Raw genomic sequence first — 72,089 nt, forward strand, 5'->3', positions numbered from 1 at the left:
TAATTCAAATATCTGAATTATTACTCCACTAAAAACAAAACACAAAAAATGTGATGTTTTTCTATTGCCTACCAAACAAAAGTCCTAATTCTTAGCCCAGCTTTTAGATCCCATACATGGTTCCCGCCTATTTTCTAGTTTTATCTCGTCTTATGGCCTTCATTGTACTCTAAATTCTTGCCTGGTCAAACAGGACTACTAAGGGTTCCCTAAACACATCCTGGGGCAGCTTGGTGGGGAAGTGAAAAAGAGTGCTAGGCCTGGAATCATGAACTCTTCCCGAGTTCAAATCTGGCCTCAAACACTTACTAAATAACTGTGTGACCCTGGGCAACTCATTTAATCCTTTTTGCCTCAGTTTCCTCATCTGTAAAATGAGCTGAAGAAAGGCCAAATCACTTCAGCATCTTTGCCAAGAAAAACCCAAATAGGGTCACAGAGTCAGATAAAACTCAACACAAACACAACCTAAGCTTTTATTCATACCATTCCCTACTAAGCCTTTCTTCCTACCACTGTCTATTAAAAACCTGTTTTTTCATGACATCTCAAACTCTGGGACAGAAATGAATTTTTCTTTCCCTAAAATCTCAGAACCCTTTATTTATACTTGTCTTATTTACTAGCACTATTTTGCACTGTAATTACTTATGTGTACATCATCTCTAGAGGGCAGGACAATTCAATTTATCTTCAAATATCCATCAATAGCTTATATGAGGCCTTGAACTCAAATGTTTATTGAATTAACTTGTTTCAATTTTCCAGATAAGACTGTTAAAATAAAGCTTGATTTAAATATATTTCAAAATTAGTAGTACTACTAGGATTAGTTTTGAAACCTTGATTTTTACATATTTATTCAGGGCCCAAGGTAATGTTATATTTCTAGATATATTCACGTTTTTTGTAAGTGGTAGTATATATGTACATATAACATTTAATAGTACATGTTCTGTGCAGCAATGAACCAGCTTGTTCAAAACAGTAAAGAGATGTTCATCCTGCAATTCCATTCATTTTAATGGGAAGTTAACTTTAAATTCTAATTATAACCACTTACATGCCATCTCAGTTAACTGCTTCACTGCTAAGCAACATACTAAGTATGTCCAACAAAAGAGCTTGTCCAGTAGACCTGGACATACATGGTACATACTGATAAGCCAATTATTCAAGTGGATATTCCATAAAAAATAAAAAATTCTACCAAGAAACATGCAAAAGAAATACCAGAGTGCTACTCAGTGCATTCAAAACACTTTCAAAATTTAAAGTCAGGTTTTTATGTAAATTTAGTAATTGTATTACTTAAAATGATAATATAAAATAAAGCAGTTTTTTAAAGTATAGAATAATCATAATTCCAATTGATTTTTGAGATTTTTTTTTAAGATCTGGTTTTTCAGTCCACATTTAGTAGTACTTTTGCTGCAATATGTTTTCTATGTTAAACATTGATACATGTTACAATTATGCCTATATTTCCATTTGTTGTACAATGATTCTGATTCTAGTCATGTTTCAAAAATATAGAAAACTATGTGCTAGATTTAACAGGACAGAATGTAGATTAAGTGCTAGATGAGGCAAGTATAGTTAAGAAATGAACATTCTCTTTGGTAGAACTGCAAATCCTTGTGGTAGATATCAGGTACTTCTAAAATGAACAGTATCTAACAAGAACCTTGGACAGTATTATCATGGTACTGCATAGCAGTGGTGTCAAAAACATTTTTTTCAGCTTTATACTTTGCTTTAATGAGGATAAAACACAAAACAGAGTTGACTATTATTACAAAAATACACAATCTACAATTACCTGTCTGTAGCTAAACATTTCCAATCCTTCTGGCAAAAAAGCAGTTGGAGATTCAAACTGTGTTAAGAACATTCAGCATTTTGAGACCCAAAGACATTTACTGTCAGACATAACAGAAAGATAGATAATATTCTCAATTTATTAGATATATATTTTGACTTCTATAATAAAGTGATTTATTTTTGCAGGATTAAATCTAATGGTAGAAATTCCACTTTCCTCTTGAAATTTTAAATAATTCAGTACTTTCTACCCTTCTGAAAGGGAATTTTAATATGTTAGGAGTTTTGAAGTTAATAAGAATTTGCAATTTAGCTTAATAGATGCAGTAGAATCACTCCTCTCAGGGCCACCAATGTTATATAGCTTCCTATTCCAAATGGGAAGCAACTGATATAGAACCCATGAAATGATGTGTGTTACATAGATTTCTCTTACAGTTTTACTCCTTTCTGCTCTTCTCTAGCACACAATATATTTTGTAACAAATACTTTCCCCAGACTCTATTTACTAATGAATCCCTGAAAGGCACTATCATTTCTTTCTTTTTTTTTAAATAATATTTTCTCTTCCCCCAGTTACATGTAAAGATAATTTTTAACATTCATTTTTGGCACTTACATTTCTAGTAGTATTAAAATTCCTTTATTATATTTCTTTTTATTTTTAGGCAATTGGGGTTAAGTGACTTGCCCAGGGTAACACAGCTAGTAAGTGTCAAGTGTTTGGTCTGATGTCGGATTTGAACTCAGGTCCTCCTGACTTCAGGCCAGTGCTCTATCCACTGGGTCATCTAGCTGTATATTTCCACCAGAATTAAAATTCCTACACTCTTAATACTTCATTCCCTTTTACTCTTCCTGTTCCCCAGGATAACATGTTAGGCCCTGAATAAAAACGAGTGGTATGCAGCTACTCATATATATATAACTGCTGCCCTTTTAACCAAAATAAGTGAATGTGTCTGTATCTATATGTAGGGTAACATGATTAAAAAGTAAAAAGATTGTATGTTAAGAACAATGAATCAATCATTACCTCTGGACATGAGAGTTCTAGTGGTAGCTCGAAAGTCCTAACTTTAATTACCCAAAGCTATTCATGTTCCCATCTTGGACACCATTCAGTAACACTTCCCTACCCCACCTCCAGACCTTAACTAGTACACCATACTTCTCTCCTACCTTCACTTTCTCCCACACGTCATCCCCCTCAGGAAGTCTCTACCTAACTTCCAACCTGACAATTAGCTCTCCTGATAAACTCAGTGTACTTTAAAGTAGAAAGTTATCTAAGTTCTTCGGAATTCTTAGTCCAGTTCATAGGCCATTGTGTGCAGTATAAAAAGGACCTTCGGAAAACAATAAATAAAAATAGCTCACAATTACATGCACTTTAAGTTAAAAAAACTTTATATACACATTTCCTTTGATCCTCACAACAACCCTGTGAGGTAGGTAGAGCAAACAGTATCAGACTCATTTTACTGAGGAAATTATGGCTTGATAAACTGAAGTGACTTTTCCAAGGCTACACCTCTAACAAGTGACAGAACCAAGATTCAAAATCAGATCTGAGCTCAAACCTAAGGTTTCTTTCAATTTGCAATACTATGCTGTTTGGCTTTATCTATCGGTGTTGTATTAAACCACTACAAGTGAGGTTCTGTATAAAATTCCTGACATCAGTTGGGGGAAAAAAATAGATTCAATATGGTAGAATTATTTTTTTTAAAAAATACATTCTAAAATATTTCCAAAAGGCTCTCTTTCCCCTTAAGATTATTGATTCCTACGCATTATATAAGAACTGACTCAACACACACGCCCTCTCTTCCATGACTAAATCGGGACTATGTGCATTTGAGGCTGAGGGTGCTTTGGAACCATTCCTCTGGAGGCCACCCTGGTAATGGACAACGAACCTTGGCTCCCCCATATTTCTTCCCGCGGGGTTTATGGTATCATAAAGGGACTGAGATTAGAAAAAAATAAGGGGATAATTATGGGGGGGGTGATGGATAGAAAACCGCGTGGGCCAGGGAGCAGGAGGATTAAAGTCCAGCAGGCGGTCTCGCGGCTCCGGGCCGGAAAGGAGAAAGGGGCGGGGCCTGGGGCCGTGGGGAGGGGCCTCCTGGAGCTAGGGAAGAGAGAGGCGAAACAGGGCCCAGGTCCGCAAGAGCAGCGTCCCCTGCCGACTGGTTTCCCGCCCCTCGTGCTCCCCATCGCCCAGCTGCCTGTGAGATCCCGGGGCTGCCGGTTACTCACTGCCGACGCCCTGTGGCACTGGAAGCTTGGGCACAGGCGGCGCTGGAAGCGATTCCTTCGGCTTCTGGGGATCCTTGGGCTAGGCCAGAAAAGACGCAACGGCCGCCCGGTGCCCTCCTGCCTCCTAGCAATCCGGAAGATCGCTCGAGGCCAAAGCCAACGGCCCTGCCCTCCTTCTCCCGTGCGCCTGCGCCGGGGAAATTGGAACGTTTGGAAAGGCGCTTCGGAAGAGGGAGCCTGGCGCTGGAGGTTATGGGAGCTGCAGCGTGTTTCCTTGGTGACTCGTCGCCCCGCCCACGCCAGGCGGAGCCCGCTGGAATTGTCGCGAGAGCTGGAGTTTAGTGCCCCGGCTGTTAATTAGATCTGGAAGATCACTGAAACTTGAGCGGGTCGCTTAATCACTGTGCCACGTTTCCTCCTCTGAGAAACAAAACAAAACAACACACCGCACAGTTCTGGGGAGGGGATCAAAATGCGATCACACCTGCGAATGAGTTTTTTTAAGTAAGCCAACGTGTGAGGTATTGAGACAGCGCTGGTTTTGGAATCAGCAAATCTTGCCCTTTGTCCCTTGGTATGACCAGTGTGACTTGGGTCAAGTTACTTCCAACTCCGGTGGTTGGTCTAGCTGGCCTCCAAGGCCCCTGGCCCACTCTAAATCTACGGCCTTACTGGCTTCCGAAGCAGCTTGAAGTCAGGATGGACCTGGCAGTGACACACCTGAGGGGCCGTGGGCAACAGGCTTCAGCAACCCGTCAGACTTACCTTGTGAGGGTGGCACTTCACGTGGTGAAGGGACGAGCCTGGAGACACAGATCCTTGAGGTGTTATTGTGGAATTAGATAGAAAGCCGCATAACTCCCTCCTCCCTGTCTCACTCACCACCCCCAAACTCCAAATTGTTTCAAATGAAAATTACACCTGAAATAAACTCAATGCCATAAAACACACCCACACACACCCCCTCCAAATCTTGTATATTTTAAAAAGGAATTATTTTTATCAACTGCTGGTCTACTTCATGACTTGCTTTGGCCAAAGAGATTCAAAGGTGGATGACCTTCTGGTGACAGGCCTCTCTAGACTTTCACCTAGGCTAGACCCTGGACAAGAGACATGAAACCTTGTTTTAAGATCTATATTCAAAGCTTTCTCTTTCTCTTCCTTCCTTCCTTCCTTCCTTCCTTCCTTCCTTCCTTCCTTCCTTCCTTCCTTCCTTCCTTCCTTCTCTCTCTGTCTCTCTCTCTCTCTCTCTCTCTCTCTCCTCTCTCTCTCTCTCTCTTTCTTTCTTTCTTTCTAACTGGGGTTAAGTGACTTGCCCAGGGTCACACAGCCAGTAATCAAAGCTTTCTTGATAGGTCCTCCCCTGAGAATCTAGGATCACCTCCAAACCAGATAAGGTGTTAGTACATAACTTTAGTGTGGAACAGAATTATCTTAACCTTTTTTTTTTTTAATCACTCTTTGTCAGTATGATGAAGCCTATGGATCTCTCCTCAGAAAAATATTTTGAAATACACAGAATTACAAAGGAAATTAATTATACTAAAATACTGATATTAGATTTTTTTGGAAAAATATTGTCATGAGATTTATAACTTCCACATTAATTGATATGACATGTGTAATGATTATTCTATGTAGATTTGTTGGAGCTTCCCTACTTTCCAGGGGACCCTGACTTGGAAGCTTGAGGCTGACGTGCTTGTAGTCAAAAGTGATCAATCAGATCCCCTGACATGCTAATAATCCCCTACCTTGTAACCACCAAATGAACCAAAGCAGGGGACTGGCTTCTGTTCCCAGCCATGCTAACCTTGGTTCTGTGACCCACTGAACAATCACAAGGCTCAAAAATCCTAATGCCTTGGAAACTGTTCATATAAGACCCAAGAATGCCTGAGTTGTGGTCCAGCCGTTTGCGGTTTTCATGCTTAAAAACCATACCTCTACCACAAGTAGGTAAGTTCCCCTTCTTACACAGGTGGACTTTGCTTGCATGTTGTTTCTCTTACTTTGATATTAAACTTCTGTTTGATTCCTGACTCTCCTGCCTCCAGCCTGCTGTCTTTGGCTCAGGCCATCCACAGGTTAGAGACCGGTTTGGTCAGGTTGATATTTAAATTACTTATTGACAATATGAACTCCAGGTTAAGAAACCCTGGTAGAGAGCAATACTCAATAAAAGGATTAAAAATCCAGTAACAATCCTAAATTTTTCTGAGACTTTGACATCTTCAATCACTCATATTGGAGGGGAAAAGTCTCAATGAATGAATAAATGAAAGTGCTATGTGCCAGGCACTTTGCTTAGCACTGGGGATAAGAATGTAAAAAGAGACAGTCTCTACTGTTGTGGAACCTACATTCTAATTAGAGAAAACATAGGGGAGGTTGGCTAGAGAAAGGAGTGTTAGTGGGGGAGTCAGAGATGGTGAGTTGATCCATAGGCAGCAATGCTTGATAGAACAAATTACAAATTCATGTTATTCAACTTCGACAGGACCCATTCCCTTCATTTCTGAATCCCTTGACATCATCTCCCATTCTTTTCTCCATTTTCCCTCAGTCTGACAAGGTGACCCTGTTCCCATATGTAGAGGCAAATCACTCTATGTGTTCGTTTGATCACATCCTCTCCCATTTTTTCCAGCAGAGTACATCCTCGATTGTCTCTCTTCTTGAACTCTTCTTAGCAAATGGTTCCTTCCCTACTGACTTCAAAAATGCTTATTTCTCCTCTCCTGAAAAAAAAATCTTTATTTGACTCTACCATCACCCTCAAGTTATCATCCTATATCTTTCCTCCCTTTCTCATTGAAAAAGTTGTCTATACTTACTGCCTTTATATACTTCTCTCTTATTCCTCAACCCTTTGAAATCTGGCTTCCAACTTAATCACTTAACAGAAATTGTTCTCTCATTAGTAATCTAATTTCTAAGTCTCTGTTTTCAGTCCTAACCCTTCTTGACCTGTGAGTTGCACTTAACACTGCTGACTGTCCTCTCCTCCTAGACATTCTTTCCATTCTGGGTTTTTGTAATACTATTCTCTCCTGGTTTGTCTCCTACTTTTCTAACTAATTTTCATTTTCCTTTGCTAGGCAGCATTCCCATCATGAACTCTGACTGTGTATATTCCCCAGTGTTCTCTCCTGGGCCTTCTTCTATATGTTTTCCGTAACTTCATCAGCTCCCATGAGTTTAATTATCATCTCAATGCATGTATCTCCCAGATCTACATATCTAGCCCCAGTCTCTTGCCTGAGCTTAGGTCTCTCATCACCACTTGCCTATTGGACATTTCAAACTACATGTCCCAAAGTCATCTTAAATGGAACTCATTATATTTCCCCCTCAAGCCTAAGCCCTTCCGTTTCCCAAACTTCCCTATTTTTGTCCAAGGCATAACCACCTCTCAAGTGTCCCAGGTTTGTAATATTATTATTATCCTTGACTCCTCACTCTCTTTACCCCATACATCCAATCATTTACCAAATCCTGCCATTTCTATTGTGACAGCATCTTTTGCATCCGATCCATTCTTTTCACTCACACAGTACCACTTTAGTTCAAAGCCTCATCACCTCTCACCTTGCTTATTGCAACAGCCTTCTAATTAGTCTCCCTGACTCAAGTCTCTCAGCATTCCATTCTAATATTGCTGCATTTTCTTTAGGTGCCTACCTAACCGCATGACTCTACTGCTTAAACAACTTTAGTACTTTCTGTGGCCTCTAGAGTAAAACATAAAGCCCTCTGTTTAGCTTTAAAAGTTCTATACAACCAGGTCACAACCTATCTATACATCAGTTTTCTCCCTACTACACTGTAATTATGCTGAACTGGTCTTCTGTTCCTCACACATGACACTTCATTTCCCAGCTCTATGTTTTTCAAGCCCTCCTTCCTTACCTCCTCCTCAGAATCCCTCTTATCCATTAAGATGCAGCTCAGGCACCATTTGCTGCGTGAAGCCTTTCTTAGTCCCCCAAACTACTAGTGCCTTCCCAAACTTCTTTATATTTAACAATTCTGTATGTATTTGTATTTATTATATCTATATATATATATTTAAAATATATATACCATTCACTGTATGAAGCCTTTCTCAGTTCCCCAAACTGCTAGAGCCTTCCTAAACTACCTTATATTTAACTACATTGTATATATTTGTATGCATTTATATTTTCATATATATGCTATATATGTGTGTGTGTATACCATTTTCTACATGAAGCAGTCCCCCAAATTACTAGTGCCTTCCCCAAATATCTTATATTTAACTATTTGTATATATTTATATTCATTATGTTTATAATATACTGTATATTTTTATGTGTACGTGTTGTCATCTCCATTAGGATATAAGTTCATTACAAGGAAGGATTGCTTCATTCTTTGTACTTGTATCCTGGGTGCCTAGTGTAATGGTGTATGGTAAGAGGTTAATAAACACTTGGTGATTCACAGGATAACTATTGTCAGAAATTAAATTGTTTTTAATTCCTCAGAATCATAGATAGAGCTAGAAGGTAGCCTAGAGATTATCTACTCCAACCTCATTTTACAGATGAAGAAACTGAGTGAAGTCTTTTTGTTTGTATTTATGGAATCAGTTTGTAGTATGTGAGTTTGTAGATGAATAAAAGAATAAAAAGCATTTATTAAGTGCTTACTGTGTGCCAGGTACTATGAAATAGAGATATAAATACAAAAAATGAGACAGGCCCTGCCCCTCAAGAAGCTTATATTTTAATAAAGGGAAACAAAACATATAGGAGTGGTAGCAAAGTAAGGGAGTGTCTGGGAAGTCATAGATCCATAGGATCTATGTCAACTGTCACATTCTTTCCAGAAGCAATTATAGTATAGCTGTATTGATTTTGTTACTGAACCCAGAGTAAGAGGAACGGGGGAAGGATGTGCTGCATGGGCTGGGTGGATGGCAAGATAGCCACAATGGACAGCTAGATAAGATATGAAGCAAGGACTAAAGCCAGCTATAGTGGATTAATTGAATTTTTGTTCATACACTTACAATCAAGATAGTTCGGCACAGGGTGGGAGTACCAAAACTGAGTGATTTAATTTCTCTGTGGCAAGTAGGTGGTGCAGTGGATAGTCAGGAAGACTCCTCTTCCTGAGTTCAAATTTGGCCTCAAACATTACTAGCTGTGTGACCCTGGGCAAGTCACTTAACCCTATTTGCCTCAGTTTCCTCATTTATAAAATGAGTTAGAGAAGGAAATGGCCAACCACTCCAGTATATTTGCCAAGAAAACCCCAATTGGTGTCACAAAGATGACTGAAGACAAATGAATAACAGCAAAGGGACTATGGAAAGATTTTTTCTGTTGATCCATTCCAGAGCAGCTGTTTGAAATGGGGAGAGATGAGGAAGCAGCAGAAAAGATGGTAAAATGGCAGGGATGGCTAGCCAGATAGATTAATGGAAAGGCTTGTGGATGGATTGTTTATTTGTTGTCTGAGAACCAATCTGGCTCAGTTTAAGCAGACTCATTATCAAAAGGCTGGTTTCAGGGTGATGATATTTTTTGGCCACAGAAACTCATAAAGACAGTACTCATTAAGAAGGCCTGGATCTTTGGGTAACAATCTCAGAATTATGACTCTCAGAAGGCTGTGAGCCCACCCAGTGTGGAAATGTCACCTAGTCTGGGGCCATTATGGGCAGGTAGGAAAGTTTTGAGATGAGAGAAATGCAAGTGGCAGATTAGAAAGGTGACTAGAGAAGAGATGGATAGGTTGGAAAACAGAACAAAGGAGTATGGCCATGGTTAAGTAGAGGCATGACTAGATAAGGCACGAGCAGCAGAGAACAAAAGGCACAGGTGGTAGCTGTGTGAAGAAATGTCAGCACTTGGTAGACTGAGCACCCCAGATAGCTGTGCAAAAAAGTAATGGGATGTGCCTTTGTAGAGAAGTGCCAATGCTCATTTTTAACAATTATGCCATGGGTTTATACCTTACTTCTGCTTTTACTAGGTGAGGAATTTGGAAGAATTCATTGGAGAATAGAATATAACTCCTGGGAGACATTTGGATGGGGGCAGACATTTGATATGGGTACCAAGAATTCTGTTAATTCACTGCCTTTGATTTACTTTACTATTCTCTTTATCTTTTTTAGCTCTGATTTCACATGTTTCATTCTGGTCTAGTTGGCCTGGGTTAAATTTGTAAGAAGTCCTCTAGATTTAAACCACATAAACTTAGCGATGGAGTTCTGGACTATGGGGTAATTATAAATACACCTAGTGATGAGTACCTCACTACCAAACAAGGCAGTCAGCCCCACTTTTGGGGGATAGTTCTGATTGCTAGAAAGTTCTTACCTATAATAAGCTAAACTAAACTGTAATTTAATCCCATTGTTCCTATTTCTGTCCTCTAGAACTTCACAGGACGCTTCAAATTCCTTTTTCCTAGGCTTTCAAATATTTGAGGCAACTATCATGCTCTCTACTCTAAATCTTTTATTTTTCCAAACTAAACCTACCCAGTTCCTTCAATCTCCAGACTTTTTACCATCCTGATTCTCTAGTAAGCTCTAGTTTGTCAATGTCATTCTAAAATGAAAACTAGAACTGAACATATAATACCACAGATGGTATGAGCATATAATGCCCTGAGTGCTACAATCTAGCAGGGCACTCTTGGTGGAGGCAAACATGGCAAAGAGTAATTTGTGAGAAGTAACTCAAGCACGGTTCTGATCCATGCAACTCAGAGCTGGGGTTGTGCTGAGCCATGCTCTGACCACATCTGGAATATTCAGCAAATAACAAAAACAGTAATAACAATACTTAACACTTGCATGTTTATAAAACATTTTCATCCCACTGTGATACAGTGTAGCTACACTGGTGGGATCAAATGAGCCAAAGAGAATGATTTGTGAGAAGGTCCCTAGGAGTAAACCAGTCCATATAAACAGAGTTCTGGGCCATGGGCTCCAAATCCTTCCAGTGAAAGGGAATTCACTATCAAAAAGGCAGTCAATCTCATTTTAATCTAAGAACGGCACAATGTGGTGAGACTGTTATCTATTCTATTCTCCACACAGTTCCCAAAGTTATATTCCTTCATCACAAGTCTAACCATGTCACTTGCCTACTCAATAAACTCTAGGACTCCCTATTGCCTATAAGATCAAATATAAATGTCTTTTAGGTACTTCAAGCCCTGTACAACTTTATCTCATTCTGTCTTTCCATCTTATTACACACAGAGTACTCCTCTTTATGCACAGTATAGTACAATCAAACTGGCCTTCGTCTTCCTCATAACAGGGCATTCTACCTCTCATCTCAGTGCCTTTGCACTGGCTATTCCCTATGTCTGGAATGTACCCCTTCTTTACCTCCACCTCTTAGAACTCCTAGTTTTCATCAGGACTGAGATTGAGCACCACTTTCAACATGATACCTTTCTAGATCTTCCCAGCTTCCTCCTAAAATTATATCTAATTTATATTTTATATACATATACATATATCTAAATTATATATAATCTATATCTATCTAAATTATATCTATATATATCTAAATTATATGTCATACATACTTATATTTATCTGGCTGTATTGCAAATTTCTTGAGATCAGGATCTGTTTCTGTTTAATCTTTGTCTTTGTATTCTCAATGTCTAGCACAGGACATAGAAGGTACTTAATATATGTTTAATTAATTGATAACTATTAATATAGTCTAAGGTCACATAGATTTTATTTGGAAGCCATGTCACATTGTTAGTTCTTATTAAGCTTACAGTAAACTAAATCCCTAGGCCTTTCTCATATGAACCAGGTCTCTCTCAATCTCTACTTGTAGGGTTGATTTTTTTGAACTGAAGTGCAGGATTTTGTGTTAATCCTTACTAAATTTCATCTTGGTTCTATCCCAAGGGTTCCATTCTGATAAACTAATTTTCAGCTTTCATCCTTTCATCCATCATAATAGTGACTATCTTTTCGAGATTTATGACAACCAGAAATTTAATAATCATGCCTAACATGAAGACATGCTTTTGATCTCCTTGATAAAACTATTGAACAGGACAGGGCTAAGGACAATGTCTTGTAGCAATTCCACTAGAGGCTTCCCTCCTAGTTAACATTCATTAGTATGTTGATTAGTTGTTGATTTGTCAACATCCATTTAGTATGGTCATTCTGGAAGTTACAAATCCACGTACATGTATTTTCATGCTGTTTACATCACTCCATCTACTCCACAAGTATATCAGAAGAGGCTGTGCCTGCTTTATGTCAAGCCACATTAAATCTCTAATTGTATGCACGTGTATTCCCTTGATCTACCAATCCAATGAGCCTTTTGTAAAAGACAATTACAGATTCATAGGACTTTAGATCCAGAAGGCACTATAAGGACAATGTAGTCTAGAAATTAAGTATTTTAGGCTTAGGATTTGAGAGAACTTTTGTTTATCCTTTCTATTTCCTAAAACACAGATTACATTAAAATTTTTTTGGGGGTGAAGGGGATCCTCACCTGTTTGCACTAAGCCCATATAACTAATTTATGATCAAAAAGGCTGATTACCTAGTTTGTGGATTATCCTGGTTCTTCCCTTGCTGCCTCTTTCAGGTACCTTTTACAATCACAGCTACTTTGACAAAAGGGTACCAGTTGCAGTGTGAGATTTTTGTCATTGCTCTTTGCAGCATGCCTCCTCTCTACCCTAAAAACCTCTGTACAATCCTGGATTTGCAGCTCTTTCCACTACTTCATCCTTTTTTTTTTAAGTTAATTTTTATTCAAGAATTTACTTGCAGGCAACACATTTGAAAACACTTTAATATAAAAGATATGATGCTGAAAGGTCAAAACTTAAATTTAGCGAACATGACAATCACTAAAAGAATGATTTTCTTAGTAAATTAGCAAAATTTTCTAAAAAAAATTCTCATGGATCTTCAGTTTTTACATAAAGAATCTAGATGGAGGACTTGATTTAAAACAAATAACAAATGAAAAGTCACAGATAATAGGCAAATTTGTTGATTAACATAAACATCAGCTTCATTCTTCCAGAGGATGGAAACCAGCATCTAATTCTTTCTATGACAAAGTGCAAAAGATGTGTCAGTATCTTGATTTTAAAGTCTCTTTCTCCAGCAGCAAATCTGTGTCTTTGATGAAGTTCCTTTTCTCTTTCTTGCTAATCCTAGAGTTTTCTCCTTTTTATTTCCAGCTTGTTCTCTGTAAGAATGATGCAGATCATAATGAAGCATTGTGATTATCTCTTTTTAAATTAGTTCTTCACTTTTCTGTAGGTCTGTTAGTGGTGGTTCTACATTTAAGGGTCTTAGAATAGTTTCATTTACTTCTGAAGGTCTTGGTAGACCTTCATGCATTTGTTTTAATTCCTTTACACATTCTGCATCTTAGATAGCCTGCGGCTCAGATAAGCCTGTAGTTGCAGCAACTATACTAACAGCATTCTACTTAAGTTTCATCAATCTCATTGATCTTCTAGCTCCTTCCCAAACATTTTCTGGTAGAACAATCTTAAAGTCATTCTTTGGAGCAGGAAGGTCAGTCAACCCTAAATGGAGATGCTCATGAGATTCTCAATCTACTTCATATAGAGGGGTCATTGTAACCTGCCAGTCTCTCCAGGATTTATGATTACTTTGTCCCTTAGAGGGGTTCTGCTTGGGGTAGTGCCAACCACTGGTATAGGAGTCATTCCACATGGAGGAGTTAATCCTTCAGCTGGCTACATGAGGAATCTTGAATGGACTGTATTTGGTGTCTGAATGATTTGTCCCTGTGGAGTCACACCAGAGAAGTCACTCTCATGCCATGGTGTATTAAGACCTTTCAGTGGGGTTGTCCATGTTGGTAACAACCATCAAATTCTGTGCTTCCTTCAGGATTTGATCATAGGCAGCTAGAGTTTAGGCTATTGAAAGTGATACTATTTTTGGTGACATTATACTCAGACAAAAGAGTAATGGCAGCAGAATTCATTATGCTGGATTCCTCTGCTGTTTGATGTACAATTTCACTTGCTTAGCTGACTTTCACAACTTCCTGAAGTTCTACATCGAAGATCTGAGGTGTGGAAAGTACTGATTTGATTTTTCTTCTTTTTCTTTTTTTGGTAAATTTTGATACTCGACTGTTTTGAGGAATAGCTGATGGAAAACCAGACTCCTTTGTTGTCTTTCTTCCTATCTTTACTTTCCTTTTCAGATCTTAACTCCGTATCAAGATCATGTTGTAACTTCCTCAAGTCAGTATCAAATGCCTGATAATATTCTTCAGATGTGTCATAAAAACCTGGAGTAGGCTTCTCTTTCCAGAATGGAATTTCTGCATTATAATCTTTTTTCCTCTTTTTCCTGAAATTTTATGCCAGTTGCTTGAGGTTCTTCTCTTTTGGAGGGCAGTATGGCACCTTGCTTCTTCCAGTTGTTTTTCTCTTGGCCTTATTTCCCTGTGTGTTTGCCAGACAGGCTGTGGTGCCATCTCCAGTCATCCTGATCTATATCTTCCCACTGTATCTATATGGCTCCAGAAGAGAAAGTGAGGCTGGTGACCTTGCACAGCCCTCCCTCACTTAAATCCAATTCACTTGCAAGTCATGCCATCACCTTCCTGATATCGGGGTCCTCTTTGATAATGAAGTACAAACGACAACAACAACAACATGAAACCAGACAGGCTCTAGCTTCTCAGACATTTAGAGTTCATCACTGGATCAGGTCTGGCTGGTTCTTTTCTAGATTTGGATCAATCTCTCCAGGTTTAAGTTTCCTGGATCATCTGCTGTCTCTTCTTCATCGCCTCTTCGGGCAGCTTTATCCAGGAGAAGTTCATAACGTTCCAAGGAATGTGCAGTCCTTCACCCGATAGCTGGGTCAATGGTTCTACACTGGGTCACCTCCCTAGACCTTTCTGGTTTTCTGAGGCTTCGGTCCAGCCATTCATACCATTTGGCCTTGTACTGCTCTGCTGATTTTCTATACAACGGTAAAGCAATCCAGGACCACTGGTTCTTCGTATATTTCATTACCACCGCTTTGTGAATTTCATCCTCAGTGTTTCTCCACACACCCCCTCCCCCACTCTGATCAAAATCCCAGGCATCTTGGCGGAGGTGTGAGCTCCGCAGTCAGCTGCAGAGGACCAGCGAACAGCTAACAGCACAGCGCCCCAGAACCCAAGGTCGACCTGGGAACCGGGAAGTGGGAGGGGGGAGACCTGAGAGCGAGTCCTCTCCAGAGAGGGCACTTCTCATTGGTGGAGGCTGCCATTAGTCGCAGCCAATAGGGACGCTGGCGGGGCCGTGCTCCCGGAAGTACGAGGTGGAGCTGGGGCTCGGCCGGAGTGAGGCTGAGCCTGTCTAGAGTCGGCTCCCGGTTTTTGTGTCGCGCGCGGCGCGGCTCCCACGGGCGTCATGAGCTCCTTCGAGGGACAGATGGCGGAGTATCCAGCCATCTCCATAGATCGGTTCGACCGGCAGAATCTGATGGCCCGGGCGTATTTCCTGTCCCATTGCCACAAGGGTGAGTGAGCGCTGCTCGGGTCCCGAGGCTGGAGACCTTTGTGGGCAGCGGGCACGGGGTGGGTGCTCGGCACTCGGGGCGGGGGCGGGGGCGGGGGCGGGCGGGGTGGGGTGCTGGAGTTCGGAGAAAGTGATGTGGAGCAAGCTTCAGGCTTTGAATCATAGGAAGGAGCAGCTTGGTGAGCCAGCGCGGGGGGTGGGATGAAGTGGAGGAGAAAACAGTTTATTTCATTAATTCAGCAAGTATTTGTTAAGTACCTACGGTGGGTCTGGTACTGTGTTCTGCGCCGGCGATACGAAGACCCGAGGAAAAAAATCTCGAAGTGGTCCCGGCATCCAGGGAGCTTATTATGTACATGAGGAAAACGAAATGTACACAGAAAAATAAGTACAAATACAAAATAAATACAGAGTAGTGTGGTAAGTGGTAGGCAAAGTGAGGGGGGAAGGAAAGCCATAAGAGCCGGGGAGACATGCAGATAGTGGCCTTTGAGCTGAGACTTACAGCTGAAGAGGAAAAAGATTCTGAGGATGGGGACCTGTGATGGCTGCAATCTATCTATCCAGGCTTCTTTTCTGATGTGACTCTTCCATCTATTCTAGATTATGCTCCAGCCAAACTGTACTATACTTAATGTTTCTCGAACCTGAGATATATTTTCCTGTATCAGTGTCTTAAGGCCTGCTAAGATAGCTTTCTCTCCCGTCTCTTCTTTCATCCATCTTTTAAAGCACAATTTTTATGCCTTCTTTGATGGCCTCACACCATAAATCCAATCCATTGCTAAATTTTATCTTTTCTGTCTGTGTACTGTCTCTCCTATATTGCCCGCTTTTTTCCACTCGGAGCCATCATCAGAACTTGGCATTTAATAAGCACTTAATAAATGCTCTATTTTATATATCTACTTATTTACTATGTCAGGCTCTCTTCACTCACCAGGACTGGCCTTCTAATTTGCCTTCCTGCTGTGTCTCTCTCTCCACCTCCAATTTGTGTACTATATAGCTGCCAAAGTGATTTTCCTAAAGTATATGTTTGACCATGTCATCATCCGCTTCTCTTCTCCTCCCCCTGCTTCCCCTTTACCTCTAGCCACTTAGTAAACTCCCATGGCTTTCTTTTACCTCCAGCATCAAATGGAAAGTTGTTGGTTTGGCATTTAAAGCTCTTTATTATCTGGCTCCTTTCTACCTTTCCAGTCTTACACTTTATTCTCCTCTAAACACTGTGTGATCCAGCCATAGTGGCTTACTTGTCATTCCTCAGACCTGACACACTGGTATCCCAACCCTCTGCACTGGGTGACCCCCTTGCCATGAGTACTCTGCTTCCTTATCTCTACCTCTGAGAATCCCTGGCTTTTATCAAGACTGAGCACAAATGCCCCATTGTGCAGGCTAACTTTCTTTCTCTGTACCCCTAGATTCTAAAGCCTTCTGCTCTAAGGTTATATTCTATCTGCTCTGTATCTCAAATGTATTTATTTACATGTTTTCTTCTTTAAGGATGGAGGCTATTTTTGCCTTTCAGTCTGTTCTTAGTGCTTAGCATAGTGCATGGCATATATTAAGTGCTTAATAAATGCCAATTGATTTACTAGAGAAAGACCTGGATTCAAGTCTTGAATCTGGTACATTTTATTTATATATGTGTGTATCTATGTGTGTGTGCACATATATGTATATATAATACATATATAATCATTAGTGAGTCACTTTGCCTCTCAGTACTCCAGGTAATAACTCCATAGTTACAGACAAAATTGCTGACCTACATTGTTTGAGAGATGCCACATCAGGGAATTCTCTATACTGATGATGGAATCACAGGTCTGAACAAACTGACCAGAAAAAAACTAATGTAATCTCTCACATACATATGCATTCCTTATCCAAATTTACTTAATAAACATTTCTAATGGATCACTTGACTCATGGGTCTTTGTTGTGGTTTTTTATTTAGACCATATGAAAGGACTGAGATCCCCATCCTTGAAAAGAAGATTGGAATGCAGGTAATTGATTTCAATAAAGAATAAGAAAAAGAGACAGTCTATTAATTTAGCAACCGGGAATTTAGGTTTCAGGGGTTATAAAAGGTACCATAAGGGGAAAATGTGTAAAACAGTGAAAGTCAGGATGTTGAAGATAGGTTTTTTTTCCTCCCCAGTTCACAGTTTTGCTTGGATTATATGGGTTGCCTGTGCCTGGAATAGTTTTCTGCCATATGTAGAATCAAATCCTTTAAAGTTTTATTTGCCCTCAGCATCCTATCCTCTGACTAGACATAGGGGAAAGGAAAGTTTTGAGTGTAACAGACTTAAATTGAATTACAGTGATTTAATGGTTTTTTTAGGCCATTGTATTTATCAATTTCTTTATCTGAGCTGGAAGATCTTAAGAGCATCTTGTTTGATGGCCTTAGATGAGATGATCCCTGAGATCCCTTCCAGTTCTAACATTCTGTGATTCAATAACCATGCCCTTCTTGACTCTGTTAATGTAATTGAATTCAGTTAATGGGGTGATGGCAAATAGAAACTAATCCTTCTTTCTGTTTTCTTGCAGTTTAAAGGTTCACTTATATTGTTCCCCTGTCACCAAGGAACTATTGTTAACCAATCCCAAATACAACTTTTGGGAGAAACGAATTGTAAGTTTATATTTTTTATTAAAATGAATTCTGCTTTTTCAAATGAGATTTTATTTTCTAAGTAGACTGGGAAGAAATTTTGAAGTAAAAAAACCAATGAAAGCCATGCTAAAACTATACTTCATGACATCTAGAACTTGATCTAAGTCATTGGCAAATATATTGATCTGATCAGGGCCAAGACTACAGCCTCATGTCATTTTATTAGAGTTATGTCTTCAGTTGGTCATTGATCTGTTTATCAGCATTCTTTGGGTCTTATTTAACCAATTATGAATCCACCTAACTGAATTGTTATTTATTCCACATCACTTTATCTTTTTCAAGTAATAGCATGAGAGAATTTGCCATATGTATAACCAAAATCTAAGTATGTGTAATATTTCTGTGGCATTTCCATGATTTGCCAGCCTAGTAATCCAGTAAAGGGAAAGAAGAAGAAGAAATTAGTCTGGCATAATGTGATCTTAATTTATTCATACTGATTTTTAGAGATTGCTGCTTTCCTTTCTGAGTGTCTACAATTTATCATTTTAATAATTCCAGAATTTTTCCAGATATTGCTTTAGAGTTTGTAGCACCCACCTTTTGAAAATTGAGACATTTGCCCATCCCCAGTCTTATAGTACCTGTTATTCTATGATTTTTTAACAGAACAACGATAATTCTATAATTATATCCTGTAGTTCTTTTAGTATCTTAGAATGCATTTCACTAGGCTCTGAGATTAGTTCATGTAGGGCACCATCATGCTTTTCTTGGATTTCAATTTCTTATTACTCTTTTTTAAAAAAAATCCTTTTATGTGTAGAGATAGTTCTCAATAGAGAAAACAAAAGCAAACTAAGAATTATGAATGAATCAATAGACAAAAAAGCATCTATTATGCATTTACTATACTGTGTTAAGTGCTGGGGATACGAGTAGAGAAGCAGGACAGTTCTGGCTGACAAAGATGCTCACATTCTAATTGAATGAGACCGCACAAGTAGAAGGATTCATTTGAAGGGGAAATGGAAAGGCTTGGTGGACCTCAGGGTCATACAGCATTATAGATTGCAAGGCCCCATAGGCCAGAGAGAATATGGTAAGGGATAGTGGTTCTATCTTACCTGAAGGATTATGGTTGGTGATTGTGGGTTCCTCTCACGGTCGTGAAGATGTGAGATCATTTTCCAGCTAGAAGGAGGGAAAGAATAAGAGTTAACCGGAAGGTTAGAAGGCAAAGGGAGATCCTGTTGGATGTTTACAGGACAGGAGTGTAGTTGGTTTGGAGGGAAAAATTTTCCTATAGTGACTACTCTGCTGGAACGTCTTGTGCCTGGTGATTAAGTTGTTAAAGAGTTTTGCTTTCTCTCATTTATTAACTTGGTCTATTTTCAGTAAGCCAGTCCCCTCCCTGATATTTTTGTCCCTAGCAAAGTTGAGGAGCAAAGTTCTTTATGTGTGTGTTATCATTTTTCTGTTGTTTTCTTATTGCTTTTCATTATGGGTCTTTCATAGTCTTCCTGAGGCTGTTCTTATAGGTCTGTATTATTCCACTGATTGTGTCCCATTACTTTCATCTATTGTATATTCCCTTTTAAAAACTTAGCTCATTGGTAGCTTCCCTCTGCAACCCTTTATGAATTTAACTTGATACCAATCACCATTGGGTCATGCAGTGAGCTATTTTCACTATTTGTATCCTACTTATGAAAGAACTGAAATGAAAGAAGATTCCATGATTTACTAGGCTCCCACAGCAGATGATTAACAAGGGCAGCTACTGGTAGTAGCAACAAAAGGGTTAGGACCTAAAATAAATTCTGAAAACACTTAAATGACAGCTCAGTGTGTGCATTGTAGGTCTAGAAACTTAATCTAGGTCTGTCTTTTTTAATGAATATATCCATTTTAGCTGCAGTGTAGTCAACTTCACTTTTTTCCTTTTTACATATGTTTTCTTGAACATGGCATACATAAAGACACTTTGTATTCACTTTGTGGGACTTGGGATTCTTTCTAGAGTCACTTAAGTGTTTGAGTTATATGAGGCTTATAAAGTGATTAAGAGCCATGAAAAAAGTGACATAGCGTATAAATAACATCTCCTTTTGCTTCAATAGATTGGTCTTGAAATCGAAACTCCAACTCAGATTTCTTTAATTGATGAAGCATCTGGTGAGGTAAACGGATATCTTTAATAATCTATTCTAAAACTAGTAATAATGTTCTTTTTTGTTGGTTGCATTTGATTACTTGCAACGTTTTCCTTGACAGTATTTCCCTTATTATCTGTTGAGCAAAACTGGTGGATCTGAAGTTTTAAACATTATCATTGTTTAGGTGAAAATTGTTTCATATTAGTGTTACGTATCTATACATAGAATTTTAGTTTGTACTAGATAACTAGAAACAAAACAGCTGAAAAATTGAATAGATCTGTTAGCATTTCTACAATCAACTATTTTTATTATTGATGACAATGGAACCAAGACATTCAGACTCTTTTTTAAAAAAATTAATATATTTTGATTTATCAACAATCACTTCCATGAGCTTTTGAGTTTTAAATTTTTCTTTCCCTCATTCCTATTAAACATTTTCACATTAGTGATGTAAGTAAGAATTAGAACCAATAGGAGGAACCACTAGGAAGAGGAAACGAAACATAACAGAAGAAAAAAAATAGCAAATAGTATGCTTTGATCTGCATTCGAACTCCATAGATCTTTCTTTGGATGTGGATAGCATTGTCCATCATGAGGCCTTTGGAGATGTCTTAGGTCTTTGCACTGCTGAGAAGGGCTAAGTCTATCAAAGTTAGTATGTAGTTTCCTTCCTTATCTCTTTTGATAAGATCTATTTTTGCTTTTGCTTTGTCTGAGATCAGGATTGCTACCCGTGCTTTTTTTTAGTTCTGCTCCAGCTTTTTACCTTGACCCTGTGTGTGTCCCTCTGTTTCAAATGTATTTCCTGTAAACAGCATGTTGTAGGATTATGGTTTTTAATCCATTCTGCTTTGTGCTTCCATTTTATGGGAGAGTTCATTCCATTCACATTCACAGTTATGATTACTATCTGTCTTTCCCTCCATCCCCCCCCCCCGTTTATGCTTTTCTTTCTCCTTTTCCTGCCTTACTAGTGTTTTGCTTTTGACCACTGCCTCTCACAGTCCCACCTCCCTTCTATTAGCCCCCTCCCTTTTCTTCCCCTTTACCCTTACTACTTCTCACTTCTATCCCCGCTCCCTTTTCTTTCTTCTTTTCCCTCCTACTGCCTATAGGGCAAGTTAGATCTTGTTACTCCCTTCTTGAGCCAAATCTCATGAGAGTAAGGTTCAAACAATGCTCATCTCCCTGCCTTCTTTCCCTCTGCTGTAATAGGTTTTTGTGCCTTTTCCTGTGTAATTTACCCTTGTCTGCCTCCTCCTTTCCTTTTCTCTCGGTACATTTTCTTAGTTAGATCAGATTAATCCACTTACTTGGATCCATTTAACTCACTTGATTAGATTTTTTTTATCATTACATCAGTCAACTTATACCCACCCCCTTTATGTACACCCCTTTAACATGGTGTAATAACAATGTAGTTCTCAAGAGTTAAAAGTGTCATCTTCCCTTGTAGGGATGTAAACAGTTTGCCCTTATTAATAACATGTTTCTTTCTGTCCTGTTTACGTTTTTATGTCTCTCTTGAGTCTTGTATTTGAAGATCAGATTTTCTATTGGGCTGTGGTTTTTTTATTAGAAAGGTTTGGAAGTCCCCTATTTCATTGAATATCCATCTCCTCCCCTGAAAGATCATACTCATTTTCGATGGGTGACATTCGGACTCTTAAAAAAATTTTATTGATGTCTTTTGTTTTTATATCATCTTCATTTCTAAGTATATCTCACACTACCCTCAACCTCTAACTAAAGTCCCTTGGAACAAAAACTAAAAATAAATAGGGGAAAAACAGTGAATTTAAACTAATCAGCACAGCAGCTGAGCCTGACAGTTTATGTAATTTTTCACACTCATGGTTTCCCACCTCTGCAAAGAAGTCTGTCAGTCAACAATTCTGACAGTCCCTATTCTTGAGGCATTTGGGAATGTATACCATTGAGCAACACTTGGATTTAAACTAGACCTAATGGTTTTTTTTCCTTTGTTTTCAATTTCAGAAGGAAGATGTTGTTGTAACTCTTTTACCAGCTGGTCACTGCCCAGGTTCAGTTATGTAAGAGACCCTCTATCTCAGGGGTTCTTGACTTGGGATCCATGAACTCGTTTTCTAATATTTTGATAATTGTATGTCAGTATAAGTGTTTTTCTTTGTAATACTATGTATTTTATAAATTTTAAAAACGTTGTTCTGAGAAGGGTCCATATTTTACTCTGTATCCCTTTGTGACAATCCTTTTGATAGTCTTAAGAATAGGGACTATGTATGTCCTTGAAAGTTAAATTGTTTTGCTGGGATTTTTTCAGCTTCTGTTTCCTATGATGAAGTGATTGGCTGAGGTAGTCATAATGGGACTTTGCTGGCAATGAAATTCTCATTACTGATTTTTCCAGTGAATGTTTGCATTTTTTTATCATATGAATTTTTCTTCCTGTGGACAGTAAGTACCTCCGTAAAATGCTAATTTTTCCAGATATTTCAGATCAGAGACAGAATTATGCACTAAGTATTATTCAGTTCTATTGTTATTATTTTTAACAACAGGGGTGACACTTAAAAATCTAGCATCATTAACATTAGTGGTGTAACCATGGGCAAGTCACTTAAGCCTTTTCACTTAAATTTCCTGAGCCTCAGTTTCCTTAGATGTTAAAATGTGGATAATATTTGCATTACTTTGTGAGGAGGAAAAACATTGAGAACTGTATAATACTGTATGTAAGTGATTTATTTAGTAATACAGTATTAATTTACTCTTTTGTATCCATCAAAGTTTCCATTATCACTGCCTTCTTTTAGTAATTGAAATGTCTGTCAGGAGCATTTGTTACATTATTTGGCATAGTGACTTCATTAAGATTTCCTTTGAGTTACAGAAATTGTTCAAATCTGTTTCCTTTGTAGGTTTCTGTTTCAGGGGAACAACGGAACAGTCTTGTACACAGGAGACTTTAGATTAGCGAAAGGGGAAGTGGCCAGAATGGAATTCTTGCATTCTGGGAGCAGGTATTACAATTTACTGCAGCTGTTAGATGTAGGACTTTTCCATAAGAATTCACCCGGGTGTGGTGCTTCAATGCTCAGTGGACTCTCTTTTTCCTTTTCTTACATTGCTGACTTTTTCCATGGCTTTACTCTTCATAGCAATCACGATAATGATCATTTTAACCTATTATTTTTTATTATTATTTCTTTTGAGATGGTTGAACTTTTGGTCCTTTAACTGGATTTTGTTATTTTAGCTATATAGTGCAGTCCTTTGATAGTTTGGTATGATACTGAATAAGCAAATTGAATTAGGTAGTATTGTCATTTTTATTATATTGTCATGGCCCAACCATGAATAATGCCCCTCCATTTTTATTTCTGTAAATAGTATTTTGTATTTGCATTCATATAGTTTCTTATTCTTTTCCAGTAAAAGTTAATGTTCTGAGCTTAAGAATCCTGGGAAATATTATCCTTTCCCATGTCAGTCAAACCTGTTTTATCCTATATAATTATTTGTGTACATGTAATATACCCCTAGAAGACTAAGCTCCAGGAGGTCAAAACCTACGTCTTACCTAACCTTAATATTTTCCCAGGCACCTAGCAAAGTGTTCTGTATGGTACTTAAAATTTGTTAAATTGAGGGAAGTAATTTGTGTTGGGTCCATAACTGGAGGCAAATCAAGGAAAATCCTATTGTGAAAAATAAAATCAAAGACAACACTGAGAGATGTTGTACTGCCATGTTCTGGTCTATACAGAAACACTTTCTAAAGTAACTGAGTATTGCCTTCGCTAGTGTTTTATAAAATCATATTAGATGACACAACAAAATTTTAATTTTTTTTTTCAGAGTGAAAGACATCCAGAGTGTGTATTTAGACACCACTTTCTGTGATCCAAAATATTATCATATTCCAAGTCGGGTAAGTATACATTTAGAAAGACATTTTTTAAGCAAAGAAATCTAATCATTGGTATTTACATGCTATTCTGTGATCTTCACAGAAGTTGGGGTTTTTTTTCCTCTTTGTTCTGGGGAAGACAGGGAGTCAGTTGTTCTATTAATTGTTGAATATATCTTTAAAATCCCTAATCTAGGTGGAGTGTTTAAATGGAATATTAGAATTGGTACGAAGTTGGATCACTTTGAGTCCGTATCATGTTGTGTGGCTGAACTGCAAAGCAGCCTATGGATATGAGTATTTATTCACCAACATCAGCGAAGAATTTGGAACCCAGGTATTTTGCCAGTTGTGAAAAAAGGAAACCTGAAAATGATGGCACATTGGAAAATCCACTCCAAAAGTCTCTAGAGTAGGGATTGGCAAATTTTCTGAAATGGAAATTTCCTCTGTCCTGATGAGGGAATGCTCTGTGTCAGGGTGTGGCAGAATGAACCCAACTGTCTTAATAGGTTGGACCTTGGAGTTTTTGAGAGTCTCTTGTTAACATCACACAACCTTGAGCAAGTAGTTTCCTTCCTGTAGGCCTTAGTTTTCTAATCTAATCTGTAAAATGGAAGGAGCCTAGATCATCTCTAAATTCTTTTTTAGCTAGATGTAAAGTTATGTGATTTTGTTTTTCATTTTAATGTAAGCCCCTCTACCACTTCGTAGTTTCTTGGGCAGAGGGTCCAACATTTATTTTATGTTTTTATCTTCACCTGTGCCTAACATAGTTTATGTAAGTGGTTTCGTATTTTGTGGGCAGCTAGGTGGCACAGTGGATAGAGGGATGGACCTGAAGTCAGAAAGACCAGCATTCCACTCCAGCCTTAGAGAGTTATTAGCTATATGACTGTGGGCAGGCCACTTAACCTCTCTGTGCCTCCGTTTTCTCAGCTGTAAAAATGGGGATAATAACAGCACCTACCTCCCAGGGTTGTTGTAAGGATCAGATATTATTTGTAAAGCATTTAGCATAGCGCCTGCACAGAGTGGATGCTTAATAAATGATTGTTTTCTTCCTTCTCCTGTCTACTCCCTCCACTCCTGATACTCACCCTTGTTGTGTGGATGAGAAAGCAAAGGTTTTTAACTTGTTTACATTGACACACATAATGTCTTCTGCTTCTAAATAATAACTAATAATAACTAGCATTTATATAGTGACTTTAAGTTTTACAAAGTGCTTTAAAAATATCTTATTTGAGCCTCACAACAGCCCTGAGAGGTATGGGCTATTATTGTCCCCATTTTATAGATGAGGAAACTTTTGCAGACAGAGGCTAAGTTAGTAATTTGTCCAGGGTCACATAGTTAAAAACTGTCTGAGGCTGGATTTGAGCTTGGGTCATGCTGCCTCCATGTGCAGGAAAAAGTCCAGGGATAGTTACAGAATACTAATTGTGTAAATAAATGAATGACTAAAATGAAGATTTGGGACTATGTGATCCTTTTCAACTCTAATATTATATGTAATTCTAAGTAATTTTAATGATGGAAGGTTCATAATATGCTTTGAATTGCTTGGAAGCTAGGTTGTGAGTAATTTTTGTCTTATTAATTAGCTGATATTTTAAACCTTAAATACCATAAATATTTGGATATTTCTTTCCTCTATACTGATTGCTATCATTTTATTTTTAAAACATTTTTATTGTTATTTTTGTTTTCATATCACCTACATTTTCCAATGTATTCTATACCCTCTCCCTCCAGCAGAATGCTCTTTTGTACCAAAGAATTAAAAAAAAGTCAGAAAAACTAACTAAAGTTTTAAAAAAGTCTGATATTGTAAGTAACATTCCACATCTATAGTCTACCATCTCTGTAAATAAAGTAGGAGAAGATGCTTCTCTTATCCTTTCTTTGGGGTCAAGTTGGTAATTATAATTTTCAGTACTTTTTTTGTTACTGGTTTTCATTTGGTTTACATGTTGTCATTGTGTGTATTGTTTTCCTGGCTACCTTTTTCCAGTAAAGTGGTTTTCAATAGAATATTCAGGGCATTGTGGTGATATGAATCACCGATCTTATAGCTAAAAATAACCTAAGGTATCATAGAATTTTTGAGTTGGAAGAGACTTTAGAGATCATTTGTTTTAGTCTCCTGCTCATTGTAGGAATATTAGATGACCACAACAGGTGGTCATCTAATCTCAGCTTGCCTACTCCCAGTGACTGGGAGCTTACTATTTTACAAAGAAGCTCATCTCTGATTTGGGGAAATTTTCCTTAGGGAGCCTTCTTAAGGCAGATAAAGTCTTACTATCCCTACATTATAGGTGGAGCTGAGGCCTATGGAAGGAAGATAAGTGACCTGCCTGAAGTCACACAACCCTCTTTGGTAGCAAAGTCTGTTTCCTTTCCAGTTCACCCTCCAAGTGATGTCCAAGTGATGTTCCTAAAGTATGGGGCTGCCTAGAAAGCTCTAGATTGAAAACAGACTCCTCTTTTGGCATTTCAACTCTTTCACCCCTGGGCTCCAACCAACCTTTCTGGCCTTATTCCACGTTCCTTCAGGCGCTCTTTAGTCCAGCCAGACTGACTTTCTTACTGTTCATAACATCTGACATTTCATCTCCTCCCTCCTTGTCTTTATGAGCTCTACCTCAGACGTTTTGTTGTAACCTTTGGTAAGGTTGCACCTATCCAGTTGCATATTTGCAGCTCTAATAATTTTGTACTTGTGGCCACATACTCTGTTTTCACAAAGCACCTCATAATCTGTTTGTTGCTTATTTGTTAAATGCATTTCCATTCATTTGAATTTCTGCATGTTTATCCAGATTGCAGTTGTTCTGGGCATATGGCATCACTGATACCACTTAGTGATATTATTGCACAGCAGGAAAACCTGTCTTGTTTGTCCATATATTTGTTAATAACTCGTCAGTGTTTGATATATGAAACCCAAGTTGCCTTCCCCATACAATCACAGTAGCTTCTGTAACACAAAAATGCCTATTTTGTATATGTACATATATATGTGTACATACACACACTCTGTCTGTTTGTCTGTCTCTCTGTGTCTCTCTGTCTCTGTCTGTCTGTCTCTCTCTCTGTCCCTGATTCCTGAAGTTCACTCCCTCCTCACCTTCTTCTGCTTCTTAGAATCCCTAGTTTCCTGAATAGCTCAGCTCCTCCATGAAGCCTTTCCCGGTGTCCCTAGCTGCCAGTGCCTCACTCCCAAAATTGCCTTGTCTTTTGACAAACTAGTAAGCATTTATTGAGTATTTATTATGTGTCAGATGCAGTGCTAGATCTGGGAATAAAAAGAAAGGCAAAAATCATACCTTCATTCAAGGAGTTCACATTCTAATGGGGGAGATGATCACACAAACTACAATGTCCAAACAAGATATAGACAGGATTTTTGGTACTCATTTTGTAATGTATATTCCCCAGTAGAATGTAAGTTTCTTAAGGGCAGGGATTGGTTCATTTTTCTTTTTGTCTCCCCAGTGACTAGCACAGTACTTGGCATGTAGTAGGTGCTAAATAAATACTTGTTGGTTAGTTGATTGGTTAGAATCTGGTTCTCTTGACACTGTACCACACTGACCTCCCAGTGGTATGTTCTCCTTAAATGTACAAGATATTTACAAAATAGTCTCTATTTTAAAGTACAGCAAAAAGATCACTTAACTTTGAGCCATAAGACCTAGAATCCAGTTCTGGTTTTGCCACTCTGTGTGATCTGTGCCACTTGCCTAGAGTGAACTCATTTTTTAAATCTGTAAAATAGGTATAATGATAAACTGTCATGAGGATTGAATGAGTTAAGTGTGTGAAGTGCTTTGCAAAACTTAAAGGTCACTATAAATGTAAGCTGATGCTGCTATCCATTTAACGAAGGTCAAATATACCATCAATAGATCCACCAGATACTATAATCCAAAACCTCATGGTAATGAAACTTACCTGAGTGTCTGTCTGTGTGTGTTTTTAATACCTTATAAAGTCAGAATTTTTGAATGAAAGTGATGTAGGGATTATTGCAGTCCCATCATTTTACAAGCAGCAGAACAATCGATTCAAGGTCAGCAGCCTTGGGTGCTGGTCCAGCTCTGCTACTTAGTAATTGTATCACCTCAGACCCAGTAGATCTTAGTCTTCTTATCTGCAAAATATGATCTGGTGAAAACTCAGGTCATTTAAACATCTTAAGCAGATCAGCCAGTGAGTTGGTTGAAAGATAGTCATCAAGCAAGAGGAAGAGGTTAGTCGACTCACTAATTATACTTCAGTATGTTATTGTATTGATGTGGGTCTTCTCCTTTGGTGAAGATCAGCAGTGCCTCTGTGCCCTAGTAGATGGTGTTTTTGTGTAGCTGTGGCTAAAAGATAAGTCAGCAGGTGCTTAAGCTTGGGATGAGCTGCTCTCAGCTTAGCTAGGTTGGTCCTCATGACGACCATCTGTCTCCAAGCCTAGACTCAAAGCCTTTCAGCTTTGTAGGTGGGACTCGTCTCAACTTCCACTTTATTGCCATAGCCTTTGAGAGTCTAGGGTCACCCCTGTGCTACTATGAGGCAGTAGAGCAAGACCTGAGTAGAGGAACTGATTAATCCCTAAATCACTGAAAATTTATTTACTTCATACCATAATTTTGAAATATTTAACCTTCATAAATTGTTCTGTTTTCCTTAGGTTCATGTGAACAGATTAGATATGTTTAAAAACATGCCTGATATCCTTCATCATATAACAACAGATCGTCATACACAGATTCATGCCTGTCGGCACCCACGGGTATGTCCCCATCTTATTTTTCTGTTCATGCCACTTTTATGTAATATAGATGTTAAGGCATTTTAGCAGTGGAAGGGAACCTAGGCACTGTCTGATCTAATCCCTTCAGTTTATCTGAGAGCCAAAGAGTGATATATCCAAATAATACGTGGAGTGTTTCAATAAAATGTATATATATTCTTTAATGACTGATTTTTAAAAAAATGATGCAAATAATTATTAGAATATTATATGTAGCTTAAGGAAGCAAGTGTTTACCACCCTTTTTTTGCATTTTTGAAAATGATGTTTTGAATGATGAAAATGATATGCATGTTTTTGAATTTCCTTTGCATCCTATTCACTTAAAAATTATTGATGTTTTGTTTTAACAAAAACAGATACTGCTTCTCCACATCCAGACAATACCTCAGGGGAATACATTCTCCTAAACGGCAAAGGAAAACCACTTAATAGTATATTTGGAAATGAGAGTACATATCACCTTCTGCTTTTGTAGTTTACCAATAGTTAGTAAAAAGGAGAAGAATGTGTGCTTTAACACTTCTTACTGGCCATTTTGTGCATAAATCTGTTTGTTGCTTATTTGTTAAATGAAGTTCCATTCATTTGAATTCCTGTGTTTTTATTTAGATTGTAGTTATTCTGAGCATAAGACATCACTGATAACACTTAATGATATGATTGTACAGTAGGAGAACCTGTCTTGTTTGTCCATACATTTGTTAATAGCTTGTCAGTGTTTGCCATGTGAAACCCAAGTTCCCTTTCCCATAATATCACATTAGTTCCTGTAGCACGCAAATATGTAAGAGTGTGTGTGTGTGTGTGTGTGTGTGTGTGTGTGTGTGTGTACAGAGAGACAGCTCAGCAGTAAAAATTATTATGGGTCTATGGTCAGAAGCGTAAAGTAAGTGACATTGGGGGCTGAAAAGAAAGAGAGGATGATGGAAAACCTAATTTCATTAAAAATGCAACATAAGCCACAATGCTTGGTCTACTACTTCAGGAAATCAGATAGTTGTCATCAGGTTTATATTTGCTGTTACGCTAATAGATATAAGAAGAGATTGTATTTTTTGCCCATTATCCTGATTTAGAGATAGCATATATATTTTTTAATAACTTTTTGAGTAGAGGATATGTACAAGAGAGACCTTTTTGGCTTATCTTCCTGGCCTGATAGTTCTTAATGACTTGGTCTTTTAGATTTCATAATACATGTGTTTCTTTTCACACCGAATGCTTGATTTCATACAAACATGTTTAGTTTGATTATTGCTGGTGTTTTCTATTTACCCATCCTCTGTTATATGTGTACTCAATTTACAGGTTTTCAGTTTGAAGGATAATTTAATTTACATCCATTTTATATTATATGGACTGCTTTTTATCATTATCTATTAGGTGCTTAATAAATACTTATTGACTGATACATTAAAATAATTTCATGTAGGAAGCATGAGATATACATGCGTGTGGGAAAATGACATATACAGTGTAGGTAGAAGATATACTTGCCATTCTCCTCCACTTCCAAGTTCCCTTCTGTCTAGTCTTCTTAGTACTACATGAGAGACAAGAAGCCTCTTGTGCATCTGCCCTCTCTGAGCTCACTTTAGGATACTTGATGTACAGTTTGGCAGGTGTACCTTCCCAATGAAAGGGAAGGAAAGAAAAATTTCTTTATAAAGTACCTGCTGCATGCCAGGCACTGTGCTAAGCCCTGTATAAATATCTCATTTGATTGTCACTACCCTGAGAGGTAGGTACTAATATTTCCCCCATTTTACAGTTGAAGAAATAAACTGAGGCAGATGGAAGTTAAGTGGCACGCCCAGTGTTATCCACGTTTTACAGAAGATGAAATTGAGGCATAAAGAAGTTAAGATAAATTCTCGAAAACTTAAGTTTAAATGAATTTTTTTCAAATATTTAAAATGAATTCGGAGAGTTGGGTATTCAGTGGAACATTGCAGTGCCTAAGGCCTGATTTGAACTCAGTTCTACTTGACCCCAGGCCCAACACTCCATCTAGCAGCATATAGAATTTTAGTTTATAGGATCTTCAGATGCATGTTCTGTACTCTGAACTCTGCTCTCCCCAGTTCTAGGATGTGTGTCAGGCTGATCCCAGCTTTCTTCATCACCACTTCTAAGATCGGAGTGTTCACCTCCCCCCAAGGTTCCATTTGTTTCTATTGCATGTATACTTACATAGTGTATTGTGTATACGTAGATGCATGTATATATTAATAGTGTATGTGTACATACACTTTATATACACTGAATGTACATTATATACATATGCATACGTGCATATATACAGTGCATACACATTTATATACACACATATACAATGTATGTGTATACACACATGCATGTTTATATACACATACAGATTCCTACATATATACACATACACATATATGCATACTCTGTGTGTGTGTGTGTGTGTGTGTGTGTGTGTGTGTGTGTGTGTGTGTGTGTGTGTTTTCCTGGGGTGAGATGACAAGTATTTGCACCCAGTTCTACCTTGTTTTACCAATTTATTTTCCTTGCCTTAGGATTCCCTTTTCTTTAAGTCCCTTACCTCTTCCTCACATGCTTTTTAATCCTCTTTCATATGGAAGCTACTGTCAGATAGAGTCCTTCTTTTCTTTCATTTCAGGTTGTTTTCCTCATATTCTCCCAAATTTCTCTTCCCTAAATTCAACCTTTGGCTGCCTCTACTTTTCCACTTAGCCTTACAGTTTTACTCTCCCTGTTTAGCTCAATTCCTCCTCTTATTCACACTCTTCTGTGACAGACCCAACTCCTTTGGAATCTGTAGGTAGCCCTTTCTTGAAGCTTTGGACTTTTCTTGCTTATCTTCTGTTGGTTCTTTCTTTGTGTGACTTGTCCAGTGGGTTCAGCGATGCTGTGGTATAACTCCAAATGCTTCTTGAGTGACTATACTCTAAAATTGCCCAGTGCAGGATATGTTTTATGATCATAGGTGAAATGATAACACATCAAAATTTAAGATTAAATTTGTCCTCATTTGAGAAATGATTTCAGTAATTGGTCAAGATTTCATAGTAATGCAATAAATTAAATGGTGCCATGGTGTATTAGATTTTTATTCTGTGTTGATGCAGAAAAGCTCTTTTGTCAAAAATTCATGGGATTTCTAGATCTCAATGTCTAGGTCTTTGACTTTTCTTTGTCTTATTTAGGCAGAAGAACTGTTTCAATGGAATAGATTGCCATGTGGAATTACTTCAAAAAATGGGACTCCATTACATGTGATCAGCATTAAGCCATCCACAATGTGGTTTGGGGAAAGAACCAGGAAAACAAATGTAATTGTGAGGTAAGGCATGTGTGTATATATTGGAGAGTGGGGGGTGGGGCAGTATATCTATGTGTTATAAAGAATGTTCTGATTAGAAAAGTCTTTTTTGATTCAGAATATCTGATCTGACTTTCTTTAGATTCAGTCTAGTATGAGGGTGATAAGAGATTTTACAATTTCTAAGCTATACTTTTAAAATTAAGCTTTACTACCAGGGTTGTTTTAATGACAACCAACCAATAACTATTTATTGAAGGAAGGTTAAAAAAATCTTGCCTGCCTAACAAGAAACAACTCTAGAATAACACAGATGTATAATCAGTAGCTAATGGGTCACTTGTTGAGTCCTAGCATAAATCTTTGGCTGCTTGCCTCTTTTATTTAGACCTAAATATATATATAATGGAACTTATCAAGTCTTCTTACAGAGAAGCAGATATTGGGGTAGTAGTTTTACACATTTGACATGATAAATGTAGTTGTGGTAGTGGTGGTGGTAGTAATACGTGGACTTAATAAGAATACGCAGTTTTATTTTGAGACTCTTTTACAGTCTAAGTGCTATGGGAGTTCACAGAAAGATCATTGAAGGGCTAGAATACTGAAGGCTGTATGGAAAAAAGGAGTTGAAGTTAGTGCTGAAAGATTCAAGTTCCTGACTTTAGAAGTAGCAGATGATAGGGAACAGCAAGGGAATAGAAAGAGCAATAAAAGTAGTGTTTGTGGGGAATATTAAGTAGAAATACCTGAGTAGAGGGAAGAGTTGAAATTGATGAATGTTGAGAAGTAAAACAAGCTAAGTAGGATGTGTCCAGGTTCTGGAGGGCCTTGAGTGATGAGCAGAGAATTTGGAACCGTGAGGAAGTGACATGATAAAAGTGGCATCTTAAGCAGATGAGCCTGGCAGCAGTTGGCAGTATGGTTTGGAGGAAAGAGTTGTTGGAGTCTGGGAGACTGATTGAGAGGCTGTTGCAAAAGATAGTGGGGTTAGAGAACACAGACAAAGGTTGTGGCCATGCTGATGGAGGGAACTTTAGGAATCATCTTGTTTAACTTCTTCATTTTAGATGTGAAGAAACAGAGGCCAACAGAGATGAAGTGTCTTGTCTCAGAGATATAGTGTTAGGATACAACTTGGAGCAAACATAAATTAAATGTCTCTAACACGACTGGATTTTGTTTCTTAAATTTCTGTAGTAAATCCTGAATCCTGAGTTGTAATGGAATACTGTTTGGAAAAATTCTAATCTAAATCATTACCTGTAAGTGATAGTAGAAATCACAAAAGGTGATTAATAGTGACTGTTGGCCTGATTGGTACATACTAATGGGTATCCCATAAGAACCATTCTCAAGTCAGATATTATTTAATATTTTTATTAGTGATCTGGATGGTGGAATTGAGTGTGCTTATCAAGTTTCAGGAGGTTAATACCCTGGAGAACAGATATGTAATTCAAAGCAGCTTGGACAAATTTGATAATGTGTCCTTCTAAAACAGGATGAAACTTATCAGGGATAACACATCAACTAGTGAAAAAAGCAGTGGACTAGGAGTCCCGGGAAGCCTGGGGCTTAGTTGCGAGTTTACATGAACTGTGTGAACTTTGGCAAGTCTGTACTTCAGTGTTCTTATTTATAAAATGGAGGGAGTCGGGCTAGTTGACATCTGAGGGCCCTTCCAGATCAGGATCTATAATCCTATAGTTCTGTACAAAGATGGCAAAGAAAACCTTAGATATCATCGAGTTCATAACACTTTTCATGTTGTTTTCTTCTTATTTTTAAAGAAAGTAACATAATTCTAGATATTGATATAAGAATAATATTCATTTTGGTTTGGTAAATCAGTAACTTTTTGGAACACCTATTATAAACTGTATGCTTTAGGAGATAAAAAGTAGTGTCAGACATAGTCCCTGCTTTCAAGGCACTTATGATCCAGTTGAGGAGACCAGAAGTAAACACATACACATACATATATATAATCTAAATCATAAAGACTTTTAAGAGCATTTCAGGATAGCAACAGAAGAAATGTTAAAAGGCCATACAGGATTAAGTACCAGGTAAACTGTAAACTAATCATTGTTGTAGGAGTTTAATGGAAATAGAGTGGCCAGAAAAGGGAGTTCAGATTTGAGCTGGGTCTTGAAAAATGGTTAGGATTTGGATAGGAGGAGGGTAAGTGAAATGGCATGAGCAAAAGTAGGGAGGTGGAAAAACACAAGGTATGATTGGGGGACAGTGAGTACATTGGTTGGCCTAGAATAAAAGGATTTGTATAGGGGAATCGTGCAGAAATAAGACTTGAAAAGTTAGGTTGGAGAGCTTGTGGAGGGCCTCCGATGTTATCTTAATCAGTTGGAACTTTTTAACTTCTACCCATTTGGAGAGACACTGAAAGTTTTCCAGCAAGTAGAGTATCATGACACAGCTGCATTTTAGGAAAATTAGTCTGGTACTTGTGGACAGGATAGATTTATATGTGAAGGGGCTGGAGTCAAGGGGACCAGCTAGAAAAACCATTGTCCAAGTGTGAGTTGTTACAGATATAAGCCAGGGTTCTAGAAAGAGAATGAGAAGTTACTGTAAAGAATTGATAGGGCTGGATGATTGGATATGAAAGAGAGGTAAAGGAAAAGTGAAAAATGATTCTACAGTTTTGAAATTGGGAGAATGGTAGTGTCTTTAACAAAAATAGGGGAGTGAAAAGCTCAATTTGATCTGAGTTTGAATAATGTCAGGATACTCAAGTGAAAATACTTAGCAGACATTTGGAAATATGGGACAGGAATTTTGGGGAGAGTTACTTGGTCTGTGTGGATGAATTGGTTGAAGACAGGAGTGGTTGAGATCTCAAAGTAGATAAGTAGATAAGAGAAGAGCAGAAGGATGATGCAGAATGAGAAAATTCTTCTGCTCTATTTTGCGTAAATCAGCAAGCATTTATTAAGAACCTATTAAGGGCCTTGAATGTGCCAGCATCGTGCTAGGAGTTGGGGATATAAATACAAAAGCGGGACAACTTCTGCTCTCAAGGAAATAACATTCTACTGAGGAGAGACAACATGTTTACAGATAAGCAAATATGTGATATATACAAAATAAATAACAATGATTTTGGAGTGGAAAACTGACAACTGGGATAATCAGAAAAGACCTTTTAAAGGAATTGGCATTTGAGCTGAGACTTGGGAATGCAGAGGTGGGTGATGTGATATTATATAGGTCAGTTTGGCTGGAAGGTGAATAAGTGAGGGTGAATACTGTGTATTCAGTCTGGAAAGATGGGCTGGAGGTGGAATAAAGCTGATAGACTTTAAATTCCAGAGGAGTTTGTTTTTTATCCTAGAGACAATAGGGAATAACTGAAGCTTCTTGAGCAGGGGAAGGAAATGGTCTGACCTATACTTTATCAATTGAACAACTGTGTGGACTATGAATGGAAGAAGGATCATGGGATCATAGGTAGGAGTTGGAAGGGACCTTAGAGAACAGCTGATCCAGCCCCTTCACTTCGTAGGTGAGGAACTGAAGCCCAGAGAGGTGAGGTGCTTGCCAAGTCTCACATGGCTAGTATGTGTCTGGGGCAAGATTTGAACACCAGTTCTCCTGACTCCAAGTCCAGCTCCCCATCTACTATGCCCTGCTGCTTCTCATTTCTTGCATTTACATAGGAGGAAAAAATGATAACATACACTTACAGTTCTGGAGTTCAGTTAGACATAAAGAAATCCCCCTGCCTGTAGGTTGATTGTAGTGCAGTTGGCTACCCTGGGAGAGGTCAAATGATTATGAACGTGGATTAACAAGGTTTTTTGTTGTTGTTGCTACTTTTTCTTAGAACTGGAGAGAGTTCGTATAGAGCTTGTTTTTCATTTCATTCTTCCTACAGTGAGGTAAGTTGATAGTGGGTGGCTTTAGTGTCCTTGACTTTCAGGCATACATATGCTTCTACTCAGATTGGTTGTAGCTCATCATAAATACTTGTGTTGATGTGTTTCATAGAAGATAACCCCAAAAGGATTTCTTTATCAGTAAAATCTAAATACTCTAAAATATGTATTACCAAAGCTGCCCTCCTAAATAAAAGGTGTTCTGATGTAGAATTTACCTCTCTTATAGAATCATTAAGTTATCATTCAAAGGAATACTTAGTATTAACCAAAATAATCCCAATACACAACTAACCTTAAGGTTAAACTTCAAACTTCAGATTGTTTGTACTAGAATTTTGTTGTACTGAATATTGTTCCAAGCAATATTTGGTAGAATACAAGTAAATTGCCTTTACTGAGGCCTACAAACATTTAGTTATTGTTGTATGATGGCTTTCATTATACTGATAGTTATTATACAGGGATCCAGGTTGTATCAAACTGGTAATGTGGTACTTGTACTTTTTCCGAAAAATTAATTTCCAAATTAATTTGCCACTATTTTCATTCTTGTAAACTAAGACAAGGTAATATTAGCTCTCATGAGGATGCAAATTCAGCACATTCATGAGTGGAAGTAGAATGAAATAGAGTGGGGTGACATTTGCCATGCTATCTTAACTGAAGATTTTTGTTTTAGAACTTTAAAGGCTATTTTTCCCCTCATAGTTACTGGTCCTACACCTGGGCTGTGCTGCCCCCAGCTGACTGTAGTGTGTCACAGTCCTCACTGTAAGGCATTAGTCATCAATGTGTTTTGCCTCAGGTTTTAGATGATGGCTTATTGAACTGTCACAAACACAGAATCTCGGAGTTGGAGATCCCCTCTCCAGCATTCTTATTGCTGACCTTATTGCTCAGGCATTCAGCTTCTCTGGGCTTCGGTTTCCTCATCCGTGAACAGAGAGGTTGGACTAGATAGCCCTTAGGCCCTTCCAGCTCTAAATCCAAGATTCTGTGATCCCCAATAAGTTGTTATCCTCAACCCACAGCTTTAGTCATCTTCAGAAATTGGGGTAGAATAAAAACGCCATTATGAAATGCCAAGCTATCTAATTGGGATAACCCCACCACACACACTATATTTAGAACCATAAGTAGCATCACATTTGGACAGCATTCAACAAAATAGAAATTGTAAAATACAATCCTATCCAAAAGGAGTTTAGAGTCTGGTGAAATGACATAACAATGGATTTATACTTTTAAATTATTGATCTCCACCTCAAGAATCTTCTCATAATGACTACCATAAACTTTAGCTCTTTCTTCTTTAGCTCATTTCAGCCTCACTATCTGCTGCTTATTTTGTCAAATCATATTGCTATCCTTAATTAGTATTTGGTTCTCTTGTGTGTAGTGTCTAAGTGTTTGGAGTAGATAACCTCCAGGGTTATGACACTTATGTCTTGGATTTTCTATAATAGGCCCCATTTCAGATTTTCTGCCTCAATATCCCCATAAACCATCAGAATGTTAGTCAGTAATCTCCAGCCTTCTCAGGAGATGACTTTGCAAACAATGGAGCTAAAATGAAGAGAAAGAGTTAAGATAAAGACTTTAGGCTAGAAATACAAAATAGTACAGTTAAGTTTTGTCGTAGAGAAGAGAAAAGGTTGAACAGTAGAGAGTGATAAAGCACTAGATGAAGTCCCACAGGGACAAAAATAAAGCTGTTATAAAAAGGAGACTAGGTAGTAGAACAGAACTTTACCCTGGAGTGAGGGAAGGGCAAACTTTATCGGAGGGAATTGAGACCTTTGGTGGGAGGGATGAAATATCTATTCTATCATATTTCCTAGGAAGGCCAAAAGGACAGTTTTCTTTTGACTACTTGTTTTATTACTAAAAATATCTGTTTAATAACTAAACTTTACATTATTCATTAGTTACAAAGATAATATTTTAAGGCAGTTCTTAAAATAGTAAATTCCTATGGTATAATCCGTATCTTTCTCAGTAATTTGGAATTTTGAGTAGAAATCAAAAGCCATAGTCTGTGATTTTCAGCTAGTTTGCTATTGAAATGTCTTTGGCTGCCTGTCTCTCTGGATCAGCTGTCACATTTCTTTCATATTCTTTAGCTGTAGGTGGCAGGTGGTCTCTGTACCCTGTCCAAGGCATTTAAGTCAATCTCAGAGCAAGCTTTATTTTTTAAAATTTTCTGAAACCAGCGACCCTGTTTCTTTTCTTTACATGCAGCACAAGAAAGATGGGAAGGGAGCAGTTTTACATATAGCCAAGTCACATTAATAAGAGCTTATATAAGAGCCTATGTGTTTGCTTTACCCTAATCAGCTGGAATTAGTTTCCTGTCACCTGGGTAGAATAACAAAATAGCTCCTGCACCCTTTCTTTTCTTCATATAAGTGGTTGTTATTTTACATACACTAATGAAGTTATACCTTAGTTCTGGGCAGCTTCTCCCAGTGCCACACCACCTACCCCTCTGCCTCCCCCTCTGCCTCCCCCTCAGCAAATCTCTAGAAACTGAACGTTAAGGTAGTCACCAGTTAACAAACTGTTCCAACCAAAGGGACTATATCCCTTACAGAGAACAGAATATATAGATATAGATATAATTAATTTAAACAAGTTTTTTGAATTAGATTGGCTTTTATTAGCGCTTATGTTTTTCTAAATATTTTATGTGTGTGAATATACTGTGTCCCAAAAATCTTAGTGCATATTTAAGCTATAAAACTTCTGTTTGTTTGGAGGAGAGATACTTTTCTACTTATGTTCCCATTTCCTTGTAGTCACCTACCCTGAGAGAGGAAGAAATTAGTTACCTGAGTATAACTCTGTCCTTTCTTACTTTCCCTGAACTACATCTTAAACTCTTACCTATCCTGTTTGGACGTGGTTCATAAAAGAAAAAGTGGTAGACAGATAAGGCATTATTTTCTATTTCACAAAACTTTAAAAGTTTAAAGGAAACTGTAAATTAAAAAATTTCTAAATAAAGGATTTTCTCATTTACTTTCCTTTGATTAAAATATATTTTATATATTATATAATATATTATCATAGACTATACATATTGTGTATAATATATACTAAATAAATATGCACACACATATATATGTGTGTGTATATATATATATATATGTATATGTATACATATATAAATAATATACTTCCTTTTTTCCTACAAGCCATTGGAGATGACAGAGTCAAAGATCTAGAGTTGGAAGGGACCTCAGAAGTCATCTAACCCAATACAACCCCTTCATTTTACAATTGAGGAAACTGAGGTCCAGCAAGGTTAAATAACTTGTCCAAGGTCACAGAGGTAGTAAGCATCAGAAGTGGGATGGGAGCCCTGTGGCTCTGGTGTTCTTCATATTCTGCCATCCTCCTAAGACCTCTTCAGTGGTGCTTAATGTTGGCAAATTGAATTGCCTTTGATTAAATCCTGAATTTGGAAGAGCTAAGATGCAAGTATTGATTTGTACCTCAGATTCCACATTTGCAAAAGGGAATAATTCTCTGACTCACGGGGTTGTTGTGGAGAGTAATGAGAAAATACCTATATAATACCCTGAACTTTATAGAAAATACCACTTATTCATGAAAACAACCATATCATTCCTTTTTTGTGTCCATGAACTTCACTCAGTAAGGTCAGAGAAAATCAAAGTTTTTGAAGAGCCTAGCTGTTCTAGAAAGGTTTGCATCCCATAACAGTGACTTTGTACAGGGAAAGACAACAAAGTTGTAAGATTTTATGTTGTATGTGGTTATTTAAAGGCAGCAACTAAATTCCAAGAGAATCAATCTGGATGTTGAACCTCTCTGAGCAAGGAGGCAAATAATATGTGAACGTAACAGAGGATTTGGGGCACGTGTTATATTATTCAACAAACATCTGAGGCATATAGAAGATTCCTTTCCCTTACCTCCACCACTTCCTAGACACAAGATCTTGTGAAGCACTACTTGTTGTTAAAAGTAGGACTTTTTTTCCCCCTCTAGTGATACATTATTTGTTTTTCTTTTTCCATTAGATTAAGGATTTCTTGAACTACATACGTCCTGTCAATGTGTATCCAAATGTCATTCCCGTGGGCGCAACAGTGGATAAAGTGGTAGAAATGTAAGTAGAGAGTTTTAAATGAACCAAAAACTAGATGCTGTTGTCACTGCGATGCTTGGCTAGGAGGTTCAAGCTTTTCCATGGAAACTGGCCATAAATGTGGTTCCACTTGAAATCTATGAGTCTTATCTTCATGGTGGGTCCCTACATGGTAAGTTTTTCTCCATTTCTGCTTTTGCCCATTCAGCTTCCTTATTTCCTCATTCTCTACTCTGAGGTACTAAGAAGTTTGTTTTGTTTTTCCCAAACAAGTTTTTGCTTAGAGAGTACTCACCTCCTGTGAGCTACTCCTCCACCCCACTTCAGCCACAAAGATGCTCATACTTTTGGTCTTCCCATCACTCACAGATGTACCACCTCTGTGTTCAAGAATTCTGACAGCCCCTTATCTGACCATAGTCTATTGGCTTTTCATTTCTCTCTCTGCCTTCCTTTACGTAACCCTACTCTTCATCTGTACCCTGACCTCCAGTCTCTGGACCCCTCAATTCTCTCCCAGGCCATCTCCCCTGCATTAGCCACTCTCTCCTGTTCTCCCCATCCTGACTCCTTGGTGAACCAACTCTACATTCTCCTTCTGTCTTGAATCCTTAGCCCCATTATCATATTGACAATTATTAATTGCCCAGTCAAGCCTCAGCTTTGGATCACTTTCACCATTTATCACCTTCACTCCCACACATGCTGCTGAACGAAGGTGGAGAAAATCATTTAACTGTTCTGACTACAAATTTATGTTACATAATTTCAAGTGTGCCCTTACTGCTGCTTGGCAATCCTCTTCTGCTTCCCCTACCTACTCACTGTCGCCTTCTCCACAGCAGCTTTTCATCCCTCCTCAAACCTCCCATGGCTCCCCACCCCCCACTTTCTCAGCTGAGAACCTTGCCTCATATTTTCAGAAAAAAAAATTGAGACCATTTGTCATGAACTCCCTCTTTTCCCTCTTCCTCATCTGCTGTCAGGTGCCTTCTTGCCATTTACTGCATCTGTCTCACATGATGAAATGGCCTCAACATGTACCCTTTACTTGTACTTCCATCCCATCTCCTCTAACAGATGGGCCCCTCTGCCATCCCCACTATTTCACTTATTTTCAATCTCTCCCTCTCTACTGTCTCATTTCCTATTGCCTACAAACATTCCCAGTATCCCCTCTCCAGAGGAAAACCTTCTGTGCCTGCTGTTGGCCTATTTCTTTTCCACCCTTTGTAGCTAAACACCTCAAAAAGGCCATCTACAATATACTCCAACTTTCTCTTCTCTCATTGTCTTCTTAACCCTTTACAATCCAGCTTATCATTCCATTGAAACTGCCCTCTCCAAAGTTACTAATGATCCTTCAGTCGCCAAATCAAATGGCCTTTTCTCTATCTTTATGGGCAGCTAGGTGATGCCATGAACAGAATGCTAGGCTTGGAGTTGGGAAAAACTCAATTCAAATTTGTCTTCAGACACTTACTAGCTGTGACTCTGGGCAAGTCATTTAACTTCTATACCTCAGCTTCCTTTTCTGTAAAGTAGGGGTAAGAATAGCATCTGGGCTTCAGGGTTGTTGTGAGAATCAAAAAAGATTATTCATAAATGCTCAGCACAGTGCTGGGCACATAGTAAGCCCTCTACAAATGTTAGCTATTATTAGCTAACAGTCCTTGACACTGCTGATTGCTCGAGTCTCCTCCTTGATACTCCTCTCTCTCTCTCTCGGCCAGGCAGTGGGGTTAAGTGACTTGCCTGGGGTCACACAGCTAATAAGTGTTATGTGTCTGAGGCTGGCTTTGAACTCAGGTCCTCCTGAATCCAGGGCTAGTGCTTTATCCACTGCGCCACCTCGCTGCCTAATGCTCCCTTCTTTCTAGATTTTAAGGACACCACTTCTCCTACTTATCAGACTCCTTCTCAGTCTCCTTTGCTGAATTCTCATTCAGATCACACTCTCTAATCATAGATATCCCTTGTCTTGGGCCCTCTTCTCTTCTCTGTCTCCATGCTTCTTCACTTGGTGATCTCATCAAATTCCATGGATTTAATTACCATCTCTATGCTTATGATTTTAAAGTCTCCCTTTCCAGCCCTTCATAACTTAGTCCCCTTTCTACCTTTCCAGTCTTACACCTTACATACTCTTCATTCGAGTAACACTGGCTTCCTGGCTGTTCCACAAATGAGGCACTCCATTTCGACTTCAGGCATTCTTTCTGGTTGTCCCTCGTGTAAAACACTCTCCCTCCTCCACTTTGACTACTGACTTCCCTGGCTTCCTTTATGTACCAGCAAAAATCCCACCTTCTACAGGAAGTCTTCCCCAGCCCCTCTTAATTCCAGTACCTTCCCTCTGCTAATTATCTCCTATTTATCCTGTATGTAGTTTGTTTTGTATAGATTTGTCTACATGTTATCTCCCTCATTAGATTGTAAACTCTTTGAGGGCAGTGTCTGTCTTTTGCCTCTTTTTCTATTCCCATTGCTTAGCGTAGTACCTGGCATATAGTAGGTGCTTTAATGTTTGATTGATATTTGTAAAGTACATAGCACAGTGCTTGTATTTGTATAGCACAGTGATAAGTCATCAACAAATTGTTAAAATGTCAGCCTCCATCTTACTAGCCAACTACATTCGTACCTTGTGGTCTTCCATAGACAGTTGTTTTTGAATATTTTGTAGTTAAATTCATGAAAATTTCAATTTAAATCATTTTCCCAAATATTTAAAATAAATTAGGAGAATTTACTCTTTAATGAAACACTATAGTGATTTCTTAAAGTGAAAAATATTTTTGTATGCACATAATCATTCCAATTGAACTGCCTTCTAAATTTGAATTTATATATGTTAAGTTGTCCAAAAGTAGAGCATACCTTTTAAATGAAGTCAGTATTTATCAGGAAGCTGATGTTTTTGTAGCACTGTGCTAAATATTGTGAGGTATACAGAAAAAAAAATTGTCAGCATTTCTGTCCTCTGGGCAATGGGTCTAACTGGGAAGAAAAGTAATGAGAAGGAATTTTAAACAAGCATGTATCCAGTTGATTATTGTACTTCAGCATCGTCACCTTGATGTCATACATTGAGTCCAGTGATACTTGGTACAGTTTTGGAACTTTTATGGATCCCCAGGACCCTACATTAACATTTCTCAGTGTTAGTTAGCCAGGAAAGGGTTCAGTCTATAGAGCTGTATGCTGCATATCCCTTGGACATATTTTAATGCTGCTACACCAGCAGTCTTCATGCATTCACTTGGATACTCCTCCTCCCTTCCTGGCCTTCCTTTTTTATTAGCTTTCTCATTTACTGCTTCTGGACTTGCTCTGAATATCTTGGGGAAGTGGTCTGTCTGCTTTGGTTAGTAAAGTGACCGATGTAACTGCAAGGGAATGCATCTTTGATATTCTATGATGTCCAGAGCTCTACTTTTGCACTGCTTTTTATTCAGGTAGGGGGTTTTACCTTGATCCAGGTCAGTGACAGAGAGCAGCTTCAGATCATACTAGGCTATCCTATTTATTTACAGCTGACTGAGCTATGCAATACAAAGTTAAAAAATCACTTAACAATCAGTTCTTTGGGCCGCCAAACAGAATTGTTTCTTTTGGAGTGTAGACCTATGCTCTGGCTTCCGTTTTAGTTATACACTTAAGAGGATAATACTCTCTCTAGTCCAAATATCCTTTCAATAGCACTGTAATAGAGTCAGATGTTTCTTTCCTTAGGAGAAGTATTACAGTTCTTTTAGGGCAGATGTTATTAACCTTTTCTTGTGTCATGGACCCCTCTTATAAACTGGTAAAACTTGTGAACTCCCTTTTAGAATCATGTTTTAAAATGCATAAAATAAAACCCTCTATGTGTAGCTAGGTGGCCCAGTTGATAGAGCACTATGCCTGGAGTCAGGAAGATGAGTTCAAATTTGGCCTCAGACACTTACTAGCTGTGTGACCCTGGACAAGTCACTTAACCCTGTTTGCCTCAGTTTCCTCATCTGTAATATGAGCTAGAGAAGGAAATGGCAAATCACTCCGGTGTCTTTGCCAAGAAAATTCCAGATGGGGTCATGAAGAATCAGACAAAATTCCAGATGGGGTCATGAAGAGTCAGACATGACTGAAAACGACTAAACAATAACAAAGAAAAAAAAATAAAGCCCATAGGGTTACAAAGGAAACCAATTATGTTGAAACATAGTCATTAAAATATTTTTAAAATAAGTTCCTGGACCATAGGTTTTAGAGTTTGGCCACTTCATTCCATTTGGTCTTCAGTTTGTTCCCATGCTAGAGATGTATATCTGGCTGTGTCAGTAGACATATACTTATAGAAACCAAGAGCACCCCTGTTCCCCAAAGGACATATTTCTAGAGGACTTAGTGCTAGCTGAATGATGTGTAGGAAAGTTGTGGAAAGTTATCAGTTCCACCAAATGAAGTTACTTTTATTTCTTTTATATACTTTTATGTGCTTCTATAGCAGATCCTGGCCAAGGCTTTATATTCTCTGTTGAATCATGCATAGACCTTTCTCCTACTTTTTCACTTGCATACTGTATAGCGACCTGGCCTTCCAAAACTAATTTATGGAAATTGATTTGGACCCAGGAGAGGAAACAAAAACATAATGCAGTCTTTAAGTATGTTAAAGAGCAATTCAGCCTATGAGAAAAGAGCCAAAATAATGAAAAATGTAAGTCTTTGACTTCTGGCCAGTCTTTGCTCTAAGCTTAATTACAGTAGTAGAGAGGTCTTTTGGAATATAGAGTCCTAAATGATCAAGTTATTTAGGAAACTGATGGAAGGAATAAGTGAGCATAACAATATAGAGGATCCATGGTTCAATGGACCTTTCGAGTCTATAACACCAAACAAGCAATACAACTTTGTGACTGGCAAAGAATAGTGGTCATGGGAGCTATTTGTAGTGGTAGTCTAAATTCTAATTTAGATAAAATCAGTACTTTTTTGTGGTCTTTTCATTTCTTTCTTTTAAAATGTTTTATTTGACATAGACTTGTGTGGTAATAATAAAAGAATGTTTCCTTTCTCAATGCCTGATAAATGTTAATATTAATCATCAATATTAATAATCCCCAATATTTCATATCTTATTATTAATATAATATCAATACATTAATGTTATATTATTATCTGATATATTAATTGTTTAATTAATATTAGTTAAGATATTAATAATTATTAATCTCTGAGTCAGATTATTAATTGCATGTTCTTATATTCCCTCAGTGTATACTTAAGAGAGTTCAGAATGTCCAGCAGGGGAAGGCATATTCACGGCTGGACCTGTTGACAGCTTTTGTGTAACAATTAAGAGACCTGCACCCTGCCTCCCCTCCCCCCAACAGTGATTACTTTGAAGGGGCTGAAACTCATTTAGATGGATAAGTTCTAGCATTTTGTTAATAAAAAACATCTACATCATTACTTTGTACTCATGACCTGATATATATAAAACATAAATGATTTCAACAGAATTGGTACTTCCTCCACCAAACAACAGATTGTAATCCTTCCATACTTTAGCAGACTGCTTGATGAGTTGAGTTGAACTTGCTAAAATATTTCAGCACCTAGTGGCCAGTGTCTGTGATGAATCTTTTCAAACTTAACTAGGCTGGTCCTCAGACAACAATTCAGTCAAATCATTATATCTATCGTTGAATTTTTTCCAGCTTCAAAGGGTCTACCAGAAATTCCAATCTGTTAGCAAAAATTATAAGAACCCAAGTTCCCCTCTATACCACAGTTAGGCATAGGAATAGTACTTTAGTGGAAGACACTGTACATAAAAATTCAAATAATAGCAGAAGGTAATGGTATAAAGTATCACAAGCTAGAGTGCATAATGTTAATTTAGATGAGGCAAAGAACTCTATGTGTGGGCTGAAGTTGTCCTAGAAGGCAATGTGGAAGAGACTGGACTTGAGGTCTTGACAGATAGGAAGACTTTTGGATAAGCACTCTTACAGAAGTAAGAAAAGCAGTTTGAAACCAGTTGTATGATAATTAAAGTATTTTTTGAATGAGATGACCATCATGGGGTCACGACCCACAGTTTAAAGAACGATGATGGGGTCATGAATACAAAAAAAGTTTAAGAAGCGCTGGTCTAGACTACTAACATGATTGCATTAGGGTCACAAAAGGAAAAGGAGTTTGTTCCAGAGCTTATTTAGCACAGTGCCTAGCACATATATATAGTAAGTACTTAGTAAATTCTTGTTGACTGTTCCATTTCATCTTTCATCATGCTGTATTTTTTATAGTTGCACACCTGAAAATGCTATGAGAATAATTTTTAAAATTGAAGAATTAAATTTTGCATAGAAGCTTTCAGAAAGAAAAGTAACAGGACAATTATACCAATAAATTTAAGCATCATTTGGGTTAAATTGAAGCCAAAATGGTACATCATGTTTCCTAAGAAGCAGAGGAGCTAAAAGCTAAAAAACTTACTTATAGGATGCAAGTTATAAGAAATAAAAAAGGTAGGGGTCACTCTCATCAAGGAATAGGACATAGCAAAATCTCACTTCTTCACCCACTTGGGTCAGTCTTTATCCTGTAGGACCTGTAAAGAGATGAGGCCAAACATATTTCACACTTGTAAGGAGGAGCCACTACAAATCTGAGAAGGCTTTTGTGAAAGTGAAGCCAGCTGGCTACTACGTACTGCTTACTTCCTGCTGTCCAGGAAGTGTTAAGTTGAAGGAGGTTATAATTGTCATTATTTTATCACTCTGGTAAAAGTATGAGGTTTTAAAAATTGGTTCTAGAATTCATGGAACAGATGTTTAAGTTCTTATGCATGCTAGAAGCTTCCTTAGAAATTAAAAAAAATGTATATAATATATATCCTGATTCTTTTCAGCTTAAAACCATTATGCCGATCCTTTTCTAAGCATACTGAAGCAAAGTATAAACCACTTGGAATGTTGAAGAGAGCCAGAACAACATACCTAGAGTCAGGTAAAGGGAATATTCCTGGGTTCTCAGTGCATTTGCCTAAGGAAGCTGCATTTTGTGGAATAATATAATTCAGAGAGGAAATAGGATCTGGTACTTTCTTTATGTCTTACTTTTTTTGGAGAAATAATTTTGCCTGTGTTTTCTATTTGTAAAATAAGGACTGAATTGGATCTCTTTTTTAGTTTACAAACCTTTTATGAGGACAGATGTTTATATTATTTAGTGCTTTGAATTTCTTGGAAATAAGTACTGCAAAATGACCAAGGCAGTGTGGAGTTATATTGATGTCATCCATTAGTTATCTGTACACTAGCTTGTACAGATATTGTGAACTTCTGTCTTCATTTTAAAAAAAATCATTTCTAGCTTAGTTGAACTTATATATGATAGAAAACTACCACTGATCTAAATACAAATGATACTTTAGATCTTCCTGCCCCTTTTGACTTTTAAGTGACTTGCCCAGGGTCATACAGCTAGTAAGTGTCAAGTATCTAAGGCCAGATTTGAACTCAGGTCCTCCTGACTCCAGAGCCAGTACTCTATCCACTTCACCACCTAGCTCTACCCCGCCCCCTTGACTTTTATTTCTATTATCCAGTCAAAGAGAGAAGAGGCTAACTTCGAAGCAGAATGAAGAATTTTAGGTTCTGAACTGAGGTGGGTGTGATCCTCATTAAGGGGCAGCTAGGTGGCACAGTGGATAGAGCACTGGCCCTGGAGTCAGGAGGTACTGATTTCAAATCCAGCCTCAGACACATAACACTCATTAGTTGTGTGACTCTGGGTAAATCACTTAACCCCAGTTGCCTCACAAAAAAGAAAAAAATTAAATTTTCATTGCTTTAATGCATAAATTTTTGGAAAATAATGATGTGTTTATATAAGAAGGTTCTTTTGAGCCAAAATACTGGATCTTGAAACTCAGTTGTAACTAAATTTCACCTATCACTTCTATTTTTTTTTTTTTTGGCTAGGCAGTGAGGTTAAGTGACTTGCCCAGAGTCACACAGCTAGTAAGTGTTATGTGTCTGAGGACAGATTTGAACTCAGGTCCTTCTGAATCCAGGGCCAGTGCTCTATCTACTACGCCACCTAGCTGCCCCCCCCCACCTATCACTTCTAGGAATGATCTCACATTATCTTCTATGATTAGTTCTTCCACTAGTTTGGAAATAAACCAGAGAATGCTTTATCCCACATTTATCTTAAAACCAATGTGTATTAAACCAGCAATATATATTAATAAGCTGGCAGTATTAACAAAATTATGGTGCAAAAATATTATGGAGTTAAATTTGTCTAAGACACTAAAATAAATGTAAAATCAGATATCAGAAGAAATAACGGCTTGACAAATGGAGTAGTTTCATGTGCAGTAGTTGAACATCTTAAATAGGTAAAGCATGTATTTTGGTGGCAGTTCAGAAGTCAAGACTTCTATACACTTGGCATTATCATTAGGAAGTTTTTATCCCAACACTGGATTCCAAATTCACTAGTTATACATGGCAGCTAATAAGAAGAAATCTACTTATGTAAAGTCATTGACATTGGTGATTGATTTATTAAAATGATTAAAGTGTTGGAAAGGACCCTTAAAGGTCATCTACTCCAGAGCTGTCAAACACTCACACTGCATTGTGGCCCCCAGCACTTGGTAGTAGATTAAAATGTTAATTGGAAAGTCTTTAACAAAATAAAAATAACAAAAACTAAAATATTAATGTGTAGTTTTCTAAGTCACTATGCAGCCACAGGCATCCTTACATATGATTTAGTGGCCCTATGTCTATTTAAGTTTGAAACTGTTGATCTAGCCTAACTCCTTTATTTGCTGAATGTTAGAGAAACATTTTCTATTTGTCCTCAGCCATGTTCTGTCATTGTTTGTAGGATAACCTATTTAGTTTTGTTCTTACTTTCAACTTTGGCAGTTAGAAGTCTGGGTCAGTGAATTCTGATAGAGGTTGGGAGCATGTGTTTGATTTTCAAGATATTTTTAATACCTTTAATTGGACATATCTCTGATTTTAAAATGGTTTTAATTTGGCTGCATCAGATAGCACCCATTTTAACATTTGTAGGGCTTGTTAATATTTGACTTAATGTTGTCTATTTAATCAGCCAATCAATCATCCAGTATTTATTGAGAATTTACTATAATGCAAGGTGCAAGGGTAATGGATATACAAAAAAGTAGGGTCTAGTTGAGAGAGAACATATGCACAAAAATATTTGATCTTAATTTAAAACATGTCATTGTAAAAGTAGCAGTTAAACTGAGTTTTAAAAACATTGTAGTTCAGTGGAAATAACATAACTCACAAAGATATGGTATTGTGCTCTACAATTTCCTAAAAGAGCTGGGGAAATAGTATCTATAAAGTGGCTTTTAGATCTTTAAGATGCCTTAGATTGCAAATACAGCTAAATGCATTATACAAGAAATTGTGTTGTAATTTCCATAAACTTTTCCCTTTACCAATTTTTTTTCCCCTGGGGGGATGGACAGATGATGAAGATGAAGATCTTTTTGATGACTTTCAATTAATGCCTTTGAGACACAAGATGCCAAACCAACAGACTTTCCAGCCTCCACTACTTCCCCCAAAATCTGAACCTCAGGAATGTCCAGGACAACTGAAGCTGAGCATAGCAAGCTGCAGAACAGATAATGGGCAGACTTCTCTTTTGACAAACTTTGTAGACTGTGAAGAATCCAACAGTGAGGATGAGGAACAATCTGAAACCTCAACTTCTTTTCATGGGGACTTGAATTCTCTTCCATTACAGCAACAGGAATTGGATGTGGACATACCAGAGTGGAAAATCTTCTTTAAAAATAATGCTGACATTCCAGATGATGGTTCAGAAAATTTAATTTCTTCCACAGAGGCAGGTGGGTCCCAGTCACCAAGACTTTTCAGTGATTCTGAAGGAGATTCAACTCATATCTCCTCACAGACTTCTTCTCAGTCCACACACATATCAGAACAAGAAAGCCAAGGTTGGGACAGCCAATCAGATACTGTTTTGTTATCTTCTCAGGAAAGAAATTGTGGTGACTTCACTTTTTTAAACAAAAGTGGCTCCCGAGTCAAGGAGCTTGTTACTGCATGCCAGCTGGAACAAAATATATCTGGTCCAAAAGACACTTCCTCTGATTTGAAAGGCAGGACTCAAGATGTAAATATAGCTTCGACTTGTGGAGGGGTAGCGGCAGTAGGTTGTGAGAAGTGTACAACTGAAGAGGAAAAAAAACTATTAAATCTTAGCACAAGTGTGGATTCTCAGAGCTCCTCAGACTTTGAAATACCTTCAACACCTGATGCTGAACTTCCCAAACGAGAGCATTTACAACTTCTGTATGCAAAGCTGGCAACAGGTGAAAGTATAGTAATTGAAAGAAAGCATAGTACATCCAGTTCTTAAATATTTTGGAATTACAATTTCTGTCAAAATATGAAGGGTCCCACAGAGATTTTATGAAATAGGAAAAAAACCCTTAAAAGTATTCCAGCATAATTGCTTCAGAAGCAGATAATTAGAAAAAGAGGACCTAGAAGAAAATGTTGTGAAATATTAAGTGGTTGAGATCATATACATTTTTTAAAAATAAATTTTATTTTTTTTAATCAGCAAAAATTCATTTTCTTTCCCCTTTACTTCCACTCCCCATTGAGAAAGAAGGGAAGACAAAATCCGTTATAACATACATAGCCAAGCCAAACAAATTTCTATATTGACCATGTCCCTCCCTATTCTTAACTTTTGAGTCCTTCACCTCTCTGTCAGGAGATGAGTGGTAATATGTTTCATTATGATTTCTGGATTCATGGTTAAGTCGTTACATTGATCAGAGTTCCTAAAGCTTTCAAAGTTATTTGTCTTTACAAAATTGTTACTGTATAAAAATTAGTCTGTTTCTCTTCATTCAAGTCTTCCCAAATTTCTCTGAAATCATCCCCTTGTTTCTTAACAACACAATAGTATTCTCTTATATTTATATATCCTAACTTGTTCAGCTATTCTCCAGTTGATGAGTACTTTACACTCCCTTGCCCCACTCCGTTTTCTTATACTTTGCCATTGCAAAGAGTTAGATTTCATACTTCCTTAGAATTTGTTTTGTTTAGGGCTAATCCCTCCCTTAATGTACCCTGCATCCTATTCCCCCTTTCTCTCCTCTACACTTTCCCTCGTTTTTCAGTTAAGTGAAATGTATTTCTATACCAAACTGTGTGGGCCCCTTTCCCTCTCATTTCTCTATTTAGTGAAATGTATTTCTGTACCCAACTGTATGTATATCCTTCCCTCCTTTGACCAGTTCAGATGAGAGTGAGGTTCAAGTGTCAGCTGCTTCCCCCAAGCTTCCGCCTTCCTTGTTTGTATAGATGTCTACTTGTACAAAAAGCTTCTTTTCTTTCTTCTACCTACACCCTCTGGCATATTCTTCCTCTTTCTCTCTCTCCTCATTCTTCTTTTAAGATCATCAAAACATAACAGAACCATTCTTAGGCTTTTGGTCTAGTTAGATTCCCCCCAGGATCGCAAATGATAAGGTTCACAGGGGACACATGTATCATCTCCTTATATTTGAATGTAAGCCATTTATCCTTTTTTAGTTTCCCATGATTGTTTGTCTTTTTATGTCTCTTGACTCCTGTATTTGAACTCTTTTGCATCTCTGGTCTTTTCAAAAGCAATGTGTTTAAGTCCTTTATTTCATTAAAGTCTCACTTTTCCTCCTGTAGCATTAAACTTAAGTTTTACAGGGTAATTTTTGGCTTTGGCTTTAAACTTATATATCTTTTGCCTTCTGGATTACTGTATTCCAAGCTCTCCTTTTCTTTATACTGGTGGCTCATAGGTACTTGACTTCTTTCTCGGTGCTTGCAGTATTTTTTCTTTGATCTGGAAACTATGGCTTTAATGCTCTTGGGAGTTTTCATTTCAGGGTTTTAGGAGGTGACTGGTGGATTTTTTCTATTTCCACATTTCCCTCTTGAGTCTTAAGATCTAGGTAGCTCTTGAAATATGACTACGATTTCTTTCTTTTTTGGGGGGAGGTCGGGTCATGGCGTTCTCTACTTGGATTTGTTTTCCAGGTCACTTGATTTTGCTATGAGATAAATGACCTTACATATTCTTCCAATTTTTTTCCCACCAGTCTTTTGACTTGGAGTTAATATTTCTTGTTTTATAGAATCATTAGCTTCTTTTTGGTCCATTCTGATTTTCAGGGAGTTTGTTGATTGGATAAGATTTTGTACTTCTTGTGCCAAGCTGTTAATTTTTTTTCCACTTCTTCAGTAGCTCTCATTTATTTTCCATTTTTTCTTTCTAGTGCTCTTATTTCATTTATGAAAACATTTTAAAACTATTTTTAAAAAATCTTAATCTCTTCTAGGAAATTGTTTGACCTTGTACCCAAGCTGTTTTGAGGCTTTGCTTTTCCATGTTTTGGAGTCATTCTTTCTCTTCTCCTGGGTTTGTGTCTTGAGTGTCCCTGTCACTCTAATGGCTTTTTTCTGGTAGGATTTTTTTAAATTTTTATCTTTCCAGCCTGCTTCCTGACTTTAGATTTTGTTAAGGCCAAACTCTGTGTACTTGGAGAAACTGTTTGGGCTAGTCTTGTTGCTTTTTTCTTGGGGTGTTCTGTTGTTACTCTGGGATCTCAGGGACAGCTCAAGTTCAGGACCTGAAAGCTTTCAGTGTCTCCAAAATGGTCTGATCTAAGGCAAAGTCTGATCATTGCCCTTCTCGTCCAAATTCTGCAAGTTCCTGGCTTGGCTTTGGGTTTGAACAACAGGCTTGTGGATTTTTTTTATTGGAATTTCAGTAGACTGCTGATAGACTCAGCCACTAAGTGAAAAGCTTTGCTGGCTCAGAGTGACAGAACTGTAGGCTTCCTTTCTGTCTGAAATTCCTGCCCCAGTTATTCCTCTAGGCTTCAGACTGGGCTAGATGCTGGAACTGAGACCCTGCTCTGCTCCTGAGCCTCACAACTGCTGCTTGTTAGTGAACTTGCTCCTTCCCCACTATTTGGCTTAACTGGGGTGACTCTTCACCCTGGAATACCACCCATAGACACAGGTCTTTTTCACACTTTGTCTTGGATCCATGGCCTGGAATGGGGCAGAGAGGGACAGATCTGTTCTTCTTGTACTTAGTTGTTCTTATACCCTATACAAATGTAGGCCCCATAGTTATGGATCTGGAACCTCTTCTTGGCCCAGTACACAGCCTCTCCCTTCATTGGAATGCTGTGTATAGTATAATCTTGGCTTTTTATACACTTTTATTTGAAACATAGTTTCTTAGAATCTGAGGCATCAGATAATGCTTTCACATTTTTTAAAAAAAGACTTCAGTTAATTTTTATTTACCAAGACATCAGCTCTGAAGGGTAAAATGCTTTTGTAGCTGGCTGTTCAGCAAAATGAAATGGGAAGGAAAGTTTGGGATTTTCCCTAAGTTTAAGTAGAATATTTATATAAGAAATATGAAGTTTATATACGCTACCACTGCTTCCTTACCTTTTGGGAGTTGCAACAAGTATTCCTGCTAGTATTTTTAAGTTGAGAGTAGATGATCATGCTATGTGAATACTAAACTCACTATGAAGGCTGAGCCTACATGAACAAAATTTATTGTTACAATCAAAACTTAAAACCAAGTTAATCCGATATTTGATAATATGCATAATTATTGCATAGTGTAGATAGCTGGGTACAGGTATTCACCACTTCATCTAAATGACCATAATTAATAATAGTGTTAAATCAAGCATTTCTAACAAAATAAAACTAGCTAGCTGTAAAGAGTAGAAGGTGAAACTGGACAGAACAAGAATATGCTTTTGAGTCACTTCTCAGGATCCCTGAATCCATCCATAACTGAGGGGGATCTAGATAGTCTTTCTCTTTCCCTAAGTATTAGGAACCAGAATAGGGTGGCTACTAGGGTCTTTGATCATAGTTGACTTAGGTCAAGGCAACCTTCTCCCTTCCATGGAGAGTTGCTTTTCTCCATTGAGGAAAGACTGAACAGGCAGTTTGAATCTCAGGATCCATAAAAGAAACTTATGAGGAAATAGTGACTTTTTTTTTTAAACATTAAGGAGCCTGCCTTGATTCTTCCCTTCTCTAGTCACTCATGCGTATTTTTGGATCTCACCTATGAATATGTGTGTGTTAGAGTTGTGCATTTGCTGCCCTTCTCCTTTTAAATCACAGATTCCTGGAGGGTAGGATAATATCTTATTTCATCACTGTACCTCTAGTGTAGTACATGGAACATAAAAATTATTAGGTATTTAACAAATGTAAAGTTCAATCAAGAACACATTAATGACCTGGTCAAAATAAACACTAAATTAGAAGGATAAAGATGGCATGACACTACATGTAGTAATAACAATTCCAACCCTAAACAAAATGTTGACTTTGAAGAACAAAAACAGAATAGTGATGATGGACTAGATCTGTGACTTCACTGGTATGAGGAAATCCTGGATGGGGAAACTCCCTCTACAGTGCAGCCTGACATGTCTGCAACTTTTAATATTAAAGAGGTGTCTAGAGCACTGGGAAATTAAGTGACTTTTTCAGGGCATAGCATAGCCAGTATGTGTGGTATTCCAATGTAGACTAACCATTTTTAGAGACATTTAACATTTAACCTACAATTAGGTCAGTAGAACCCTAAAACCACCTTAGCTAGAGCTTGCTCTCATTACCAAGCAACAAGACATGATGTCAGAGGCAAAATGGGATTGGAATAAAGGTTCCTTTGCCAAACATTACAGAGGTTCATGGTAGAATAATATTAGAATTACTGCCTCACAAAATACCAAAACACAGTTGAAGAAAAAAATGAGACTACAGAAAGCTTTGGTATGAGACAGTAGCTATAGCTAAGCTAAATTGTCCCAGAGCATTTTTAGGTAAACCAGAAGGGGAAAAGAGATACAATAGGACAGATCTGCCAGAATTTGCCTTGGGAGAGCAAAATGTGGCTCTGAAGATATTCTACCTGGGTTTTGCCTGTGCATATACTAACATCACACAAAATTACTTGTTAGATACAACCACAGAGTTAACATTGTTCAATGATCCTCTGATAATCAGTGACATGGCTTTTAGACCTGCCTACCAAAGACGTTCACCACTATCATGGATGTTCTGCCTAGAGTCCAAATGGATTGAGGAAGGAAGGGTTGCCTATAAAAGTTATTCTGAAGGGTCTGTACATCTGTATTTCAACATAATTGATTTCCTTTGTAATCCACATTTTATGCATTTTAAAAACATTCTTCTGAGAAGGGGCTCATATGGTTTACTAGAATACCAAAGAAGTCTGTGATGTGTAAAATGTTAAAGATCTCTGCTATAAGTGGTAAAGTTCTCTACATATTCCTCTTTATGGATGACATTGTGTTGATATTATCAAGGAATACTGCAGCACTTGTTCAGTGAACTATGTGGCCATGCAGAATCCCTTGAAGAAACACTGAGTAGATGAAGAATGTGTATTGGCCAGATTCATCAGTATGTATCTTAGGCACGGAAGATAAAATTAGTCTAGAAATAAATAGGAAGGCAGTAGGTTAAATGTGAAATTATTGGAAACAGTATTCAACTTGGAATCATGGAAATTCAAGTTTAACCTTCGGCTCTGGCACTGAAAACAAAGTGTTAGACTAGATGACTTCTAAGGTCTTTTCCAACTCTAAATATATTGCACTTGGAAACTGTGCAGTATTTTCAGTGACTCCAAGTTACCTTTTAAACACTATCCTGGTGAGGCTATATCACTATGATATGTATTCAAAAGAATCAAAATTTCAGGTAACACAAAGGCAATGGAAAAGATAGAAATACAGGGTAAGTGCATATTACCAATGACTTGTATATAAGAAGTGGCATAAAGCATCATCAAAGGCATATATGACTGAAAAAAGCAGGTGAGTCAATTATGCAGCAAAAATCATGGATAATAGATAATAAATGGATAGTCCTATTGCCATACTGACACCTAAGAAATATTAAAGGAGCTAAAGGAAGACTTCAGGGTAGTTGCAATCTAAAGTACTTCCATATTCTTCCCTAGGAGGATATGGAAAGTAATCTTCCACCGAAATCTTTCAATGCCTCATCATAGTGTGGAATTGATCCTGGGATCTCAAAGGCTATGCCAGTGAATTACAAGGTCAGAGGTCATACGATAGTAAGGTCTCCAATATAGGACCCTTAACAGAAAGTATGTCTGTTGTCCAAGGACTGGTCTAAATTTGGAGAGACTAATCAACAAGTTGGCTGCAAGGTAATTAATTTTAAGCTTCAGTGACTTATGGAGACAATCTGCTAAAGCATATAGGACTAATAGTTTGTGTCAGTGGAGGAATAATAATAATTATATAGTCATATAATTATATAATAATAAAATCACAGATCCTTGAAATATTGAAACGTGAGCAAAAATCACACAGAACGAGAGGGCATAGATGGGTTGTGATCTGTTATCAAGGAAGGGAAACCCACGTCTAAGAATATTGGTTTCCTTTCCCTTTTCTTCACTATGAGCAAAATGCAGGAAAGTGGAACAGTATAACTTAAAGGAAGTACATTTTCATATGGCCTACAATTTAATACCTCAGTAGATATATGACCTTACTGATAAGGTTATTCTTCCAGTGGTGCAGATGGCAGCTCATCCATGATTTTCCATCCTGTACAGTTCTTGTCCTTGATCTGCCACAAAGGATCTCAATGTACAAAAGGCCTTCCTCTAAGTCTTGTAATATTCTATGGGTGCAATATTTAGACTAGCTAGTTTATTTCTCTATTTCTTACCATATAACTAGCCTGTTTCCCTTTCACTGTGTTTCCTGGATAGTATCTCTCATACCATTTCTCAAATGTAAATCATTAGTATTATGTTGCCTCTTACACCCATCATGTTTGCTCTTTAGGTTATCACATTTTTGACCCAATAAGGATTGTGATATTCGAGTATTCATAGGCAAAATCATCACCAAACATCACCAAGACTATTGGTATTTTTAAAAAATGAGATTTTTGTTTCAGAGGGTGGCTTGGAATCATTTTAAAAATGTTTTATACTTTCCAGTCATATCCAGACAGCTTTCTTCCTCCTATTCAATTCTAGCTGAAATTTTGCTATTGGAATTCACTGAGATTAATGAGTCTACAAATCAAGAAACATTTATTAGTTGACTGCTATATAAAAGCCATTATGCTAGGCTTTAGGCATACAGAGATAAAATGTGTATAATCCTTACCCTTCAAGATTTTGCTGTCTAATTGGGTTTATGAAACATATCTGTCATATGACACAAGGGTAAAGGAGAGATCAAGACAAATTGCCTTAGAGAAAATTGAGGACAGAGAAATCACTTTCAGATAGGATTCGGGGAAATTTTCATAGAAAAAAAGAGCACCTGAACTGGTTGTTGATAGAAGAGTATGTAATCAGGCATAGATAAGGGGAGGTCTGCACAAAGGTGAGATGAGAAATGGGAAGGGTTAGTAGACTTAATTTGGCAGGAACTTTAAATACATTAAGAGAATGTGAAATAAAAAAGCTATAAAGTTAGATTATCATGAAGGGCTCAATACGCTAAGGCTAAAGAGTTTGGATTCTAGCCTATAGGTAGTCAATTAGGGAACCATTTGGCAGGTGTGGAAAAAAAGGATTTGAGAATGGAAGAGATTGAGGCTGAGGAGATGAATTAGGAGAATATTACAAAATCTTAGTGAGAGATGATAAGAACCAGAACTAGGATGATGGCAATGATTGAAGATGTAATTTTGATGTGGGATGTTGACTGGGAGAATGGTGATGCCACTAACAAAAACACAGAAATTGGGAAAAGTGTTAAACTTTAAGGAAGAGAATGATTTTGTACATAATTGAGTTTGAGGTACTGATAAGATAAGTCTCCAGCATTTGATGTAGAATTTAAGCTCAGAAAAACTGAAGCTAATTATATGGATTTATCTGCTCAGAGGTGACAATTTAAGGGAGACATTGTACAGGAGGCTGCCCAAGGACAGAACATGGAGCAACAACCCTGTTTAGAGAGAGGAGAACCTTCTAGGGAAAGAGCCTGAGAAGTTGTCAGAAGAACCAATAGAGAGTAAGTACTGTCACAACATAATTGTTGGCATTTATATAGTGTTCTAAAGTTTGCAAAACACTTTACAAATATTTTATTCTCACAATCACCCTGGGAGGTAGGTGCTATTATTATCTTCATTTACATATGAGGAAACAGTTTAGGAGAATTGATAAGTGGCTGAGGCAGGATGTGAATTTATGTCTCTCTGACACATGCCCTATATCCCCTTGCTGCCTCTAACCAAAAAAAGTGTTAAGAAAAGGCAGGCTGGTCAGCAATGTCAAATTTTACACAAAGACCAAAGAAAATGAGAATTAGATCTTGGTAATTAAGAAATTAATAATGATCTGGCTGAGATAAAGGCAATCTGGTTGAATAGAAATAGTAGGAAAAATGAGGTAAATTTGCAGCAGGGGTCACTGTAGAGGAAAACAGGTTGCTTAAATGAGGGCTTTTAGAGAGTCAGGGCAGCAAAAGGTATCTAGAGTGGAAAGGGGGTACAGGAAGAGGCTGAAAGGGGAAGGAAGGAACCTAAGGCAAACTTAGAAGTTTTGTCCAAGACAAAGTCCTGTCTTGTAATCAACATTTCCGTTATCCTGAGTTGGGTATGATGGAGACCTCCAAGTCTAGGAATGGAGCAGCTCAACCAGTACCATCCCAAACTGGGATAGAAGGTCTTATCTTCCTGCCTCCTAAAATCTGCTTGTTTCTTTTGAGAAGGATCCTGTCCCCTTTAGTTCACCTGTTACTTCAAGCTACCTCTAGTCAAATGGATAGCAACAGGATGTATTACAAGAAGAGTACTATCTTGTAGAAACCAAATTATGTACAGACTTAAGTATTCTTCCTGCTCACAAAGTCTTATGCCTATATATCAAGAATACTTTTTTTCAAGAGGAGAACTGAAAGGTAACTGCAGAGCAGAGGTGTCAAACTTGAAGGTGGAATCAGATTAAAATGTAACTGGGTAATGTTTAACAAAATTAATAAAAAATGTTAATTTGTGGTTTTCTGAATCAATATGTGGCTGATAGGGATCCATTTGTATTTGAGTTTGACACTGCTGCTATGGAGAATGAGCAGCACTACATAATCAGAAAGAAAACAAATTGACCATGTTTTAACGTAGAGGAGGTGCCTGGTTTCAATGCAGAAGTAATTTCTACATCATCTATTTATATGCAATCATACCATCCACTTAACAAAGGGAAGGATCAAAATTACACATTAGAAAAAAATTTAAGAAAATGTGGATGGATTTATAACAGTGACCACCTGACTTATTCAGACATGTTACTGACACTAAAAATTATTAATGGATAAAGGAACAGACTTTGACTATTATCCTTTTCTTCATAAGTTTCACTGATATAAAGCAGCTGTCACAATGAGGGAACAAAAATAGCCAGGAAACCATCTTAGATAGCAAATTCTTGTTTTTCTTGACAAGAAGAAAGACTGTAGCCAAGGGAAACACCAGTTTATAATACAAACTTATTTGCAAAACCTTAAGGAGGATAGTAGAAGATTATGCGTAACATTGCTTAATAAAACAACAAATGGAAGTGAAGAAGAAAATGAGTCTGTAGAAAGTCTGCTATGACACCTCCTTTAAGCCAGACTTTAAGAGTAGTTAAAAGATTAAAGTGGAAGGAGAATTGATAGAAATGGAAAACATCTATCAACTAAAACAAACATGTTCATCAGTTATCATAGAGCAATCATATTTACTCTCAGATATCTTAGTTCTCCATATGCTTAAGGAACAATAAAGGTGGGAAGAGCACTTGGACCAAACCAAGTACAGAAGAGGTCCATGATATTATGGTGACACTATCACTTATATCTGAAGAGATATAGGTGCTGGAAGAATAATAAACTATTTGCCTGGTTTAATTTCTATAACTTTTAGAATGATCTACACACTTATTAGCATTTATTAAACACTCACCTATATGCAAGGCACTTTGTAAGGGCTGGGGATAACAAAATAAAGAAAAGACTGGTCTTGCCCTTCAGGAGGTTCTTAAGGGTATCTTTGATCAAAGTATGAAAAGGAAGCAACCTGACTTTTGCAAACTATGCTCTACAGCCAATTACAGTAGAATTGATTGAAAGGTTCAAAGAATACAGTATCTATTTGTTTGTTGACTATAAAACAGCATTTGATTCAGCAGAGCCAAATGCAACCTTAAAGGTTTTGGTTCAGCAAGGTGTCATCCATGCATAAGGTAATTATAATTGCAACAACAGAAATAAAACTTTGTTAGATGATCTGATGAATATCAAGAAAGGCATAAAACAGGAGATGCATACCAAAGATGTTTTGTTACTGTCAAATACAGTGCATAGTGTAGAAACCAAATGAAAGAATGATTCCTTATGGATGGTGAGATCTTCCAGAGGCTTTTCTTTGTAGCTGACTTGCACCTAGCACTGAATATTATAGAATCACCTTAAATGAAATTCACAGTGCTCAGAAGTTTAGTTTAATTATCTATAAAAGAAAAAATAAAGTTGATAAAAGACTACCTATTAATCTAGACTCTAATATGTAGTTAAATTGACAGTCCACTGAGCTGGAACAAACTTGAATAGGAATGAAAAAGCAGGTTGGATTCCATTAGAAGTTTCATAGAACTTTTTAGAGACCCTGAAACAAAAACATCCTTTTATCACCAGTATCCTAGTGATGCCGTAAGGCTTCAATTCATGGGACAAATACAACCATCCTCAAGGAAATAAAACTGTGAGTCAATCAAAGCTCAATAGAGAGATGGAGAGATCACTGTAGGTGAACATAAACAAGCTGCAGCAAACTACCAGCAATGACTTGTGCTTAAAAAGGGGCATAAAAAAATACTATCTAGGAGATCTACAACTGTAAAGAGAAGTGAATCAGCCATATGGGAAGAGTAAGAGCTAACATTTAGACAGCCTGAATGTTCAATTGCTACCAGTCTAATGTCAAGAGACATAATTAAAAAGCAGGCCTCTAACACATTCAATGAACCTCTTATGAAAGGATTTGGTAAGAGTTATATAGGATGGAAAGGTGTCGATGACCTGCACCGCTGGAGGGTGTACTTACATTGATGCATCACAGTTTATACATTTGAGTAGCTATATCTAATAAATCTGTCTAGTAATTTCATTGTGCCCACATACTAGAAATTCAATGAATTGAACTCAGGTCTAGATAATACCTATATGAACTATTCTATTTACAATCCAATACAACTTATATAGGTTGTATTTTTTGCTTTTGAGAAATAAAGAGGCTTTCTACAGAGAGATAATTCCACATTGAAAAATAACAGCTTCTTTAGTTTTGGATCCATCTATTTTTAGGACTTAGTTTTACTAGCTAAGATTCCAAAATGTCTTTTGTTTTGGTGTTTAACCTCTCTAAGACCTACCTGAATTATTTTGGGAGTTTAGTGTTCGGTTTATAATTTTAATCAAATTCTACCTTATTCTGTTTCATGTGTATAAATTATATCATGAATAAGATTTATGTAGTCTACTAAAGTTAACAGAAAAGTAAAATTTTAGGTTGTACCAAGGATCTGAAATGTCCAGCGGAGGGCAGGTAGGATGGGTTTTTAAGTGCCATGGCATAAGAACAGTAGTTGAAAGAAATGGACATTTTTAAGCCCGGAGGAAGAATGGAAGAAAGATATGATGACTATTTTCAATACTTGAAAAACTATATATAGATATAAATATGGATATGATGACTTGAAAATACTTGATATATGAATTAGACTTGTTCTACTTGGTCCCACCAGGAAGAACTAAGAGTAGTAAAGAAGACATTAAAAAGAGGCAAATTTCAGTCTGATGTAAGGAAAAATTTACTAATGTTCTGCAATGGACTGCCTTAAGAGATAGTGGGTTCCCTTCACTGGAGGGCTTCAAGCAAAGGCTGAATGACCTTGTTGGGTAATGACATAGGTATTCTTTATCAGGTAGGGGTTGGACCAATTGTCTACAGAGACCCCTTTCAATTCTGGAGTATTGTGATGAAGAGAATCTAAGAGGTAATATGGTACAATAGAAAAAGCATTAGATTTGGAATCAGAGAACCTGGTTCAAATCCTCTCAACCTTTGCACGCTTCAGTTTCTTAATCTGTAAAATAAGGGGTGGATTAAGTAACTTCTAAGATCCCTTCTAGTTTTAAATCTGTGATCCTAAAATCCATAATCCTGTGACCCAAGGCTTTAAATAGCCAGCAAAATAGTTGTGAATTTAAACAAAGATTATAGCTTGCTTTTAAAAACAAAACCAAGACTTAAGTCCCTGACAAGTCAGCTAGCTACACTTACAAATCTAGTCTCAGTATGGTCAGAAATGTATCACCGCTTTTCTGCCTCGCTCACTAAAATAAAGTGCTTAAATAGGAACAATGACATTTCATGGTAAGTAGAGATGTACTGAACAACATCAGAATCCAAACTAAATTAAATTTATTTTGTTAAAAAAAACTATGGAAAAATGCTTTAAGAATCACTAAATACAAACTAAAATTTGCATATCTATTAAAAAAAAACACATTCCTGAGATTATCAACTGTGTATTTCTAACACAGTTCCATTTACATACACTGAAAACAATGGAGTTAGTATAACCTGTACATTAGTTTAATTTAAACTTGATCAAAATCTTACATTTGAAAATCACTTATATTTGAAAAAACACCAAATTCCTAAGCCTTTAAAGCCATTAAAATAAACAAAATTTAGGTAACTGCCAAATTATTTGGTGGCTAGCTAAATGATAAACACAAATCACTATTTAAAATGGCAAGAAACCACGGTTATTTTGTCTAAACAGTGTTGCTACATTTGTTTGGCTGCAAAATAAATTCTGGTCTTGATAATAGAATAATGGAGCTCAGAATACTTTTGATCACAAAGGTCTGCTGACTTCATGTCACCTTTTGTCCCAATTTATCCAGATTTTGTTTTTAAAATAAAGAGGCAAGATCTCATTAAACATCTAACATTTTTAAAAGTAAAAATGTATTAACAATTATTTAAAAGGAAAGGAACACAGCCCCTTCATTGTCTCTCAAGATTTACCCAATAAATAGCGGCCTAAGCCTATAGCTAAGTCTGTGAAGCCAGTATTGCCATTATTGACTAATGACACATAAATGATTTGTGAGCAGACACACAAAAGTCCTTTCCAGTTAGCCATTTTGTAAATGCATTTACTCAGGTTCCAAGTCCATAAACATAAATAACCTAAGCTATAATGAAAATTTTTTAATGCAACAATTGTTTTGCTGTATGGCTGACTAAAATTCCTTAACAAAAAGAGATTTCACAAATGAAACAGAATTTGTGTCATACAGAGGCAAATGGATCTAAGTCGTTGTTTTCTGTGTTTATGTTTATCCCAGGCAAGTTTTGGGTCACTGTAGTTAAGGAAAAGAGGCTTGGGCAGACCTGGCTAGGAATTCAGTGAGCTGAATTTGTTTTGAACCATTTGTCTCCATGTTGAGCATCATAATTAGAATTCAAAACAAGTCAACCCCAGAACCAGAAATATGCACCTGAAAAATTATTCAACTTTTAGGTGTTCCTTTGTGATAAAATTGTTCTATTTTTTTTTTTACAGTTTTAATTCTAGCCCCGTAATTCAGAAATAGTATAAAATAAAACTATTCTTGGCCAAGACAAACTTAGCTTTCATGATCACATTTTCAACAGATTCATGTACAGAATGTCAGTCTAAAATATGTATCACTTTTAAAGAACAGCCCGCAGAAAATATAAAAATATTACAGGTTTAACAAAGCATGTACATTAAAACTCGTCTGAAAAAAGGTGTAATACTAATGTATTAGAAAAATTTGCTTATGATGAAACATTAGCAAATATGGGAATACACAAAACACTTTGGGGGACATCTGGTTATAATTTACAGATCAGTAGTTCTCAAACAGGTTCTTGCAATTTTCAGTGAAGTTATGAGGGGGTTTCAGGATGTGTATCTGTTCTTCTGAGGAGTGCTGCAAAGGGCTTTGATGCTGATATATTAGCTAACAAACTTTCCCTTTGGTCCCTAAAGCCCCCCTTTTCCTCCCACATAATTATGATGGCCAGCCATTCAGTACTTTTTAAAGGATTATTGTTCTATAGGAAAAAAAGTTTAAGAACTACTAGTAAAAGCAAAAAAAATATACCTTATACGCTACAAACTTCTCTAAAGTATGAAATCAAGATGTTTAAATTCTATTGTTTTGCATTTAATTTTACACCTTAGCAAATATTAGGATCAGTAACTTGTCAATTTGTTTTAATAAAAATTAGAAAAGAGTATAAAATTTGATATCACCTATTTTCAATAAGTACATACACAGTATGTATGACTGTTAAGCAGGTGAATAAGGATGTCATATAAATTACATTAACAAAAATAGAACTTTTTTTACATTGTCCAAATTAAATAAACTAACTATACTTAAGATTTCTCAACAAACTGAATGTTAGTCCTAAACTGATAACACTTACACATTCAAAAGCAGCATTTCCATAACTAAACTTATGTAAGCTCCATGGGGGCAGGGATGGTATCTTCTCTAAAGTTTTTATCTCTCCCAGCTTAGCGTGGTCCTCTGCACAGTTAGTGCTTAATAAATGTTTGTTGAATGAATAAAAACCCTAATCCATATGTAGTTTTGTCTTCCTAATGGGTATGACATCCAACTTAGTTACTAAGCACTGATATTTTTGACTAGTCTGTGTAAGATCTACTCTTGTGACCCTGTGTTTACCCTTTCACATTAATAAGCATCAGTAAGGTCTTTGGCTAATGTGGTTTTGAAATGAATTGTAAATTAAGAAAACATGAGGCATAACAACCTTGATTTAGCACATATAAAAATATCCCAAATACTTAAATATAAAAAAAATTCATTTTCTAAGATGGGATTTAAGTAAAAAACAAACAAAAAGAACTATGACATTTATCTTTAGACCTATATCCTGAAAATTTAGTTGAGGTAACCTCTGCAAGACACAGATCCACACTTGCACACAGTTCTGACCCTCTTTTTGGCTGGGCTGAGGTCAATAGACTCTGAAGATACATCTCCAGAACCTGAAGACGTGGGGGGAAAAACACAGGAAAAAAAGTGAGTTGGTAATTATAATATTAAATTCTTTATTATTAATTTTAAAGATTATTTTTAGTGTACATTTTGAAAATTTGTTAGTACTCGAATCAATGACAGTAATTATCTTATTTACATAACTAACTAGAGGACAGTAGTAGCTGCAAGGTAGCAAAATAACCATTAAAAACCATCCCTGGGACAAGATAGTAGATGTTCTTCTTTTAAGGATTATGTACTTAGTATTTTTAAATCATAAATTAATAAGCAAATATTAGAGTTATGTGGCATAATTTAATGAAAATAAAGATCATGCAGATTAGTTTTTCTGGCAGGGGTAGGATGACTGAATTAAACGCACACAAAGCAAGAATTCTATTTCATAGTGCAGAATCAAATTTTTTCAGTAGGAATGGAAATCTGGAATAATGGAAATCACTGGGAAAATGACTGAATTATACAATATTCATTTAATATACAACCTTATACATGGGCATATAAAAAAGTTAAACTGTACATAAAATGTTAGGAAGCTCACTCTAAAGAAAAATGTTAAAAAAAACTAACTGCTTAAATGTTTAATAAAAAAACCTTTGGCTACAAATAGGAGCCAAGTTTTTTGTGGTTTAGTAACTTTTAGTCTTTTGAGACTACAACAAAAAAGATTTTATAACATTTCCAAAAGAACTAAAATAATAGTATTTTGTATAAGAAAATATTATATTGGAGAAGGAGTAACATTTCCTTACTTGAAAGTTTTTTGTTTAAACACAACAAATCCATCACTACAGAAGTGATATCCTGAGCAGCTGTATATGGTATAATGTAAACACCAAAATAAGTCAGCAGTCCTACACTCTGGTCCTGCTCCTATGACTTACTACCTGTATGATTATGAGTAAATTAAACATAAGTTTCTTCAGCTGCTAAGTGATAGGGGTAGAATTAAATATAAAGGTCCTTTCCAAGTCTGATTCTATTCTGTACCCACAATTGTTTAATGTAAATCATATCCATAATAAATCATCATACCTTTCATTTGATAATCAAAAGTAAGCTCTTCTCCAGGATGTATTGTTCTTGTGGAAAACAGTGCTATTCGAGGAAGGCGAGTATCAAGATTATCAATGAAGACGTTGAACACCTGAAGATTTGGGTCACACTAAAAAAGGAACATTAGAATCACATGATCATTGCTGTTCTATATACAGAAGCATATGATTTATGCCAGATAAATGCCACGTGAAACTTTTAATTTCCCAGGGCCTTGTTTTTAAATTCCTTTTAAAATTTAATTGCTTTTTATGTGGATTGTTAAACCTCTTAGAGCCTAAATTTAAGGTTCCAGGGTGTCTCAGTGCTCAAAATAAACCTTAGAAACCCACTGCCTTCCCCACACCTAATTTATAAGTTATATGGGAGAGGGTTTAGATAAAGCCTGTATTTTGTTTAGCGAATAAAACTAGAAATTTTATACATTCTTAATATTTCTTGAGATACTTCAAAAGATGCATGATTTCATCAGTGTGTGTATTCTCCCCACTGATGCAGATTGAAACCTCTCCACCCTTGGTCCTGTTGAATTACTATAACCAAACAAATTCAAATTCATCTCCTACTAAACGGCCTTCTGGTGATGAATCTCTCTGCACCTGGCTAGGTTGGTTTTTAGGTAACAGACATATAGTACATCATCCAATCCCCTACCTGAAATGTTTCCAACTTTGTAGGGAATGTCATACCTTGTCTCTGCTGACATGGCCTTTTAGAACATGATTTCACCACAACAAAGTGAGACATTAACACAGAACTTTGCCAGACTTTAGATATGTTAGTGTTAAATTTGGTGGATCTCAAATTCATCACTAAACAAAATTTACCTTAAAACAGGTAAAGTGGACTAGTGGATTTGGAAGAATTTCCAACATTTTTTCATAAATCAATTATACCTGAACTAATAATTTGGTATATTTTTTCCCCAAGTTTGTAACTTCACTTGCTATCTTCCTTTTTAAAACAACAATAATATAATACTTTAACAAAGATGTAAAAATGGTATAAAGCACTCTGGAAATACAAAGCACTGTATGAGTGATCACCTCATTTTTAAGGCCTTATTTTAAGGGACTGGGTAGTTTTAAGTCAAAATGATTCTTGGTAGTAGATTATGAAAAATCATGGCAGTAGATAATGAGAAATTAAGATTTTTAAAGTAACAAGGTGAAATTCTTGGCCCTCTAATTTTAAAAAGTCCTCTTTATGCTTGAAATGATACTTCTTACACTATGATTCACAAAATGAGACACATTTCCATATCGAGCTGCATCCACTGTGAATTCATCAGATTCATAGTCCAGATCAAAGAGATATGTGATTCCTTTGTTATCATAGAGCTGCCCCCGTCTCTCAGCTTCTTCACTTGTGATAACCTATAAAGAAAAACTAATATATTATATAACTATTGCTGAACTAAAAGAAAAAGTAATCCATATTTTTGCAAAATAATTGTAAAAAGTCAGAGCTGATCTTACTGCTGAAACCAAGGAAATAAGATGTCAATATTAACAGTATACCAACAACAATACAGTAGTTGTGACCTAAAAATATTTTAAATTACACATACACTAGCTACTCTGAAGAGTCACAGTGACTGCCAATCATCTAAACAAATTCTGAAATGAGACAGGTGGAAATAGAGAAATGTGGGAGATGAAAAAAGGGATTTGTAAAAATAACTTCAGAAAAAACACATCATTTTAAAACAAGATGTTTGCAAATTTTACTCTATTCTTCCCTGCAAACAGTAACTGAAGGCAAACAATGCACACTCAGCCTCTTACATACCCAAAATGCTTTTCTCCCGTCAATAATCTTTGAATATGGTTACAAAAGGAACCTTACTAGGAATACAGAATATTATTTAAGTTCGATTTGCAGTGAGCAATATTAACAAAATTCAATTTTGTAGGTTTTTACAAAGATTTGACCGAAAAGCAAAAAACATCTATAGATCTACCTTTTTATTTAATTATCCAATTAGCTACAAAACAAAAATTTCTAAAGTAGTAAATAAAATAGCAAAAAATAACATCTCATAAGTTCAAATATACTGAAGAATAACTTAAAATTGACATAATCTCACACTCAGATCAAAGTGAGATTAGCTTTGTCTTTGGAAGACAATATTAGATCCACCATCACCAAGAGCAACTTTAAAATTGAAATAGGATTGAACATGATCAGATATGCAACCACAACCAAATATCTCTGTAGCTAGAATTTTTTAGCATAGCAATGCAACTTGATTCTTTGCATGTCAGTAGGGAGAATGTTTGCAATTCAAAGTGAGCTATGGGAACACAAGTTCTGGACTTCTACTATCATCCTTTAGATTCACTATTTCACAGCAAGTTGGTAGCACTAATGGGTAGTTATTAGAATTTAAAATATCACTTCCAGTGGTAGCACAGTATTTGAAGGAATACTTTGTTTTTTATCTGCTCCAATACTTAAGGCATCTGTAATTTCAGTGATGTGCTACTTCCCTACACCAATGTAGACTGCAACCCCTTTTACAACTTAATGGATGGATCTTTCAAGAGCTGCTGTGGCTGAAAAATTCATTTCCAGGCAGCCAGCAGAGTGATGAGCCTATCCCTACTTAGACTGGTTCTCAAATAAACATACTTGTCCATCCATGGGCCCACACTTGAAGCTTCCCAGTTTAGTACAATTTGCCAAACTTGTGCTCCACTGGTATACACCTGCAGGCCACAGTGAGGCACCAAATTTATCAGGAGTTTTAAAATATATAAGTTTTATTAAAAACACCATAACACTCCTGATGTAAAAACAAGAAAATAGATCTGTAAATCTTTGCAAATGTCAGTCACAAAACATACCAGCCAGGACAAACACTTAATGTTATTCAAAAAAATAAAGTAATTTATTAACAAAGAAACAAGTCCTTTAAAAAAGACTCTTCCCTAAAAATGTCGCAATCTTGTATACATATTATTCATTACAGTCTAAGTAGATGAACGTACCTCTCCAACATACTCCATGACAAAACTCATTCTTTTAATTTTCACAAGGGTTTTCACTCCCCAGCCACAGCCATTGCTAGTTCTAAAGATGCAAAGGGAATACGGTGTACCTTTCTGAACAATCCTATTGGGGCAATCAGGCCCACATTTACACCGTGAGTTGCACTCGTAGATAGGCGTGCCAGGTTGGATTTTTATCTGCCTTTTTTTATTGTAAGCCAAATGAACTCCAGCTTCTGCAGGGCAGCACTTCTCAAAGAAGCAATCAGTGCACATACAACCAACTATGGCTTCGTTTGTTAAGTTGATTCCAGGAGCAGGTTTGTATTCATTAATGTAGTAAAAGTCTAAAGGCGGACCTTCCAGATCAACAGTATTTTCAACAAAGATCATTCCTTTATGGTTCTTTTTCCTGTTAAGCTCTTCTTGCCATCTCTGCAGAGCTACCCTTTGTTTAGCCTTCTTTACAACATACTCAGCAATAGCAGGCTTCAAACTTTTGATATCATTTTTCAACATTACTGCTTTGCCTTGCTTTAACTGAGACAAATAATCACGCTGATCATTATAAAACTGTTCAAGAAGTAATGGACATTTGAGATTTCTTGAAGGTTCCCAAGTATTTGTAGTTTCTGGCCATCCTTTCCATTTTACAAGGTAATATTCCATATCCTTAAAAAATAAGAAAAAGATGTACATTAAGGTGTAAGGTTTCAATTCAATTCAACAATGAGTGCCTATCACAGACAAAGTCTCTGGGGAAGATGTTTGGTGGTGGTGTGTGTGTGGGTGGGTGTTATGTGTTAAAATATACAAAGATGAACAAGACATAATCCCTTCCCTCAAGGACTTTATAGTATATCAAGGGAGATAATATGTTCATTTGAATTAAGTACTCTAAAGAGAAAATAAGTACTCATTATCATTGTTTTAACATCAGTCTAAAGGATTTGTTCTGTGAAGTTTGGATTCAAGAGCCACACTTGAGGACCTAGAAGGCCGCATGTGGCCTCAAGGCTGCATGTTCCCCACCCCTGGACTCTAAAGAGTATTAAACTACTGCATCTTTAAAGGATGTTATGCAAAATGTGAAAATTCTCCCCATGTTTTCAAACCTCATGTTGCTGAATTTTTACTGTGACATAAAAGGTCCATTAATGTCTCAAAAGCATTGTTATAAAGTTTGCAAAGCAGTTTTATGAAAATGAGACCATGTCAACAAAAAACCAAAAGTGTTTATATTTATTCCACCAAATATTCACAGAGTCAAAAAAAGAAAGAAAGGTGCTTCAGATAGCTCAGCTTTTTTGGCCTAATGGTGAGACTTCTTCACAAAGGACTTGAGAAGTTGAAATCTTTATCCAATTTCTGGTCAAGAGGGAGATGTTTTATCATTTGTTAGTTAGGAATTTTAAGGGCAGTTTTCAATGATCCCTTGACCTATAGTTTAGACTGGATGATACTGTGATCTACAGTATAATGATAATTGATGACCATAATGACCCTGAGGCACTGCAAGAATCAATTACCATCTGAGGCATCAGAATTATAGTTAGTACAGCTTTATTGTGAAGGATTTTGCTGTATTCTAATTATTCTAAAGCGGATAATACATAACAGGTCTTCAGTAGATAGTTGTTGAAGTCTGTATTGAGGGGATTATTGGGTATCCAACAGAGGCACTTTTCTGCTATACCATGCTTTGGGTCAGACTACATCTGGACGCCAGCATTTTACAAAAAGACATTGATAAGCTGGACAACATTGAGAGGAGGGCAATGAGGTGGTGAAGGGACTCAAGTTCATGTTAAATGATGACCAGATGAAAGAATTGGTGATGTTTTAGTCTATAAAAAGGATGCGTAGAAGTGGGAGGAGTACGTTAACTGCCTTCAAGTATCTGTGGGGTGAGGTGGATGGTGAATGAGAGAAAACAGATACACAACAGTTAAGTAAACAATAGTAAATGATTATGTGTCAAAATAAGTGTCAGGTTAATCTTATACCAGAGAAGTACACTGCATCTATTGGAATAGGCCAAAAAGATGGTGTGAAACTTTGAAGGATGGGTAGTACTTTATAGGAAAGAAAAGGGGGAAGAATATAAGCTTGCAATATGGTATGCTGCAGGGACAGGGGGAAAAAATGACCCTGGCTAGAAAAAGTATTTATAATAGTGTTTAGTAGAGTTAGGGTTAATAGGTACTTACTTCATGGATCCATGACATTTTCAATGTGGGTACTCTTTCCACAACTGCAACTT

At 37.1% G+C, this 72,089-nt stretch overlaps 3 protein-coding genes and 1 pseudogene across 12 annotated transcripts in view; 1 reads left to right on the top strand and 3 right to left on the bottom strand.

Annotated features, from left to right (window-relative positions):
* The window catches only part of MEIG1 (meiosis/spermiogenesis associated 1), an 11,270-nt gene extending 6,903 nt beyond the window's left edge, over nucleotides 1-4,367 (bottom strand). For 3 of the 6 annotated variants that reach the window (XM_020999780.2, XM_020999779.2, XM_020999775.2), the window contains exons 1-2: nucleotides 4,091-4,169; nucleotides 1,823-1,922 (exon numbers count right to left, since the gene is read on the bottom strand). The gene's annotated coding sequence lies outside the window, so the exon portion shown is untranslated. Of the gene's footprint in view, nucleotides 1-1,822; nucleotides 1,923-4,090 lie in introns of all 6 variants that reach the window. The other 3 variants (XM_020999782.2, XM_020999781.2, XM_020999778.2) reach the window with 3 other exon arrangements.
* Nucleotides 4,368-11,796: 7,429 nt separating this feature from the next.
* LOC110217396 (cell division cycle 5-like protein pseudogene) lies at nucleotides 11,797-15,618 on the bottom strand (annotated as a pseudogene).
* Nucleotides 15,440-51,154, top strand: DCLRE1C (DNA cross-link repair 1C). 4 transcript variants are annotated; one of them, XM_020999773.2, is made up of 14 exons: nucleotides 15,440-15,653; nucleotides 17,619-17,670; nucleotides 18,224-18,308; nucleotides 20,417-20,476; nucleotides 22,460-22,515; nucleotides 23,365-23,466; nucleotides 24,305-24,377; nucleotides 24,553-24,693; nucleotides 29,047-29,148; nucleotides 32,367-32,503; nucleotides 36,333-36,387; nucleotides 40,437-40,525; nucleotides 47,409-47,506; nucleotides 50,022-51,154. In XM_020999773.2, the coding sequence occupies exons 1-14, from the start codon at nucleotides 15,545-15,547 to the stop codon at nucleotides 50,939-50,941; spliced, it is 2,079 nt and encodes a 692-aa protein (XP_020855432.1). In that variant the 5' UTR covers nucleotides 15,440-15,544; the 3' UTR covers nucleotides 50,942-51,154. The 4 variants fall into 4 exon arrangements, with proteins under 4 accessions (XP_020855432.1, XP_078010803.1, XP_078010814.1 ...); XM_078154677.1 differs by lacking the exon at nucleotides 23,365-23,466; XM_078154688.1 differs by lacking the exon at nucleotides 47,409-47,506 and having other exon boundaries at nucleotides 50,022-50,106.
* Nucleotides 51,155-63,109: 11,955 nt separating this feature from the next.
* Nucleotides 63,110-72,089, bottom strand: part of SUV39H2 (SUV39H2 histone lysine methyltransferase) — a 17,375-nt gene continuing 8,395 nt past the window's right edge. For both annotated transcript variants that reach the window (XM_020999784.2, XM_020999785.2), the window contains 4 exons: nucleotides 69,827-70,498; nucleotides 68,063-68,209; nucleotides 66,813-66,942; nucleotides 63,110-65,767 (listed from right to left, as the gene is read on the bottom strand). In XM_020999784.2, the coding sequence (XP_020855443.1) occupies nucleotides 65,661-65,767; nucleotides 66,813-66,942; nucleotides 68,063-68,209; nucleotides 69,827-70,498 (1,056 nt within the window). In that variant the 3' untranslated portion in view covers nucleotides 63,110-65,660. The remainder of the gene's footprint in view (nucleotides 65,768-66,812; nucleotides 66,943-68,062; nucleotides 68,210-69,826; nucleotides 70,499-72,089) is intronic.

This window comes from Phascolarctos cinereus, unplaced genomic scaffold, assembly GCF_003287225.1.
Source record: "Phascolarctos cinereus isolate Bilbo 61053 unplaced genomic scaffold, phaCin_HiC Scaffold_1;HRSCAF=81, whole genome shotgun sequence".
NCBI lineage: Eukaryota > Metazoa > Chordata > Mammalia > Diprotodontia > Phascolarctidae > Phascolarctos > Phascolarctos cinereus.

Excerpts from the sequence above, each read along its gene's own strand:
- DCLRE1C (XM_020999773.2), top strand. The coding sequence starts at position 15,545 with ATGAGCTCCTTCGAGGGACAGATGGCGGAGTATCCAGCCATCTCCATA. Across the intron at positions 36,388-40,436 it reads TTCATTCTTCCTACAGTGAG|ATTAAGGATTTCTTGAACTA; the intron begins GTAAGTTGATAG and ends TTTTTCCATTAG. Across the intron at positions 47,507-50,021 it reads AACAACATACCTAGAGTCAG|ATGATGAAGATGAAGATCTT; the intron begins GTAAAGGGAATA and ends GGGGATGGACAG.